At 40.1% G+C, this 72,089-nt stretch overlaps 2 pseudogenes; one reads left to right on the forward strand and one right to left on the reverse strand.

Moving 5' to 3' along the window:
- Positions 1 to 15,300: 15,300 nt before the first annotated feature.
- Positions 15,301 to 41,706, forward strand: LOC134807401 (tigger transposable element-derived protein 1-like; annotated as a pseudogene).
- Positions 41,707 to 65,314: 23,608 nt separating this feature from the next.
- LOC466491 (heterogeneous nuclear ribonucleoprotein K-like) lies at positions 65,315 to 66,890 on the reverse strand (annotated as a pseudogene).
- Between the last annotated feature and the right edge of the window lie 5,199 nt (positions 66,891 to 72,089).

Raw genomic sequence — 72,089 nt, forward strand, 5'->3', positions numbered from 1 at the left:
TTGTTTAAAGAATCTGAAATTCCCTACTTTGTTTCAACCTGGATGATCCAGAGCTTTTTCTCAAATAAATTTTTTTCCTTCATTACTATATGCTTTCTTTAGAGAGCCCGAATATCAGATCTTAGAGCTTCTGTCATTTGAAACAATGTTAGGAAACTCAATACCAAAAAAAAAACCTTAGATTTATAGCTTTGTCATCAAGATCACCAACTTCCTTCTGGAACATTAAGACAGTATCCACTGGTATTCAAAGAAGGAAAAGAAACTAATATTAATTGTGTATCTATGTCAGGTTCTGTGCTAAACATTATATTATCTCACATTATACTCAAAATAACCCTACAATATAGGAATTTCTGTTTCCTCCATTGAAAAATGAACAAATGAAAGTAAGTTTATGTAATTGCCTTCAGGCAATACAGCTAGTAAAATATAAAGCCAGAATTAGAAACCTCTGCAAAGGAAAAGGCCATCCACAGGTACTCTGAAATATCCTGGCCTGCTTTTCTAATTAAATGAGTACACTTATTGGATCTTAGCTTCAGCCTTTGATGTAATTTTCGCCAAAGATGGTGTCTATGCTCTCCCTGCCAGACATATTGCCCAGTGCATTGGTGAAGGGGAAGCATAAAAAGAAATTAGATATGACTATTGTAAAAGATTTAATAATAGTCATGACTGCAGAGAAAGAAGTAGTCTGAGTCATTTTCTACCTTAAAAGAAAGTGTGGGTCAGGAAATTGCTAAGGTTAAACTAAGTCTAGGGCTCATCATAATTCAGCACCATGGGCAGCGAAAAAGGGGCAATAAAACTGAAATATGAGACAGACAAGAGATAAAAGAAGAAAGAAAATGTTTAACTCCCAGGTTCTTCCTAAGGAATTTCAAACTGTCCAGGGTTTTATTCACCCTTTCATTCAGCACTATTTATCTTTCTTATGCCATTGAAACTCCTTCCTGCAGAAAAGCCATTCTCCCTCATATCTGACATTGCAAATTACCTCCTCTAAGAGGCCCAAACCAGTTTGTTTAATTTCTACAGTGGATTTACTTGCACAGGTGTCAATCATTTCTCTAAGAAGTACTTTGAGGAGCATGCAGTAGGGGATAATTGCTGTCTTCTGGTAGAGGTCAAGCAGCATCTAAGACCAGGAAGAATGTGGTACTAGATTCATCTGCATGACAGTATGCAAGCCAAAATTATTTTGATTTTACTAATACCACAGGGAATATTTTAAACCTGCAAAGTGGAGGCCCTGATAAAATACCAATTGTGACTCTACATTCTTCATTAAACTACAGAAACAGCCCCAGATTGGTCATCAGGCCTGAGGAAGGGGCATTGGGAATAAAAATGGGGTAAAATAGGAGTATATTGTGATGACAGGCAGTAACGAGGGTTGCCCAGGAGTCTACACTGAAGACAAAGATGAAAATTTCTGGAATAGAATAGTGTATCATATGAAGTCACTAAGTGATTTGTAAGTACATTCAACCTATTGTCAAGCCAAACTTCACATTTATAATATACCTAGACCATTTGAAGAGTTTCTCTAGTGCTCACATTCCAACAGATCCTCAGTTCCACTCTGACCAGACCCACTCAGTGAACTTCATTGGATCATCCTGCCCTGTGCTTATACTATTCTTTAAAAAGTAAACATTAATGGGCAAAGATGTCACAACTTTAACATTCCTAACAAGCTTGTGAAAAACTTCAAATCAAAGTTCCATATTTCAAAAAAAAATGGGGAGAAAGATATGTTTGTATTATGGTAGGAAAAGAAAACTACTGTTGTACTGTTTTCTAAGGAAAAGTTTTCCTCTGTCTGAGAAAGTTGTTCTCCTCAGTGGAATAGAAATGTGTGCCTAAACCATTGTAGAGAGAATAGAATATCTACTTAAGCTATCTGATCATCCAAACCAGCCACAGAGGTAGTTATCCATAGGGTAACAAATATGAGATGATACACATCCTTAGGCCCAGAGTTAAATTCCAAGCTTATTTATGAATGTTGGGAGAGCCTAAATTCAACAGATTGGACTAAAAGAGTACTTCCCATAGTGGTATACTAACTGATATTACTGAAAGAGGTTCAAAAGTCAAGTAAGTTCAGAAAATCCTGGGAACGAATTTTTTACTGAAGCACTTCTCAGGAGACCTTAACCTGTTCATACGCATTGTGGATTTCCAAGAGTGGTCATATATTACACAGAATTTTCCAAAATCTTTGCTATCATGAGGTTCATATGGGCAAATTTCTTGATTTTCCAGCCTAGTTTCATGGGAAGTTAGCATACACAATCCACAGAGAATATTGCCATGTTGAAGCTTGCACTTAACTACCGATGTAATAACCAGATGATAACAGATATCTTAACTGTCAAAAGAAAAACATAACACAAGGAAGCCGAGTCCTTTAATACTTATAATTTCTGTGACTGATAATGTTTGTTGGTGTGTCAAGTGGAGATAGTATAATATTTGAACAGAAGATGATTTAACTGAGAGAACAGACTCAAAGACTGTGACTGTAATGTGAAATTATATGAGGTTGACTAAAATGTGCAAGCAATGATGGCCCTTCATACAGATGAGGAACTGCAATTCCTTTTTTTGTAAAACTCTCTAGAATAAAGACTTCTTCATGGAGACACTGCTGCATGCAGTCCAAGAATCAAACAGAGGATAATATTTATCATAAAGTTAATTTTATGCAAATTATTCTTTTCTGGAGGCGGACTAAAAAGCAATCATGTCTTAAGGTCCCACTTTTCTTTCTTAAAGTCTTAAAATTATACTTCAAAATTGAAGTTATAAAGTTATAAATCTGGCTGACACAGTACCCTATGTGAATGGCCAACTTTGCAGCAATTTAGTATCATTATTATCAGAAAATAACTGTATTCAGATAGTCATATTCAAATTACTTGTTTTTATAAAATTAATAATGAAATCAAACAATACATATCTATGTATATCATTCCTATAAATATTTATCTGTTACACATATACACTAGTAGCACAAGAGGAGAGAATTAAATTTTTCCCTAAAAGCCAATTTGGAACAAGTCATGCAACAGATACAAATTTTCTACGAATCCAAAATTAACATTAAATTAGTCTTCAATTACAATTTCTTGTAGAAACGGATCGGTTCTAACTTAGCTTCCTTCTAATGCCCCTTCTCTCTAATACACTGAAATTTCTCTGGAAGAGGTGATAATTCTGCCACAATTTGCCAAATAAATTTTGAACACCTTGAGCACTTTGTTAATAAAATGACACAGTAAGGCATCTAATGCCTTCAGGCCTAGAATAGACTTTGGGAGAACAGCCCATGATCTCATTCCCATTAAGTCCAAGATAAAATGGCTAGGGGGCAGAAAATGAGTCAATGGAGCCCGAGGTCTCTGCCCTTATGAACCTCATGGTAGCAAAGACATATGGATCTCATCACTTTTCACTCTGCAAACATAATTAGTGGCTGATATTAATTTGTTCTTGTTGGAAAGAAACATCGTTTCACTTTTGTTTTAATAACAGTTATGCCTCCCTGGAGATTGAGTCTTCTGTCAAGTCTAAAGGCAGCCAAAATGCAGAGTTTTACAGGCATACTCTCCATAATTTCTGCATACCTAGATCTCTAAATCTGAAATTGTAACCTACCCTAGGAGGCCACCCTTAATTCCCAACAGCTTGGTTACTATATACTGTACTTGTCGTTTAGCAGCACCTAGTAGAGTGCCTATCACATAGCAAGTACTCAATATGTTATTTGTTAAATGAAGGACAACACCAGAATTGGGGGTAGTTTTTTTTCTTCTAAAAAAAAGAAAACAGGATACATGTGCAGAATGTGCAGGTTTGTTACATAGGCATACGTGTGCTGTGGGGCTTTGCTGCACCCATCAACCCATCCTCTAAGTTCCCTCCCCTCATCCCTCACCTACCCACCAGACCCTGTATGTGTGGTTCCCTTCTCTGTGTCTATGTGTTCTCAATGTTCAACTCCCACTTATGAGTGAGAAAATGTGGTGTTCAGTTTTTTGTTCCTGTTTTAGTTTGCTGAAGATAATGGCTTCCAGCTTCATCCATGTCCTTGCAAAGGATATGACTTCATTCCTTTTTATGGCTGCATAGTACTCCATGGTGTATATGTACCACATTTTCTTTATCCAGTCTATCATTGATAAGCATTTCAGTTGGTTCCATGACTTTGCTATTATAAATAGTGCTGCAATAAACATACATGTGCATGTGTGTTTATTGTAGAATGATTTACATTTCTTTCAGTATATACCCAGTAATGGGATTGCTGGGCAAATGGTATTTCTGGTTCTAGATCGTTGAGGAATTGCCATACTGTCTTCCACAATGGAGAAGTAATTTACATTCCCACCAACAGTTTAAAAGCATTTCTGTTTCTCCACAGCCTTGCCAACATCTATTGTTTCCTGACTTTTTTTTCTTTTATTATACTTTAAGTTTTAGGGTACATGTGCACAACATGCAGGTTAGTTACATATGCATATATGTGCCATGTTTGTGCGCTGAACCCAGTAACTCGTCATTTTAACATTAGGTATATCTCCAAATGCTCTCCCTCCCCGCTCCACCCACCCCACAACAGGCCCTGGTGTGTGATGTTCCCCTTCCTGTGTCCATGTGTTCTCATTGTTCAATTCCCACCTATGAGTGAGAACATGCAGTGTTTGGTTTTTTGTCCTTGCAATAGTTTGCTGAGAATGATGGTTTCCAGCTTCAACCATGTCCCTACAAAGGATATGGACTCATCATTCTTTATGGCTGCATAGTATTCCATGGTGTATATGTGCCATATTTTCTTAATCCAGTCTATCATTGTTGGGCATTTGCGTTGGTTCCAAGTCTTTGCTATTGTGAATAGTGTCGCAATAAACATACGTGTGCATGTGTCTTTATAGCAGCATGATTTATAATCCTTTGGGTATATACCCAGTAATGGGATGACTGGGTCAAATGGTATTTCTAGTTCTAGATCCCTGAGGAATTGCCACACTGACTTCCACAATGGTTGAACTAGTTTACAGTCCCACCAACAGTGTAAGAGTGTTCCTATTTCTCCACATCCTCTCCAGCACCTGTTGTTTCCTGACTTTTTAACGATCGCCATTCTGACTGGTATGAGATAGTATCTCATTGTCTTTTTGATTTGCATTTCTCTGATGACCACTGATGATGAGCATTTCTTCATGTGTCTTTTGGCTGCATAAATGTCTTCTTTTGAGAAGTGTCTGTTCATGTCCTTTGCCCACTTTTTGATGGGGTTGTTTGTTTCTTTCTTGTAAATTCGTTTGAGTTCATTGTAGATTCTTGATATTAGCCCTTTGTCAGATGAGTAGATTGCAAAAATTTTCTCCCATTCTGTAGCTTGCCTGTTCACTCTGATGGTAGTTTATTTTGCTGTGCAGAAGCTCTTTAGTTTAATTAGATCCCATTTGTCAATTATGGCTTTTGTTGCCATTGCTTTTGATGTTTTAGACATGAAGTCCTTAGCCATGCCTATGTCCTGAATGGTATTGCCTAGGTTTTCCTCTAGGGTTTTGATGGTTTTAGGTCTAACATTTAAGTCTTTAATCCATTTGAATTAATTTTTGTATAAGGTGTAAGGAAGGGATCCAGTTTCAGCTTTCTACATATGCCTAGCCAGTTTTGCCAGCACCATTTATTAAATAGGGAATCATTTCCCTGTTTCTTGTTTTTGTCAGGTTTGTCAAAGATCACATGGTTTTGGATGTGTGGTATTATTTCTGAGGGCTCTGTTCTGTTCCATTGGTCTATATCTCTGTTTTGGTACCAGTACCATGCTGTTTTGGTTACTGTAGCCTTATAGTATAGCTTGAAGTCAGGTAGCGTGATGCCTCCAGCTTTGTTCTTTTGGCTTAGGATTGACTTGGCGATGCGGGCTCTTTTTTGGTTCCATATGAACTTTAAAGTAGTTTTTTCCAATTCTGTGAAGAACGTCATTGGTAGCTTGATGGGGATGGCACTGAATCTATAAATTACCTTGGGCAGTATGGCCATTTTCACGATATTGATTCTTCCTACCCATGAGCATGGAATGTTCTTCCATTTCTTTGTATCCTCTTTCATTTCATTGTGCAGTGGTTTCTAGTTCTCCTTGAGGAGGTCCTTCACGTCCCTTGTAAGTTGGGATCCTAGGTATTTTATTCTCTTTGAAGCAATTGTGAATGGGAGTTCACTCATGATTTGGCTCTCTGTTTCCCTGTTATAGGTGTATAAGAATGCTTGTGATTTTTGCACATTGATTTTGTATCCTGAGACTTTGCTGAAGTTGCCTATCAGCTTAAGGAGATTTTGGGCTGAGATGATGGGGTTTTCTAGATATACAATCATGTCATCTGCAAACAGGGACAATTTGACTTCCTCATTTCCTAGTTGAATACCCTTTATTTCCTTCTCCTGCCTAATTGCCCTGGCCAGAACTTCCAATACTATGTTGAATAGGAGTGGTGAGAGAGGGCATCCCTGTCTTGTGCCAGTTTTCAAAGGGAATGCTTCCAGTTTTTGCCCATTCAGTATGATGTTGGCTGTGGGTTTGTTGTAGATAGCTCTTATTATTTTAAGATATGTCACATCAATACCTAATTTATTGAGAGTTTTTACCATGAAACTTTGTTGAATTTTGTCAAATGCCTTTTCTGCATCTATTGAGATAATCATATGGTTTTTGTCATTGGTTCTGTTTATATGCTGGATTATGTTTATTGATTTGCATATGTTGAACCAGCTTTGCATCCCAGGGATGAAGCCCACTTGATCATGGTGTATAAGCTTTTTGATGTGCTGCTGGATTCGGTTTGCCAGTATTTTATTGAGGATTTTTGCATCAATGTTCATCAGGGATATTGGTCTAAAATTCTCTTTTTTTGCTGTGTCTCTGCCAGGCTTTGGTATCAGGATGATGCTGGCCTCATAAAAAGAGTTAGGGAGGATTTCCTCTTTTTCTATTGATTGGAATAGTTTCAGAAGGAATGGTACCAGTTCCTCCTTGTATCTCTGGTAGAATTTGGCTGTGAATCCGTCTCGTCCTGGACTTTTTTTGGTTGGTAAGCTATTAATTATTGCCTCAATTTCAGAGCCTGTTATTCATCTATTCAGTGATTCAACTTCTTCCTGGTTTAGTCTTAGGAGGGTGTATGTGTCAAGGAATTTATCCATTTCTTCTAGATTTTCTAGTTTATTTGCGTAGAGGTGTTTATAGTATTCTCTGATGGTAGTTTGTATTTCTGTGGGATCGGTGGTGATATCCCCTTTATCATTTTTTTATTGCGTCTATTTGATTCTTCTCTCTTTTCTTCTTTATTAGTCTTGCTAGCAGTCTATCAATTTTGTTGATTTTTTCAGAAAAACAGCTCCTGGATTCATTGATTTTTTGAAGGGTTTTTTGTGTCTCTATTTCCTTCAATTCTGCTCTGATCTTAGTTATTTCTTGCCTTCTGCTAGCTTTTGAATGTGTTTGCTCTTGCTTCTCTAGTTCTTTTAATTGTGATGTTAGGGTGTCAATTTTAGATCTTTCCTGCCTTCTCTTGTGGACATTTAGTGCTATAAATTTCCCTCTACACACTGCTTTGAATGTGTCCCAGAGATTTTGGTATGTTGTGTCTTTGTTCTCGTTGGTTTCAAAGAACATCTTTATTTCCGCCTTCATTTCGTTATGTACCCAGTAGTCATTCAGGAGCAGGTTGTTCAGTTTCCATGTAGTTGAGCGGTTTTGAGTGAGTTTCTTAATCCCGAGTTCTAGTTTGATTGCACTGTGGTCTGAGAGACAGTTTGTTATAATTTCTGTTCTTTTACATTTGCTGAGGAGTGCTTTACTTCCAACTATGTGGTCAATTTTAGAATAAGTGCGGTGTGGTGCTGAGAAGAATGTATATTCTGTTGATTTGGGGTGGAGAGATCTGTAGATGTCTATTAGGTCCACTTGGTGCAGAGCTGAGTTCAATTCCTGGATATCCTTGTTAACTTTGTGCATCGTTGATCTGTCTAATGTTGACAGTGGGGTGTTAAAATCTCCCATTATTATTGTGTGGGAATCTAAGTCTCTTTCTAGGTCTCTAAGGACTTGCTTTATGAATCTGGGTGCTCCTGTATCTGGTGCATATATATTTAGGATAGTTAGCTCTTCTTGTTGAATTGATCCCTTTACCATTATGTAATGGCCTACTTTGTCTCTTTTGATCTTTGTTGGTTTAAAGTCTGTTTTATCAGAGTCTAGGATTGCAGCCCCTGCCTTTTTTTTCTTTCCATTTTCTGTGTAGATCTTCCTCTATCCCTTTATTTTGAGCCTATGTGTGTCTCTGCACATGAGATGGGTTTCCTGAATACAGCACACTGATGGGCCTTGACTCTTTATCCAATTTTCCAGTCTGTGTCTTTTAATTGGAGCATTTAGCCCATTGACATTTAAGATAAATATTGTAATGTTTGAATTTGATCCTGTCATTATGATGTTAGCTGGTTATTTTGCTCATTAGTTTATACAGTTTCTTCCTAGCCTTGATGGTCTTTACAATTTGGCATGTTTTTGCAGTGGCTGGTACTGGTTTTTCCTTTCCATGTTTAGTGCTTCCTTCAGGAGCTCTTTTAGGGCAGGCCTGGTGGTGACAAAATCTCTCAGCACTGGCTTGTCTGTAAAGTATTTTATTTCTCCTTCACTTATGAAGCTTAATTTGGCTGGATGTGAAATTCTGGGTTGAAAATTCTTTTCTTTAAGAATGTTGAATATTGGCCCCCACTCTCTTCTGGCTTGTAGAGTTTCTGCCAAGAGATCAGCTGTTAGTCTGATTGGCTTCCCTTTGTGGGTAACCCGACCTTTTTCTCTGGCTGCCCATAACATTTTTTCCTTCATTTCAACTTTGGTGAATCTGACAATTATGTGTCTTGCAGTTGCTCTTCTTGAGGAGTATCTTTGTGGCATTCTCTGTATTTCCTGAATTTGAATGTTGGCCTGCCTTGCTAGATTGGGGAAGTTCTCCTGGATAATATCCTGCAGAGCATTTTCCAAGTTGGTTCCATTCTCCACTTCACTTTCAGGTACACCAATCAGACATAGATTTGGTCTTTTCACATAGTCCCATATTTCTTGGAGGCTTTGTTTGTTTCTTTTTATTCTTTTTTCTCTAAACTTCTCTTCTCACTTCATTTCTTTCATTTGATCTTCCATCGCTCATACCCTTTCTTCCAGTTGATCGAGTCAGCCACTGAGGCTTGTGCATTCATCACATAGTTCTTGTGCCTTGGTTTTCAACTCCATCAGGTCCTTGAAGGACTTCTCTGCATTGGTTATTCTAGTTAACCATTTGTTTAATATTTTTTCAAGGTTTTTTAACTTCTTTGCCATGGGTTCGAACTTCCTCCTTTAGCTCGGAGTAGTTTGATTGTCTGAAGCCTTCTTCTCTTAACTCGTCAAAGTCATTCTCCATCCAACTTTGTTCCATTGCTGCTGAGGAGCTGCGTTCCTTTGGAGGAGGAGAGGCACTCTGATGTTTAGAGTTTCTGGTTTTTCTGCTCTGTTTTTTCCCCATCTTTGTGGTTTTATCTACATTTGGTTTTGGATGAGGGTGACATACAGATGCGGTTTTGGTGTGGATGTCCCTTCTGTTTGTTAGTTTTCCTTCTAACAGTCAGGACCCTCAGCTGCTGGTCTGTTGGAGTTTGCTGGAGGTCCACTCCAGACCCTATTTGCCTGGGTATCAGCAGCAGAGGCTGCAGAACAGTGGATATTGGTGAACAGCATATGTTGCTGCCTGATCGTTCCTCTGGAGGTTTTGTCTCAGAGGAGTACCCGGCCGTGTGAGGTGTCAGTCTGCCCCTACTGTGGGCTGCCTCCCAGTTAGGCTACTTGGGGGTCAGGGACCCACTTGAGGAGGCAGTCTGCCCGTTCTCAGATCTCCAGCTGCGTGCTGGGAGAACCACTACTCTCTTCAAAGCTGTCAGACAGGGACATTTAAGTCTGCAGAGGATTCTGCTGCCTTTTGTTTGGCAATGCCCTGCCCCTAGAGGTGGAGTCTACAGAGGCAGGCAGGCCTCCTTGAGCTGCGGTGGGCTCCACCTAGTCTGAGGTTCCTGGCCACTTTGTTTACCTACTCAAGCCTTGGCAATGGTGGGGGGCCCCTCCCCCAGCCTTGCTGCCAGCTTGCAGTTTTATCTCAGACTGCTATGCTAGCAATGAGCAAGGCTCCGTGGGCATAGGACCATCCGAGCCAGGCACAGGATATAATCTCCTGGTGTGCCACTTGCTAAGACCATTGGGAAATGCAGTATTGGGGTGGGAGTGACCCGATTTTCCAGGTGCCATCTGTCACCCCTTTCTTTGACTAGGAAAGGGAATTCCCTGATCCCTTGCACTTCCCAGGTGAGGCAATGCCTCACCCTGCTTCGGCTCATGCTCGGTGCACTGCACCCACTGTCCTGCACCCACTTTCTGACACTCCCCAGTGAGATGAACCCAGTACCTCAGTTGGAAATGCAGAAGTCACCCATCTTCTGCGTGGCTCACACTGGGAGCTGTAGACTGGAGCTGTTCCTGTTTGACTATCTTGGCTCCACCCTCCTGACTTTTTAATAATTGCCATTCTGACTGGCATGAGATGGTATCTCATTGTGGTTTTGATTTGCATTTCTCTGATGATCAGAAATGTTGAGCTTTTTTTCCTATGTTTGTTGGCCACGTAAATGTCTTCTTTTGAGAAATGTCTGTTCATATCCTTTGCCCACTTTTTGATGGGGTTGTTTGTTTTTTCTTGTAAATATGTTTAAGTTCCTTGTAAATTCTGGATATTAGACCTTTGTCAGATGGGTAGATTGCAAAAGTTTTCTCCCATTACGTAGGCTGCCTGTTCACTCTGATGATAGTTTCTTTTGCTGTGCAGAAGCTCTTTAGTTTAATTAGATCCCATTTGTCAATTTTGGTTTTTGTTGCAGTTGCTTTTGGCATTTTTGTCATGAAGCTTTGCCTATGCCTATGTCCTGAGTGGTATTGCCTAGGTTTTCTTCTAGAGTTTTTATGATTTTGGGTTTTACATTTAAGTCTTTAATCCATCTTGAGTTAATTTTTGTACATAGTGTAAGGAAGGGGTACAATTTCAGTTTTCTGCATATGGCTAATCAGTTTTCCCAGCACCATTTACTGAACAGGAGATCCTTTCCCCATTGCTTGTTTTTGTCAGGTTTATTGAAGATCAGATGGTTGTAGATGTGTAGTGTTATTTCTGAGGTCTCTGTTCTGCTTCATTGGTCTGTATATTTTGGTACCAGTACCATGCTGTTTTGGTTATTGTGGTCTTGTTGCATGGTTTGATGTCAGGTAGCATTATGCCTCCAGCTTTGTTCTTTTGGCTTGGGATTGTCTTGGCTATATGGGGTCTTCTTCAATTCCATATGAAATTTAAAATAGTTTTTTTCTAATTCTGTGAAGAATGTCAATGGTAGTTTGATAGAAATAGCATCAAATCTATAAATTACTTTGGGCAGTAGGGCCATTTTCATGATATTGATTCTTCCTCTCCATGAGGATGGAATGTTTTCCACGTGTTTGTGTCCTCTCTTATTTCCTTGAGCAGTGGTTTGTAGTTCTCCTTGAACAGGTCCTTCACATCTCCTGTTAGCTGTATTCCTCCGTGTTTTTTTCTCTTTGTATCGATTGTGAATTGAAGTTCTTTCATGATTTGTCTCTCTGCTTGCCTGTTGTTGGTGTAAAGGAATGCTTGTGACTTCTGAACATTGATTTTTTATCCTGAGACTTTGCTGAAGTTGCTTATTATTTCAAGAAGTTTTGGGGCTGAGATGATGGGGTTTTCTAAATATAAAATTATGTTGTCTTCAAACAGAGACAACTTGACTTCCTCTCATCCTATTTGAATATCCTTTATTTCTTTCTCTTGCCTGATTGCCCAGGCCAGAACTTCCAATTCTATGTTGAATAGGAGGTGTGAGAGAGGGCATCCTTGTCTTGTGCTGTTTTTCAAAGGGAATGCGTCCAGCTTTTGCCCATTCAATATGATATTGGCTGTGGGTTTGTCATAAATAGCTCTTATTATTTTCAGATATACCTAGTTCCATCAATACCTAGTTTATTTAGAGTTTTTAACATGAAGGGATGTTGCATTTTATCAAAGGGCTTTTCTGCATCTACTGAGATAAGAATGTGGTTTTTGTCATTGGTTCCATTTATGTGTTGAATTATGTGTATTGATTTGCATATGTTGAACCAGCTGTGCATCCCAGGGATGAAGTGAACTTGATCATGGTGGATTAGTTTTTTGATGTGCTGCTGGATTCAGTTTGCCAGTATTTTACTGAAGATTTTCACATCAATGTTCATCAGAGATATTGGTCTGAAGTTTTCTTTTTTGTTGTTGTGTCTCTGCCGGCCAGTATCAGGATGATGCTGGCTTCATAAAATGAGTTAGGGAGGAGTCCCTTCTTTTTAGTTGTTTGGAATGGTTTCAGAAAGAAGGGAACCAGCTCCTCTTTGTATTTCTGGTAGAATTCAGCCATGAATCTATCTGGTCCTGGGCTTTTATTGGTTGGTATGCTATTAAATACTGCCTCAATTTCAGAGCTTGTTATTGGTCTATTCAAGGATTTGACTTCTTCCTGGTTTAGTCTTGGTAGGGTGTATGCATTCAGGAATTTATCCACTTCTTCTAGATTTTTAGTTTATTTTGCGAAGGGTGTTTATAGTATTCTTTGGTTGTAGTTTATATTTCTGTGGGGTCAGTGGTGATATCCTCTTTATCATTTTTTACTGTGTCTATTTGATTCTTCTCTCTTTTCTTATTAGTGTAGCTAGTGGTCTATCTATTTTGTTAATTTTTTCAAAAAACCAGCTCCTGGACTCATTGATTTTTTGGAGGGTTTTTCATGTCTCTGTCTCCTTCAATTCTTCTCTAATCTTAGTTATTTTTTGTCTTCAGCTAGCTTTTGGATTAGTTTGCTCTTGCATCTCTAGCTCTTTTAATTGTGATGTTAGGGTGTCATTTGAGCTCTTTCTAGCTTTCTGATCTGGGCATTTGGTGCTACAAATTTCCGTCTTACCACTGCTTTAGCTGTGTCCCAGAGATTCAGGTACATTGTCTCCTTGTTCTCATTGGTTTCAAAGAACTTCTTGATTTCTTCCTTAATTTCATTATTTACCCAGGAGTCATTCAGGAGCAGGTTGTTCAATTTCTATGAAGTTATGTGGTTTTGAGTGAGTTTCTTAATCCTGAGTTCTAGTCTTATTGCACTGTGGTCTGAGAGACTGTTATGATTTCAGTTCTTTTGCATTTACTGAGGAGCATTTTACTTCCAATTATGTGGTCGATTTTAGAATAAGTGCCATGTGACACTGAGAAAAATGTATATTCTCTTGATTTGGGGTAGAGACTTCTGTAGATGTCTACTAGGTCCACTTGATGCAGAGCTGAGTTCAAGTCTTGAATATCCTTGTTAATTTTATGTCTCCTTGAAGGGTCTCGTACTGACAGTGGGATGTTAAAGTCTCCCACTATTATTGTGTGGGAGTCTGAATCTCTTTGTAGGTCTCTAAGAACTTGTTTTGTGAATCTGGGTGATCCTGTATGGGGTGTATATATATTTAGAACAGTTATCTCTTCTTGTTTAATTGTTACACTTACCATTATGTAATGCCCTTCTCTTTCTTGATCTTTGTTGGTTTAAAGTCTGTTTTGTCAGAGATGAGGATTGCAACCCCTGCTTTTTTTTTTTTCTTTCCATTTGCTTGGTAAATTTTGCTCCATCCCCTTATTTTGAGCCTCTGTGTGTCTTTGCATGTAAGATGGGTCTCTTGAATACATAACACCTGCAGTCTTGATTCCTTATCCAATTTACCAGTCTGTGTCTTTTAATTAGAGTATTTAGCCCATTTACATTTAAGGTTAGTATTTTTATGTGTGAAATTGATTTGTCATTATGATGTTATTTGGTTATTTTGCACACTAGATGATGCAGTTTCTTCATAGTGTCATCGATCTTAATATTTTGGTGTGCTTTTTCAGTGGCTGCTACCTGTTTTTCCTCCCCATATTTCATGCTTCTTTTAGGAGCTCTTGCAGGGCAGGCCTGGTAGCAACGAAATCCCTCAGCATTTGCTTGCCTAGAAAGGATTTTATTTCTCCTTTGCTTATGAAACTTAGTTTGGCTGGGTATGAAATTCTGGGTTGAAAATTCTTTTCTTTAAGAATGTTGGATATTGGCCCCCAGTCTCTTCTGGCTTGTAGAGTTTCTAGTGAGAGATCTGCTGTTAGTCTGATGGGCTTTCCTTCGTAGGTGACCTGGCCTTTCTCTCTGGCTGCCCTTAACAGTTTTTCTTTCATTTCAACCTTGAAGAATTTGATGATTATGTGTCTTGGGGTTGATCTTCTCATGGAGTATCTTAATGGCGTTGTCTGTATTTCCTGAATTTGCATGTTGACCTGTCTTGCTAGGTTGGGGAAGTTCTCCTGGACAATATCCTGAAGTGTGTTTTCCAGGTCATTTCCATTCTCCCTGTCTCCTTCTGGTACTCCAATCAATCATAGGTCTGGTCTTTTTATGAAGTCCCATATTTCTTGCAAGCTCTGTTCATTCCTTTTCATTCTTTTTTCTCTATTTTTGTATACTTGTCTTATTTCAGTAAGGTAGACGTCAAACTCTGACATTCTTCCTTCCACTTGTCGATTCGACTGTTGATGCTTCTTTCATTGAGTTAAAACATGCTGTTTTAGCTCAGCATAGTTTTTTATTATCCATCTTCTGAAAGCTATTTCTGTAAATTTGTCCATCTGATCCTCCATCCAGTTCTGCACCCTTGATGGAGAGACGTTGCAATTATTTGGAGGAGAAGTACTTTGACCTTTGGGTTTTCAGCATTTTTTCATTGATTCTTTTTCATCTTCGAGAATTTGTCTTGTTTCAGTCTTTGAGGCTGCTGATCCTTGGATGTGGTTTTTATGGGGGCCTTTTGTGTTGTTGATGCTGTTGTCACTTTCTGCTTGTTTGTTTTTCTTTCAATAGTCAGGTCCCTTTTCTTTAGGGCTGCTGCAGTTTGCTGAGGGTTCACTTCAGGCCCTATTTATCTGATTTGCTACCGAGCGAGGAGATGTCACTCAAAGAGGCTAGAGAACAGCAAAGATTGGTGCCTGCTCCTTCTGGGACCTCTGACCTCAAGGGGCAACAACCTGATGCCAGTAGGATCACTCCTGTAAAGGGTGTCTGACAACCCCTGTTGGGGGTCTCACCCAGTTGGGTGACATGGGGAGCAGGACCCGTTTAATGAAGCACTTTGTCCCTTGGTGGAGAAGGTGTGCTTCGCTGGGGGGAATCCCTCTCATCTGTGCTGCCCGGATTCTTCAGAACTGCCAGGAGAAGAAGCCAAGTCCGCTGGTCCAGAGAGACTGCTGCGACCCCTCCCCCAATTCCAATTCTGTCCCTGAGCCTCTGGCTGGAGTTATTGGAGATCCTGCAGGGAAGCCCCGCCCAATGAGGAAGGCTGGGTCAGGTTTAGGCCTGAAGAGGCACTCTGGCCACAGAGACTGCCACAGCCAGTGTGTTAGGCTGTGGGGACAAGTCTTGGGACCAAGCTGCCCTGCCTCTCTGGCTCCAGAAGGGGAAAAACACAGCCTGGAGCTATAGAAATGTGTGTCGCCCTTCCCCCGCCCAGGGATCTTAGCATGCTAGGCAGTTGCGCGTCCCAGTGCTGGCTGCTGTCCCTCCCCCAGGGAGCTCCAATGGCTTAGCAGGCACCCCCAGTCGGTGCTGGTCGCCCCTCCCCTCCGGAGTTCGGTAGGCTTGAGCAGATTCCAGCTAAGAGGCTGTAAGAATCTGCACATGCCAGAGTTGGGACTCTAGGCCTCGGTGGCATGGGTTCGTGAGTGGGATCTTCCGATCCATGGGTTGTACAGTTCTGTGGAAAAAGCACAGTTTCCCTGGCTGGGTAGCACACTCACTCGCCACCTCCCTTGGCTAGGGGGAGGAGGTTCCCCTTCCCCGTGTGGCTCTCAAGTGGGCCGCGCACCACACTGTTCTTTCTCTCCGTGAGTCACTCCAGCTTTCTAGTCAACTTTGATGAGAGAACCTGGATACTTTGGTTGCCGGTGAAGGATTCACACGCTAATTTTTTTTTTCGACAGGAGTCTCCGAAAGCTGCTGCTTGTAGTCAGCCATCTTCAGGGGTAGTTTTATCAAGACAGACTAGAACGGTGACAACACTGCACTCATTCCTTCTTTCATTTATGCATTTAAAAAGTACTTATTTCATGCCCGTAATCTCAGCACTTTGGGAGGCTGAGGTGGGTGGATCACCTGAGGTCAGGAGTTCGAGACCAGCCTGACCAACATGGTGAAACCCTGTCTGTACTAAAAATACAAAAATTAGCTGCGCATTGTGCTGGGTGCCTGTAATCCCAGCTACTCAGGAGGCTGAGGCAGAATTGCTTGAACCTGGGAGGCAGAGGTTGCAGTGAGCCGAGATCGTGCCATTGCTCTCCAGCCCGCGTGACAGAGCGAGACTATGTCTCAAAAAAAAAAAAAAACTGCTTATTAATCATGGCACCTCACTAGGCACTAGAAAATAGAGCACTCAAAAAAACCTACTTCCTGCCATCCTGCAGTTCTCAAAGAACTAAAACAAGACCAATGTGTCTGGATTGCCAAGAGTGAAGAGAAGTACCAGAGGCCATATTATTACACTGCCTCATAGGCCATGTTACAACCCTGGCTACTTTTTTTCTGAGGATAAAGGAAATCCATTAAATCATTTTAAATAGGAGAAAGAATGTGATATAATTTGTATTTTTCAAAGGTCCCTCTGACTCACTGTGAAAAAAATGGATTGTAGGAGGCTAAAAAATGCAAGATTTCAGTCATTACTAGACTTTTTCCACAGAATATGAGCTAAAAATATTCTATGTCATAACTGGCATGCTCTTAGCAAGTTCACTGGGTGATTTCATGGGCACAAAGATAATCCTCTTGCCTGGAAAACCTCCTATTCTGTGGTGTCTGTAATCATATTACACATAAAGGCCTTTCATTCTATAATTCAAGGAAAAGTTTCCAATTCAAACATTCCTGGAAGCGCTGGTTTGATAAAAGAGAGAAAAGAGAATTGAGGAGGCACTAATACTCCACAGGTGAAAAAGAAGGTGAATAAATTTATTAAAACACACTTCTACTACCTCCTGGTTTTACCTAAAACCTACCCTTGTGCCTTTACCCATATTTATTTATCTATCTTAGAAGAAAGTTGCACCAAGAGTGGTCTAAGAACCAAAATCAAGCACCTTAACATGCTGAAACCCCCATCACTTCAAAGGGTCAGACTATGTTTTCTCTGATTCCATTTCTATTTGATTCCTTTGTGAGTTAAGACACTTTCACTGTCTCTGAAATTACATTGTTGTAAACACAGTAAAATGTATTTCTATATGAAGGGAAAATTAATAACCAACTTTCATATAAGTTAATTTCCTATTTTTCCTGTGGCTTTTCAGTGTTTCTATTGCATTCATAAAATTAATGTAGAGAGCTCTCGAAAGGATAATTAAATAAATTACTTTAGTTTTTACCCAGTGAGTATGTAGCCTATAAAATAATTTCTCTTTAGTAGCTTGTGAATTACACTGGTCTATTCACTATGTGTTTGGAGTACTACTGATAATCTCTCTTACAAATCTTAAACTACAAAAACATCTTCTCAATATAGGATGATCTATTTGATACAGGCTCAATTAAACCCAGAATTTGTTTTAAATGAGCTACAGGTACTTCAGGCAATTCATCATTTGATTTTTGTTATAATTCAGCAAGTGGCCTATGCTCTTGGCAAAAGAACCAGACTGCTTCAGTACCATGGATAGTGTCTGGTTTCCACCCCACCCCCCACCCGCCGACACCCCCAGTCCCTACCTTTGGGTTGTCTAGTATATGTATCTGCAACTTTCTTGGTCTTCACAATTTCTGGCAATAAATACACAAACTCAATGCTAAGTGTAAGAATAATGTTTATGTGTGAGTCAGCAGTTAAGAAAGTACCTGATTTGTCTTTTTAAATAAAAAATATAACTTTATCAGAAAAGAGACCAAAAGTTGAGTCAGGCATGTTAAAAATGAGAATCTATTCAAATTTTCTTCCTCCATCTACTGTCTTACTATTCTAAAATTCATGCATATTTCTTAGGATTTCAACTCATCTCAACAGATACTTATTAAGTAACTATGACTAATGTAAAAGGGTCTCTTTTAACTCAAACTAAATCAGAATTTGAGATATTTTTATCTCATCATAAAAGCTACTAGGTTCTAGGTCTTAAGGTCTTTGTGAAGAATTCTAAGATAGTTCTCAGATTGTGATCATAAATCTTAGTTCAGGCAGTGTAAAAATATCGCTTCAAAAATTATTTTTAAAAATCCTAAAGATTATTTTCTCAAAATGACTGATATTATAATATTAACCAGAATAAGCCAATATAAAAATGATATTCCTTCATTCTAAAAGGAAAGAAATGCAGGTCTAAAATCCCTTATCAGAAATTCTTGGAGTCACATATGGTTCAGAATTCAGGATTTTTTTACATTTTAGAAATATATTAAATTGTAAATTATGTACCACCCCTTGTAGAGTCTGAGACAACACAAATAATCAAACACTAGTATTAATTCACCAAAACCTATGAATATTCACACAGGGTGGAAAAAGACTATAAATAGCTTCACATGTGATGTCGTTTGGCTCAGTGTCTCCACCCAAATCTCACCTTGAATTGGAGTTGCCATAATCCCCTTGTGTTGTGGAAGGGACCTGGTGGGAGGTAATTTAATCATAGGGGCAGTTACCCTCATGCTGTTCTCGTGATAGTGAGTGAGTTCTCACGAGATTTGATGGTCTTATAAGGGGCTTTTCCCCCTTTTGCTCAACACTCCTCCTTCCTGCTGCCATGTGAAGAAGGACATGTTTGCTTCCCCTTCCACCATGGTTGTTAAGTTTCCTGAGGCCTCCCCAGCCATGCTGAACTGTGAGTCAATTAAACCTCTTTCCTTTATAAATTACCCAGTCTCAAGTATGTCTTTATTAGCAGTGTGAAAATGAACTAATACAACATGATTAGGAAAAAATTTTCTGCCAAATGAAATCAAATCAGACAGTTCAGGTTTTGCCATCCAAAGGGTTTCAAGGATACAACCTTCACCACTTTTAGATTTCACAATTTTGAAAATTAAATTGTGGACCTAGATTTATTGAGCAGTAGGCATTAACATGCATTAAAATTTAATACTTATAACAAACATCTGAGGGATGTTTTACTAGTTCCATTTTATAGATAAGAATATGTGGACTCAGAGAAATTAAATGACATGGCTAAGGTCACACATCAGTAAAAGGAGTAACTGAAAATCAAAGGAAATCTTTCAGCCTTCACCACCAGTGTTCTTCCTACTGCACCAGCACCCTCAAAGAAGCTCCACCATGACAAGTAGTTGGACAGTCATTACTTTTGTCTACATTCCATTTAGACTCATAGATTAGAGAAGATAAATGCAGTATTATTCTTATGAGCCACAATCAAACTGTAACTGGAGATTTCTTAAATTTCTCTAAATATGTTTGTGACAAGAAACTGTATTTTGTTTTATTCCACCTCAGGCATGAGAAATAGGTTCCAGTCCCTAATATCATGACGTGTTGATGCCTTTGCTAAAAATCAGCTTTCCTTCTGATTTCAGGTTCTCATGAGTATTATCCTCCAATCATCAACTGATGAATATCACAAAACTTCACTCTCTGCAACTGACAGGAAATGAATTTGCAATATTTCCTGAGATATATCCAATTTTACCACCCCCTTCCTCCAAAAATTGTTTAAAACATGATCCCAGGCACTAAAATTTCTCCTACTGTTGTGATTGATGGAGGATTTTAAGTAATCTGAGAAATGGAAAAGTCACTAGTTATTGGCTAGTGTAACTTATAATGTACAAAGCAAGGGTCTAAGGCCCTGATTCACATTTTCTATCACTTTATAGGGCTTTCACTGCATTTAATTATGACTGAAAACAAATAGAAGTAAACAAATATTTACAAAGTAACCTAATTGTGATGATGTATTTATCCACCACTGCCTAAAGTATTATTCTCAAAAACAATCCCAATTAGCAGAAGTAGACTTTGGAGAACTACAGGTAAAGAAGGAGGTGACCTGAGACACCCCCAGCCAAACAATGCAAACAATTTATCAATATGCATAGACATGACTTCACAGATCACTAGACAATCTTTAAAAGCAGTCAATTTATCATGTATGGACATCAATTCCATTAGCATCACTGGCTTTTTCAGTTACATTTTTAATCTGGAGAATGTTACTATCCCCAAATTGGCAGTCTATTTGGCCAAGAGAAATTCCATACTGTTAATCTATGTTAAAGACAGATGAAACTGTGTGCAAAACCAAACAAGTGCCCTGAACTGAGATGTGCCAGTATGTTAAATAACAATGTATTTGACCCTGTGGGTGAGTCAGCCAAAGGAGACCAATATAGGGAAATGGTTTTGTACAATAGTGGCTGAGAACATAGTTTCTGGGAAAGGCTGAGCCTTAACTCTGCCACCTATCATCAGCATGACCTTGGACAACTTATCTACTATGTCAAAATTTTCCATATTAGACATGTATTACTTTCATGGTAAGAAAATAATTAAATTTGTTAACTGAAAAAAGCTGCCCTTACCATCTAAAACTGAGTTATGCTTCATACACATGTATAGGGCATCCAGAGGTCAGGAAAAATGATCAAACCAATATATGGGAGAAAATTGTGTCAGAGAAAGATCATGAGCTAGCATTGTCCCTTATAAATCTGTCATTACTATGAGTTTCAGTTTCCTCATACTTCCTCATCAGAATATCTACCTAGCAGAATTGCTAAGAGATTTGTACTCTTTAAAAATCCAGCCTTGTGCCAAGTGCATTGTACATGTTCAAAAAATAATAGCTATCATTTTTATGATAGCCTCTACATATGATGCCTCTACATTTTCTTCAAACCCTAAACTAAATAAGTTCACAAAGATTGTTAAGGGAAATGTTTTCTTTTTATGCTAGCTATGAGTTTATTTTCTGAACATATTAAACCCCCAACCCTCTCCTCCTGTAGGGAGAACAGTCTGTTGACTTTGGATCCAATTGAATTGAAACAGCCTGTATCCAGGTGATATCCAGGATGTCTACTCAGGAGGAATCCAGACACCGAGGAAAGCCCAATCTGGTGCTGGGGAATAACTTGGCAGGCACAGAAATATACAGGGAGAGAAAAAGCTGCAGACAAAAGTGTCCAACTAATGGGAAAAGCCACTGAAAGAATAGGAACCAGAATCAGATGATGATGATGATGATGATGACGACGACAACAACGATGACAAAGAAGATGGTGATGAGGAAACTGAATCACAGAGTAGTTAAGGGAATTGGTTATGTTCATACAGCAGGTAAGGGATAGAATTTAAATTTGAATCTTAGAAATCTGGCTCCAAAGCTTTTGCTCTTAACCCGAAAACAATGAGCTGTACACAATTCCCAGTCCACACAAAAGTGGAAGGGCAGCCTACTTCACCTCTGTGAGAGCAGATCCAGAAACCTGCCTTATGTCTACCACTCAGAGCTTGGCCTTCACACTCAACCACTATTTCTCACTCCAAACCAGGTTTCCTGACTGCTCAAAGCAACCAGCCCTGTTTGTGATGATATAGGTAAATAAATCCCTGTGGACTCTCTCTCTCTCTTTTCTCTCACTCTCTTGCTCTCTCTCTCTCTCTCTCTCTCTGCTTAATAATGTTCAAATGTCTCCTGTCATCCTATCATGCTCCTGGGAGCCTCTCACTTTTTACAATAGATCCATTCATTGGCTGTCATCTGCCAGAGAGCAGAGTCTTCATCTTTGTAAGTAATGACTCAAAACTTCTATCCTGGATTGACCTTTCCCACTGGTAGTGTTGGCAGTGACTTCCATGGCATGATACATAGGACTCCAAGAAGGTCTTTGCAACAAAATTTTCTTCCTAGTTATCATCTGAAATGCCATTATTAACATTTTACTTCTTTAAGTTTAACATTTTCTTCTCCCTGCTACTCCAACAAATAGATATGTTCCCCAAGATATCTGCACAGCTCTCTTCTTTACTTTCTTCTGATCTTTGCTCAAATGTCAGCAATTCCTTCCATGATGGCCCTACTGAAATTTCAACCCCACCACCATCCCTCCTCTTTCCAACTTTATTTTTTTCCATAGCATTACCACCATCTGACACATATGTCCCTTATTTCTATATTTATTTATTTTACCTCCATTCCAACTTGAATGTAAATTCCATGAAAGCAGACATTTTATATATAGAATTTTGTCCACAGCTGTAATCTTGGAACTAGAACAGTGCCTAAGACGTAGTAAGTGCTCAATAGTGTTTGCTGAATAAGTAAATTAATCAGCAATCAATGAATAAATGAATGAATTGTATGGTAGTCCCCCCTTATCTGTGGGACTTATGTTTGAAAACCCCCAGTAGATGCCTGAAACCATAGGTAGTACCAAATCCTATAAAAACTGGGTTTTTTTTTCTATCCGTACATACCCATGATGAAGCTTAATTTATAAATGAGGCACAGAAAGAGATTAACAACAACAATAATAAAATGTAACAATTATAGCAATATGTCAGCATCAGTACCCTTGCACTTTGGGGCCATTATGAAATCAAATAAGGGCGACAAACACGAGCACTGCAATACCATCACAGTCGATCTGATAACCGAGCTGGCTACTCATTGAGTAAAGGGTGGGGAGTGTAGGCAGTGTGAATATGCTGGACAAGGGGATGATTCCCATCCTAGGTGGAGCAGCAGGACTGGGTGAGACCCTGGGTGCCCAGAATGTTACACAATTTAAAATTCATTGATTGTTTACTTCTGGAATTTTTCATTTAATATTGTCAGACCATGGTTGATCATGGGTAACTGAAACCTCAAAAAGCAAAACTGGACAAGGAGGGACTACTGTATATTCTGTGTAAATTGCTTCTCAGGATTTTCTTTAACAGAGATGATCAAGCAGGATAAGAGCCTGGAAATCTGGGAGAAGTGATGTGAAAAATAATGTGGAAAGTAGAAAAGAGAACTAAAGAGTCCTGCTCACATTGTGTTCATCCATTTTCATGCTGCTAATAAAGACATGACCAACACTGGGTAATTTACAAAGGAAAGAGGTTTAATTGACTCAGAGTTCCACATGGCTGGGGAGGCCTCACAATCATGGTGGAAGGTGAATGAGGAGCAAAGTCACATCTTACATGGCAGCAGACAAGAGAATGTGTGCAGGGGAACTCCCCTTTATAAAACCATCAGATCTCATGAGACTTATTCACTATCACAAGGACAGCACAAGAAAGACCTGCCCCCATGATTCAATTATCTCCCACTGTGTGTCTCCCATGACATGTGGGAATTGTGGGAGTTACAATTCAAGATTAGATTTGGGTGGGGACACAGCCAAACCATATCACACACCTTTGGGGAACATTTTTCCAATATTCCATAGTATCACCTTAAAAATTACTTTTTAAAAGTCAGGGAAAATATATGATTTCATGATGCTCATTATAATTTAATTGTCCCCCATTGAATGTAGGTTCTGGTGAATATATTTTTACATTTCTTCCTTCAATGATGCATGTATTAATTATTACATTTCCCCACTACTTTCTGTACATTTGTATGTGTGACCATGAATGTGTCCCCTTGCTCATTTCAGCTTGCATTTTTATTTCTTTTATTTCTTTCTTCTACTTTTCTGTATCTTCCCCACAACCTCTGAAGCCAAAGCAATTCATCCAGACCCAAAATTCAGGAGGCTCCACAAGGACCATAAACAGCAGGACCTGTAAATAAAAGTTTGTCTATTCTCTCTTATGGACTATTGAGAAGAGAGTTTGTCAGAAGAAGAAAAATTCTTTAAGACATTATTTTCAGCAAAGCTGTCACTGTTTTGAAATTATTAGGCCCAAAGTTAAATGTAAAAGCACTGAATACTTTCCATGGTTTTATATAAATGAATATTATCTAGGTCAGCTTTTAAGTTTTAATAGTATAATTAATACATCTCCTTTGTGTGTGTTTTTTTTTAAGTTTTCCATCCTATTTAATGTGACTTTATTACACCTTGAAGCCATGTGTTCCCTAGAGTGTTCCAGGCTCCAGACTGGGCCCTCTTCTCCTTTCTGTTTATAATAGGGGGATTCCCAGTGCACTAGAAAACATCTATATGCTGATAATTTTCTAACATTTCTCTCTAGTCTTTATCTCTCCCCTGAGGGCCAGACTCGTAGATCCACTTGCTCCCTGGATACCTCCACTCAAATACATAATCCACAACTCAAACATGACAGGTCTAAAATGGAACTTTTGATTTCTACCCAGAATTAAACAGTTTAGAAGGTGCATTAAACACAACATTTCTATGAGCCTTTCATAGGCCGGTGCATGTTGTTAATTTCCAACAGTTTCCCAGACTTGAGAAGTGCTGTTCTGGAACACCCTTTGGAAATACTGTTCTGGAACCAAAGAGCTTTGAAATAAAACCTATGGTTTTCTGCTAGAACCAAGCTAATGGAGTGAAGCATGCTGCTCTGGAGCAATGGCACTCCTAGAAGCATCAGGGTGCAGAGAAAGGCTGGACTGCCTACATACAGCTGATCGTCTGATTTGTTGGAGCAGCTATGATGTAACTGACTTCAACTCACAATAACAACAATAATAATAATAAAGAGATATGTTAGGAAGAGTCTGACCTGATGCCTTCATTTGAGAAAATCTCCAAGGACTTGCAAGATCATCCAAACCCAATTCTGGGTCAAGAGAGAAGAGGAGCCAGGCGCAGTGGCTCACGCCGGTAATCCCAGCACCTTGGGAGACTGAGGTGGGAAGATCATGAGGTCAGGAGATCCAGACGATCCTGGCCAACATGGTGAAACCACATGTCTACCAAAAAAAAAAAAAATACAAAAAATAACTGGGTGTGGTGGCATGTAACTGCAATCCCAGCTACTCAGGAGGCTGAGGCAGGAGAATCACCTGAACCAGGGAGTTGGAGGTTGCAGTGAGCCAAGATCATGCCACTGCACTCCAGCCTGGCAACAGAGCGAGACTCCATCTCAAAAAAAAAAAAAAGAGAGAGAGAGAAGAGGTTGTCCGTCTGGCCATAGCCTATGTCTGAGAGTTTTTAAAAGACACTGACATTGGCCACACTTTTAATGACGTACATTCTTCCAATTTAGCATTCGGTTTTAATATATGTAATTTTCAAACTGCATCCTTTCAAGATTGGCAGAAAAGCTTTTTTTCTGAATCTCTCCACCCACCTCATGCCCCCCACTATGTCTGTGCCTTTCCCCTAGGTCTGTGCAATGTCTACCATTCCAATCCCATGTGAGTTTTTAAAAGATGACTTCCATTTTGTAGCTATGTCATGAAATCATAAAGATGAGGAGATAAGGGGATAAATTGCCCTGCTTCTTCCAGGAAAAAGTAAGTGCATTCCTACAAAATGATGGTGGCAGTGACTCAGCAGTCAGAGGCCATTATCATACTAAGAATTCTATTGTAGTAGAAAAAGAACTGGTTCTGGAGTCAGGCTGACTTTAGTTCCCATTCTGGTTTAGCGACACAGTTATTCTGTGCTCTTCTAAGTTAATTAACTGCTAAGAGCTTTAGTTACTTCATTAATGAAACAAGCACCACCAAATCCAACTTGAAGGGTCACGGTGAGAATTATTTATTTTTGTATTTATGCATTTAATGTACCTAGGCAGTGCCTGTCTCATAGGAGGCCCTTATTATTAGAGGATTAACTCTTCAGCCCCACAGTACAATTTTAAAGCATTACCATTTTAATATTTACTACATTTTAAGTCCTGTAGGAAGCTGCTTCCAAAAAAGAGAAGAGAAGATTTATAATCTGAATAGATTAGAGTTTCATAAAGCACAATGAAGCATGCAACAGACTCTATAAAAAACCATAAATAAGGCACCATGCATGCATTATGCCATCAACTGTTGATTATTCTGTAAGGAAGGAAAGCAGATGGGGTCAGTCCAAAAGAGTAAGTAATCAAAAAAAAAAAAGGCAACTCTTAGATTTGTCTCGACATTTGCATTGAACTCAGATGTATGTGATGTGATGTTCAGGGAAAGTTTTTAATGTGTTTTCCATAAGAAATCCTGACTTTGGACAATTGGCCTGGTCACAGCACTTTCCTACATCTGCTCCCACACAGGCACCAGGCAGCTCCTCAAGCAGGCTGATCCAAAAAAAAAGCAGTGTGAGCCAAGGTTTCACTCACTCAAACCTCCCCAGCCATGGAGACAGCTCCATTCCTTGGATAATACCTGCATGTGCAATAAGTACACATGGAATGAATATGGAAATACCAACAGAGCAAGTGATTCGGAATCACCACAGATAAAGCAAAACATATGTAATTAGATTATAGAGATTTGGGTGTGCTGTCCTTTGGCAATAGTTTATAATATTAGTTTGGGCATAACAGAAAACCAGCAGCAGAGATGATGTTAGTGTGGTGTAGGTACTAAAGAGAACATCCGTAGGAACACAGCCCCATTGAGCACTTGTGTTGAGCATGGCATTGGTAATTAGAGACAAAGAAGGCACTTCAGTCCCATGGAGACTGTCAAACTGCAGGCCTATATTTTGAAACTCCTTAAAAATGCAATCTCAGCTCTATAGAAAATAAGCCTCCATTGGCTTAAAAAGCTATCCCAAGTGAGCAAAAGTCTCCTCCAGGCCAAAAGAAAAAAAAAAAAACCTACATATATAGACATCACTGTTTGAAAAAAAAAAAATGGTCTCATTCATGCCCCTCCTGGTATCCAAATCACTAGTAATGTGACTATGCAGATTCTCCCACAAAGAGGTGGAGTTTATTTCTTCACCCCTCCAATCAGGATTGGCCTTGGGGCTTACTTGCTTAACAGAATGTGGCAATAGGGAATGTGTGTGAGTTTCTGAGCATGGGCCTTAAGAAACCTTGCAGCTTCCACATCCACACTCCCTCAGAATCTTGCCCAGTGGCCACAGGGACAAGTCTGGGCTAACCAGCTGTTGGATGACCTCCCATATGGAACAAAGATAACCTATCTCCACTGAAGCCAACCAAACCAACCAGCTGCAAGACTGCCTGGCAGTTGACAGAAGATGAATAAATGAATCCAGTGCAAACTAGAAAAGCCAATTAGCTGAACCCAGCTCACATTTCTAACCAAGAGAATTTTAAGGTAAATAAATGGTTACTTCTTAAACCACTATGTTTTGGGGTGATGTGTTATACAGCAAATCTAACTAATACACCATTCCAAGAAGAGATGCTTGAAAAACAAGCTTCAACATCCAACATGGATGATCCTGGGTGTGGGAAGAGGATTTCTGGGTGAAGGATGATTACTGAGATTAGAGCAAAGAAATTCTGAAGGTGGGGTGAGGCTCATCACCTCATGAGCCTCTACATAGCATTCTGCTTCAGTTGTAGTAATCGGCAGAAGGGGCTAAATTTCTATGGTTTCCTTACATTTGTTAAACAGCTACAATGAACAACTTATTGTGATTTTACCAAGAGATAAAGGCCAAATTCTGTGATCTCCAGCAAAATGGTTTCTTCCAGTTCAACAATGTTTCACATGTGTTAGAACTTGCCCAAAGACAAACCTGACTGAAGGCCTCTGAGTCTCTCATATTGAGACTACTTTCCCTGTTTTTTAGATTTAATGGCAACAATTTCTGGGAAATATCTGAGGGCCTAGAATTGCCTTTGGGAACTGGTCTAAAAAGACTCAACTGCATTCATCTTTACTTAATTCTTCTTCTGTTGATTCCCCCAAGAGAATGAAATTTAGTTTGACAAGAGTGTGCTTCACAAGGCCATTTGTTAAAGCAATTTATTTCAGTCATTTAAGTTACAATTTAAAAAGAACCATCATAAGCCTTCACAACCTTTTATAGGTGACAGACCACACAAATTATAGCACATTGTCCCTGTTTCTTTAAAAAGCAAATTACTCTGGACCCATAGAGAATGCTAGGTTTAATGTTCAGTAACAGGACTTGGGCATAAACTAGACCAGCTGACATCTGCAAAGCAGGCACCAGTTAGGCTGGGAGGAAAGAGAAGAAATTCACTTACATTTAGAAGTCTTCTTTGTGGTGGGGAGAAAGGAAAGTTTGGGGTAAAGTTTTAAATGTAGCAAACGCTCAAGAGAAGATGCTTAGGGTGGACAAAAAGAACATAAGAACATGTAGGATGAGGTATAATTATTGGAACAAAAGTCAGTTCAGACAGAAGCTCTGGGTTGACCTTTACTCCTCTATAAGATTAATGAGAGGAAAAAATGGGTAGCTAGACGAAGAGGTAAAACTCTTACTCTTTTAGTCCTCAATAAAGGATGCTAAATCCCCTTACCCATGGCAGTGTTTAGGGCTTTGCCCCCCTCTCTCTGATGCTTACTTTTCAAAGGCAATAAACTGACAAAAGCTGCCATTTCCAAGTACCTGTAACTGCCCAGCCCTCTCTAATCCTGGCCCTTTCAGGACAGGAAGAGCTGGGGCTAATGGCTCTTGTATAAAAGCAGTTTGATGGAAGGAAAGAAAAAACAAGGGAGCTCTGTAGTCAATATCAGGCTCTCTGAGACAGGAGGACAATGAGCATTTGACCTTTCGGGTGTGTGGCTGCCTCACCATTCATGTCTCATCTGAGCACCGAGTCTCACCTGCTCTCTCAGAGTCAATGTATCACAAGAGCTCTCTGTTCAGGCAGACAGAATAAAAATAGTCATCTCCTCTTGACAGGATTCTTCACTACCTTGTGCTGTTCTCTCAGTATTCTCCCTGCCTGTGCTCCTCTTGTGCTCAAGATTTTAATTCTTAGGGCCTGAATGGAGAAATTGCAATTTTATGGAAATACACACACACACGGCAATAAAACACATGCCATGGCCAGTCAGTTCTGTTGGTTAACTCTACAGTTACATTCAGGAAAAAATGAGGCCAAGAGATAAAGAGTGATTCTCCAGACAGGCAGCCAAACACCATCATCCCAACATCTACCTCGGGAGTGTTAAGGTAGAAAGCTCAGTACTGATCCAACCCAATAGTGATAAAATGAATCAACCAGCATAGCCAAGGATTGCAGGTCAAGAGTGCCATTATCTTAAACAAAGAACAACTCATTACAAAGCATCATATCTCTTTTCCCCATTCAGAAATCATACCCTTTTCCACCCATGGGGAAATTGTAAGACTTTACCCAATTGGAATGCTGGTTTCCTTCTTCTCATTACTTTCTAAAAATCACCTCTAGAAGACTTGAGAGCATGTCACTACAAAGAGCAAACCTTCAAAATAGTCAAGAGGTACTGACCTCATTTACAAGTTTTCTTGAAGCCAACATAAAAGACCTATGAAAACAGATGTCCTTGGAGATATTCCCTCAGCAGTAATATTAAAGAAACTGCCTCAGCTCCCTTCCTTCCAAAGTAAGCCACATGGGCACGGCAACTGAACTCAATGCCTAGGTGCACGGATGTGGATGTGTTTTTGAGATGAAATGCTGCCAATATGATAGATCTTTTTTCAAAAGTCCACAGTTGTATGTCCATTGACTACTTGTCAAACTTTCCTCATGGTGATTTCACATTGCACAAGTCAGCAGCAATTTTCTTTGGTACTACTCCATGGTTGTTGCATACTGCCAGACCTGCCAGCTACCATCTCATTATCTAACAGCTCCCATTATGTAGCACTTACTGTATACCTGGTACTGCACAAAAGACTTCACATACAGTAGCTCATTTAATTCACAAGTATATATATTTGTATATAGCATATAAAATTATCCACTTTTGACAGGTCATAAAATAGCTTAGAGAAGATGAGTGGCTTGCCTAAGGTTATAAAAAAAAAACAGAGATCAGGACTCAAAACTTTGTCTAACTGGCTCCAGAGCCCAAGTTCTTAATGACTATCCTTAATTGTCCTTTAGTTAATTCTTTCACCTGATAATGGAATCTACCATGTCCTGGAAGGCTTCCTGAATTAATTGCCTGCCTCTATCTAGACTGACTATTGTCATCCCAGGCAATCAAGCTAGAATCACTTACCAAAATGTGTAACCTCTTCCTGCTCAAGGTCCCATGAGCTATTCTGACCTCTAAGTCTGGAAACAGCATTCAAATGTATTCTGTCGTCCTAATACCCAGCACTCTCCTATGAGACTGCTACCAACAGGTACTTTAATTAAAGTGTGGGTAATTCAGTGGTCAGGGGTGCCTGTCTGGAGTTAGTCACCTCTGGATTAGAATAGTAGCTCCATTATTTACTACCAATGTGGCTTTGGGCAAGTTCCTTCACCTCACATATTTCAGTTTCCTCATACGTAAAAGAAGAAAAATCCCATTGTCTCACCTCCTATATGACAGTTTGGATAATTACACAGTATAGATGAAGTGTTAGTTGGCATAACACCTGACACTCTATTAAAGGCTTAACAGATGGAACTCAGGTATGTTGATATTGGGGATATGGGTCACCATTTTTACAAAGACCAAATCATATGTGCAGGAAAAAAAAACATTGGTTTGTTTTATTGAATATTAAGTAGTCTCACCTCAGGTGATCCCATGCCATTGGTGATTGGAGGATAGTGGAGTGGAGGAGACTTTTTCCTCTCTGCTCTCTCCCCTCTAATCTCTACCAGAAAAGCTTCTCCTTCCTCTTCCTGCTGATAAGAATTACCTACACGTCATACCTTCTTTCATCCCTATTTGTGAACATTGCTGTTCCATGCAGCACATGCTCTCTTCTCTCCTGTAACTCTAGCTCTCGTGGCTTAGCCTAAATGACAGGCAGGGTGTAGGAAGAGAAGTTGGTCTATTAATAAGGTCATCAAGTTAAAAGAATACTTCATAAATAACCTCCTTCATTTAAGAAATTTTATGTTTAAAAAGCAATGACATCCATTTCATATCTACCAGATTTGCAAAATTAGAAAGTCTGGGTAACACCAGCCTTATGGAGGATGTGGGGAAATAGAACATCCTTTACATAGCTGAAAAAAAACTACAAATTGGTTATAATCACCTTGAAGAACAATCCTCATCATGTGACTCTTTTTTAAAATAAATTTTATTGAGGCTGGGCACGGTGGCTCACGCCTGTAATCCCAGCACTTTGGAAGGCCCAGGCAGGCAGATTGCTGGAGCCCAGGAGTTCAAGGCCAGCCTGGGTAACATGGCAAAACCCTGTTCTTACCAAAAAACAAGCAAACAAACAAACATTAGCCAGGTGTGGTGGCACGCACCTATAGTCCCAGCTACTTGGAAGGCTAAGGTGGAAGGATCACCTGAGCTTAGGAGGTCCAGGATGCAGTGAGCCAAGATTGCACCACTGCACTCTAGCCTGGATGACAGAGTAAGACCCTGTCTCCCATAAATAAATGTTATTGTGTATATTTAAGGCATACAACATGATATTATAGGATACATATGTGTAGTAAATGGTTATGATGATGAAACAAATTGACATTTCTATGATTTCACAGTTACCCATTTTTTCCCTGTAGCAAGAGGAGCTACAATCTACTCATTTAGCTAAAGTCCTGATATAATATGCTATTAATAACTATATTCCTCATATTGTACATTTGATCTTCAAACTTATTTATCATACATATCTGCTACTTTGTATACTTTGACCTACTCCATCCTATTCCCTCCCCCACTCTCTGACCCTGGTAACCACTGTTTCATGCTATATATTTGACCCTTTTTAAAAATTTCATGTATAAGTGAGATCATGCAATATTTTTTTCTGATTTAAGTTATTTCACTTAACATAGCGTCACCCAGGTCCATCCATGTTGTGGCAAATGTCAGGATTCATTCAAACAGGTAAGGAAGCAGAGGTGTATATATACAGCATGTGATTCTTCTTTTTTTTAACTGGTGGCAGTTTTCTTTTTCTTTCCAACTTTTATTTTAGGTTCAGAGGGTATATATGCAGTTTTGTTATATGTGTAAATTGCGTGTCATGGGGGTTTAGTGTACAGATTATTTCATCGCCCACATAATGAGCATTATAACTGATAGGAAGTTTTTCAATCCTCATCCTCCTCTCAACCTCCACCCTCAAGCAGGCAAGTTTCCATTGCCCCCTTCTTTGTGTCCATGTGTACTCACTGTTTAGCTCCAATTTATAAGTGAGAACATGTGGTATTTGGTTTTCTGTTTCTGCGTTAATTCACTTAGGATAATGGCCTCCAGTTCCATCCATGTTGCTGCAAAGAACATGATTTTATTCTTTTTACGGCTGTGTAGTATTCCATGGTATATATGTACCACATTTTCTTTATCCAGTCTGCCATTGATTGACATCTAGGTTGATTCCACCTCTTTGAATGGTACTGCAATGTGCATACGCCTGCATGTGTCTTCATGGTAGAACAGTTTCTTTTCCTTTGGGTATATACCCAGTAATGAGATTTCCAGGTCGAATGGCAGTTCTATTTTAGGTTATTTGAGAATCTCCAAATTGCATTCCACAGTGGCTGAACTAATTTGCATTCCCACCAGCAGTGTATAAGTGTTCCCTTTTCTCCACAGCCTTGCCAGCGTACGTTATTTTTTTACTTTCGGACCTGGACAGAGCAGGGCCATCTTGCTGTGGGATGGGGTCAGTTTAATCTGAGCACCCTCCAGTCTGCTGGCCTCTCCCAGGGTCCCCGCCTGGCCATGCCCACTTATACCATGTGATTCTGATTCACCTCTTCCCCTCCTCTGTTTGAGAATCAAAGCTCTTCAATATTTAGAATGTACCTGAAGATGTTCTATTTTAGAATTCTTATTCATTAATATTACACTTAATCTTTTCCATTTAATTCATTAGAAGTTTGATGTTTAATTTTTTAATATAAGAATGATTCAACTTTTTAGAAATAACTTCTAATACATATGAGGATTCAAAATAGATGAACTAATTTCTTAACATGATGCCTATATTTTCTCATATAGTTCATCATACTTTCACCTATAAGAAACTCCATACATTTGAAAAAGTTCACAAATAACCCTCCTCTTTAGTTCTTTGCTAAATGTTAGTGTTATAGGCAGAGTGATAACTTCAGTATAGTCAGGCCTTGCTAAATTTTGTAAAACAGAGTTGATGAAGTGATATTCCATTAAAAGAAACTACTTTACCATCCTTTTCCAGACTCAAGGAAACCAGGCAATAGAGTTATCATTTAATATGAAACGACAAAATGAGCAATACCAAATACCTTTTTTCACCCAGGAAGTATATCATAATGTTTAAGAGCGTGAGCTCTGGAGTCAGACTGCCTGTGTTCAAATGCTGACTACACTGCTTACTAGCTGTGTGAGCCTGGGTAAGTTGCTTAATTTCTCTGTGCTTCAGTTTCTCAAAATGGAGATATTAATGGTACCTGCCTCACAGGATCCTTTTGAGGATTAATCAAGATAACCTGGAAAGCACTGACTGACTCTCATTTGTTGAGTCAGTCAGTGGCTGACTCTCAATAAATGGCAGCTATTTTTATTATCATAACTTATTCCTGCCTTTTTTCCAGGGAAGGGGCTGCTTATAAAACAGTCTAGCTTCACATAAAAACCTATAGAAGTGAAAGAGCTCAACGCTTGCTTAAGAAGTTTCGGGCGCGGTGGCTCACGCCTGTAATCCCAGCACTTTGGGAGGCCGAGGCGGGCAGATCACGAGGTCAGGAGATCGAGACCATCCTGGCTAACACAGTGAAACCCCGTCTCTGCTAAAAATACAAAAAATTAGCCGGGTGTCGTGGTGGCTGAGGCAGGAGAATGGCTTGAACCCGGGAGGCGGAGCTTGCAGTGAGCTGAGATCGCGCCACTGCGCTCCAGCCTGGGCCACAGAGGGAGACTCCGTCTCAAAAAAAAAAAAAGAAAAGAAAAGAAAAGTTTCAGGAAACATAGGGCTGCAAATAAAGTGGGCACCTACAGTCATTTGAATCATTAATCTATACATGTCATATAGTTTAATACACTGACAATTAAAGTCGAGTAAAGGCAAAATTCTGTAATATTGTTCCAGTTTGCACAACCCTAGGGAAGTGTTCCAGGACTCTAAATGTAGTCAGAGTAGAATGAACACTGAACTAAGCACCCAAGAAACAATATTCTTTTCTCCAGATCTACCTTTAACTTTTGTATGACCTTGATTAAACTGCCTTACCTTTTGGAATCTTAGCTTAGGATGGAAGAATAATAATAATTCATGTACCACATACTGTACAAGGTTGTTGTGCAAATAAGAGTATTGTGTGCAAAAGCTAAGTATATTGTAAAATACTAAGCCAATTTGAGTTATTCATTATTATTATGCTTAGAATCTTTCTTTGCCTGAGTCACCCCCTGAAAAAGAACCTGATGCAAATGTTTAAAAGTGTGCATAATTTATCTGGAGACATTATCCCTGAAAGTAGGAATTAGTAAAGGACAGGGGAAGGGAAATAGGAAAGAAAGGAAGGTCAACACAAGGATTTGCTACTGAGATGGTCACTACTAGGGGCTCCTGGTTCCTTGATTCCCCAGAACCTTCCTGGACACCCACTATAGTGCATCTCTGAGCCACCCACTAGGGAAATAAAGAAGGAGCATTTTATTTATCAGTTTGTCTCTCCCATTGGCCATGGGTGATACCATGGGGCATTGGCTCTTTTGCATTTGAGGGTTGTGGCTATTCCCATAGGTGGCCAACATCATGAGGTCAGATAGGTCCATGGCAAGAAGTAAGAGAAGAGCACTTGGATTGCCCCTACTTGAAGCTAGTATAAGCCTCAAGTTGCCAAAGTGGCTGGAATAAAAGGCCTGAGATCATTTGGAGTGGTTATTACATAAGAGATGTCCAGCAGAGCCCTACTGAGAAATCATAACCTCTATTATCCCTTTCTTGGGATAACAAAGGCAAGCATGGAATTATTACAATTTGAAGGACAGATTTCCAAATTATTTTTATTTCTTGTCTTGCAATCAAACAGATGGTAACCTGAATCTTATTTTTCCAGCACATCTGGAATGCAGAAAAACCTAGACCTTTTTTTTTTTACCTCTGTTTGGTAAACCTCACTCCTTCCTGTTCCCACTGCCTTACCCTAAAGCTACAAGATGTAGCTTTAATGTAAAATCCACAATTCAGAGATTTTTCAAGAGAGCTCCAGTGGCTCTGCGTGTGTGTGTAACGACGTTTAAAAGAATACATAACTGGAAGGCTTGATGGCTGCCTGGGCACAATCTCTTGTCTTCCCAACAGTGTTGGGAAGGTATTTCCACCATTTTGAACTGCCACACTGATGCAGTCAGCCCTGATCTGTAATCAGATAAGCAATGTACAAATTAGCCATGGGATGGCTTTCTTAGCCACATTTGAGAAAAAAGTTCAACGGACACTGTTTCACAAAGGAAAAGGAAATACCAAATGCCTTTGGTGTCAGATACACATGGATTTCATTCCTCGCTGTGGCACATGTGGTTGAGTGATCTTAATCCCTCTAAACCTACACTTTCTCATCTGTAAAAAGAGAGTGTTGAAACCTATGTCACAGAGTCATCGTGAAGATTCAGAATTAGAGATTATATGCATTCCCACCTAAAAGGATGCCTAGAAAGTATGAGGCATTCACTAAATAGCTGCTATTATCATTATCACCATCATCATCATCATTAAGACTATTAGTGTTATTAACCCATAAATTTGTGATGCTTCTTACAGAAAATGCAAGCTAATGTTTCCAGCTCAAAATATGAGAGAAGTGGCAAGCCAGAGAGAAAAATCAGATCCACTAGAGACCCTCCACCTCGGTACCACAGCCTTATGTCTGTTAAAGTAGATTTTTTTCACCAACACCTGAACTCCTTTTCTGTAATTGAGGAATCTACCACTATATGAGAGAGGGCAGATCTGTCCTCCAGCTTTAGATCTTTCTATCTTTCAAATCTTTCTATCTAGGATTTTGAAGCTGGTGTAAGTAGCACCAGAAATACCTTCTTCCAGTGCCCAGTGGGGATCGTGGAAGGGACAGCATGCAGTGTCCAGCAGTGGCCAAGGGACAAGCCAAAGGATAGTGCAAGGGACAGCATTCGTGTCCAAAGGAAGTGGCCAGGTGTCCAGGGTTGCACCAACATGTCCTTGACGGACTTTTCATGTGACGTGACCTTGGCTATGATTCCAGCTATGCAGTTTCCTTTGCTTCCCATCTATGTTTTAAAACTTGTTGACCCAGGCTTCTCATCAGTTTTGAGAGCCATTTGATACCTTCCCAATATTTTTCTCTATAAGTTAGCCAGAGTTTGTTTTCTCTTGCTTGCAACTAAAAACCCCAGCTGGTCACTGGCTAACTGAAGCAGACAGAGGATTTACTGTGAGGGTATGAGGTGGCTCACAGAATCAAGGCAACAGCTGAGAACCAGACTCAGAAGGTCCAGGAGCCAGGGACTCCAGAGGACAGGAGCTGATGAAAAACTCTGGTAGGGCAGAGCTGCAAGGGTAAATGAGCTAACACCTGGATTGTCCATCTTTTCTTAAAGGCTCAAATTCAGCTGGGCATGGTGGTTCACGCCTGTAATCCCAGCTCTTTGAGAGGCCAAGGAGGGCGGATCACGAGGTCAAGAGATGGAGACCATCCTGGCCAACATAGCGAAACCCCAACTCTATTAAAAAAAAATACAAAAAAAATTAGCCAGGCATGGTGGCACGCACCTGTGGTCCCAGCTACTTGGGAGGCTGAGGCAGGAGAATCACTTGAACCCAGTAGGCAGAAGTTACAGTGAGCTGAGATCGCGCCACTACACTCCAGCCTCACAACAGAGTGAGACTCCGTCTCAAAAAAAAAAAAAAGGCTCAAATTCACCAAAGAGGGTTCAATGAGCCAACTTGGATCACAGGCCTACCACTTAGCTAAGAGTCACAGGCACTTTGATGGAAAATCCTGTCAAACCATCATAAATGACAAAAAACTAATGCCCCATAAGAAAGCAAGCATTATCAAGGAAGTAAAAATAGATGCAGAGTGACAAATAAATAAGTATTTTTTTAATCCAGCAAATGTCCACAATACTGATTCAGGTATGTCTGCCATAGGTTCAGGAGAGGATAGTGGGTCCATTCCCCCTCTAAATAGTGCACCCCATGATTCTGCCCTACATTCTCTTTACACCGCATTCTTCATTCCTGTCTCCACCCTCCAAACCCTCTTGTCCTTCAAATCCAGTCACATTCCACATCACCCATGAAGTCATCCCATGGCATCTCCACTTCATCTATCCCTGCCCTTCCTCTGAACTTGGAAAGCATATTATCTATAAAATAGTATAGGTTTTCTTCTGTAAAATTCTTGTCTTGTCTTTTCATATCAAGTGTAAGCTCCTTCAAGGAAAGGTAACTTCATATATCCCCCACAGCACATAGAAATGTTTCCTGAATATCAGTCATTTACAAACTATCTTATGAATTTCTGCCATAGTTCTGTCTCATCTCTACAATTTGTCTTTAAACTTACTGTATTTTAATTGTGTATTTTAGTTGCATTCTAAGAAATTACCATTGAAAATTACGAGTTTAATATAGTTATACATCTTTCCAATACAGTCTATACCCTGTTAATAAATAATGTTCAACCTTGCGATGTGTTGAGAGAGAGAAAGGTTAAAAACCATGTATCTTGAATGATTGACCGAGTACTTTGCAAAGCACACAAACTTGCAAATTGGAAAACAGGTGAATAAATGAGTGAGTCAATCAATCAATCACCCCTGAGACTGACTCACTGACTCTAATAAGAACCCAGCTGAGAGATACTGGGTCTCAGGTTGACTTCTGTAATTCCTTCCTGAGCTAATTAGTGCTCATTAAATCAATCAATCAATCAATACAATGCCTATATCTGGATCAAGCTAAAAGGAAAGAATGGAACAGGCTTCTGAAATTCCTGACTTCATCACACAGACAAAGTGTGTTATGAAAGTAAGGCACATTTGTAACCCCCAGACAACAGTTTAAGAGCACATTCTTTGGCTGTATCTATAGTTGCATAAACATCCTTCCCCTCATGGTCCATTAGCTCCCAGGAAATGAGCAAAGGATCTGGCAACTGTCTTTCACTTGATCTTTGCTTCCCTCATATAAAGGAAAGTGCTTTTAGGCTGAGCTCTAATGGAATTGGAACGCATCTCTGCTTTGCTTATTTTAGTTAACATTCCTTAACCCTCCCAAATCCAACTACTGCCTGAGCTCTGGGCTGAGCATTTATATGAGAGGAGGGGAGTGGCAATAAAGAACAAAGAGGGCATTTGGATTTATTTCTTCCTGCACAACGCATTCCGTGTCTTGTATACCCCAAGTCTCAGGGCTAAATTTAAATGGTCCATTTTTTTTTTCTTTTGCTCACAATGTATCTTTAGTCAGAGCCAGACTCAAAAGCTATATGTTTTGGAAGAGTGGAAATACCATAACTGTTGGAGTCAGAGAAACCCCGAATTTTAACGTACATTATGTCATTTACTTTTTGTGGGCACTTCAGTAAATGAACTTGTATGTGCTTCAATTTTTGTTCCATGGAAGAAGCATAGCAAGATACAGTCACCCAGCCTCTTCCAATATGAAAACCCCATACGAAATACGGGGATTTTCCTTCTTTATTTTAGTGTCATTAATAGTGACAGAGCCCATTCAAGAGAGAAAGACAACCCACTCTTTCCTCCAACTCTTCCCCATCCTCTGTAGGAAGAAATAAATATTTTCCACTAGGGGAGATGAGAAAAGTCCTAGGCTTTTTGTTGTTGTTTTTGTTGTCATTGTTATTGTTGCATAAAGAGGGTTTCCTCCCAGGTGCTAATGATTTAAGATGTTCACATTTGTGCACAAAATTGGAAGAGAGAGACTGTGTGTGTGTTTTTCCAGTTGGAGGATGGTGAGGACTTGGAGGGAGATAAGGGAAGAAACACACTGGATCTGGCATGGTTTTCTGTAGTTTGACCTGATACTGGAGAGTTTTTCAATAAGCATTTCCTCCGTTCCCGCTGCACACCCCAATGCATATGCTGCAAAGGTGCAAGGGGTGTGGTCTGTGAGCCCGGGGAACAACGTTGAACAAAAGTCTTTGCCAGGCAACTGCCTCGCTTCTACTCAACAGAGAACTTCTCAATATAGGCACGTAAGTCCAACCATTAAAACCAGTCTCTAAGTAGGAGAAACTTTGCTCCATCTGTGGCAGCCCCTTGCCTGGTGACCACCCAATAAGAATGATGAATGACTGTTTCCACAACCATTTAATCTGTTGGCGTCCAGACATCCTATGCATGTAGGTGGCTCCCCACCAAGTCCTAATACAGGCATACCTCATTTTATTGTGCTCCATTTTATTGTGCTTTGCAGATAACGCATTTTTTACAAATTGAATGTATGTGGCAACCCTGTGTCAAGCAAGTCTATTGGCAATTTTCCAACAGTATGTGCTCACTTCATATCTCTGGGTCACATTTTGGCAATTTTCACAATATTTCAAACTGTTTCATTATTATTATATGGTTTTCTCTGTTATGATGCTCTGTAATCACTGATCTTCAATGTTACTACTGTAATTGTTTTGGGGCATCACAAACTACACCCAGGTAAGATGGCAAACATAATCAAAAACTGTGAGTGTTCTGACTGTTCCATCCACCGACTGTCCCCCTGTTTCTCTCACTCTCCTCGGCCTCCCAATTCCTGAGACACAATAATATTAAAATTAGGCCAGTTAATAACCCTATGATGCCATCTACGTGATCGAGGGAAAGGAAGAGTTGCATGTCTCTCACTTTAAATCAAAAGCTAGAAATGGTTGAGCTTAGTGACGAAAGCATGTTGAACCCAAGATTGGACAAAAGGTAGGCCTCTTGAGCCAAACAGTTAGCCAAGTCATGAATGGGAAGGAAATTTAAAGTCCTACTCCAGTGACCACACAAAAGATAAGAAAGCAAAATAGTCTTATTGCTGATATGGAGAAAGTTTTAATGGTCTGGATAGAGCAAACCACCTTCAACATTCCCTTAAGACAGAGACTAATCCAGGCCAGGCCCTAACTCTCTTCGATTCTATAAAGGCTGAGAGAGGTGAAGAAGCTGCAGAAGAAAATTTTGAAGCTAGTAGAGGTTGGTTCATGAGGTTTAAGGAAAGAAGCCATCTCTATAAAACAAAAGTGCAAGGTCCGAAGCAGCGAGTGGTGATGTAGAAGCTACAGTAAGTTATGCAGAAGATCTAGCAAATGTCATTGATGAAAGTGGCTCAATTAAATGATATATTTTTAATATAGATAAAACAGCCTTCTATCAGAAGAAGATGCCATTTGGGACTTTGATAGCTAGTGAGAAGTCAATGCCTGGCTTCAAAACTTCAAAGACAGGCTGACTCCCTTGTTAGGGGCTAATGCAGCTAGTGATATTAAGTCAATGTCAATGCTTATTTATCATTCCAGCAATCCTACAGACCTTAAGAATTACACTAAGTCTGCTCTGCCTGTTCTCTATAAATGCAACAACAAAGCCTGGATGACAGCACATCTGTTTACAGCATGGTTTACAAATATTTTAATCCCACTGTTGAGACCTACTGCTCAGAAAAAAAAAAAAGATTCCTTTCAAAATATTACTGCTAATTGACAATGCACTAGTCACAAGAGCTCTGATGAAGATGTACAAGAATATTAATGTTGTTTTCATCCCTGCTAAAACAACATGCATTCTGTAGCCCATGGGTAAAGGAGTCATTTTGACTTCCAAGTCTTATTATATAAGAAATACATTTCATAAGGCTATATCTCCCATAGATAGTGAGTCCTCTGATGGATCTGGGCAAAGTAATTGAAAATCTTCTGGAAAGAGTTCACTACTCTAGATGCCTTAAAAACATTCACAACTTATAGTAGGAGGTCAAAATATCAACATTAACAAGAGTTTGGAAGAAGTTAATTTCAACCTTCATAGATGACTTTGAGAGGTTCAAGATTTCAGTGGAGGAAGTAACTGCAGATATAGAGGAAATACCAAGAGAACTAAAATTAGAAGTGGAGCCTGAAGATATGATTGAATTGCTGCAATCTCAAGATCCAACTTTAAAGGATGAGGAGTTGCTTCTTGTGGAAGAGCAAAGAAAGTAGTTTCTTGAGATGGAATCTACTCCTGGTGAAGATGCTGTGAACATTGTTGAAAGGACAACAAAGGATTTAGAATATTATATAAACTTAGTTAATAAAGCATCAGCAGGGTTTGAGAGGATTGACTCCAATTTTGAAATTCTACCATGGGGAAAATGCTATCAAACAGCATTGCATGCTACAGAGAAATCCTTTGTGAAAGGAGGCATCAATTGATACAGCAAACTTCATTGTTGTCTTATATTAAGAAATTCCCACAACCACCCCAAACTTCTGCAACAACCACCCTGATCAGTCAGCAGCCATCAACCTCAAGGTATAATCCTCCACCAGCAAAAAGATTAGGACTTGCTGAAGGCTTAGATGATCATTAGCATTGTTTAGCAACAAAACACTTTTTAACATTTTCTTGGTACATAATAGTTGTGCATATGTATCAGTCACGTGATATTTTGATATATGTGTACAATGGTGTAATGATCAAATCGGAGTATTTAGGATATTCATCATCTCAAATATTTAATGTTTTTTGTGTGTTGGGAACATTTCAGATCTTCCCTTATAGCTGTTTTAAAATATACAGTAAATTATTGCTAACTATAGTCACCCTACTGTGCTAGAATGTATTCCATCTATCTAACTGTATGTTTGTGCCCATTTTCCAACCTTTCTTCATTCCCCCATCCCCTTCCTAGCCTCTGGTAATATTGTTCTACTCTCTGCCTTCATGAGATCACTACTTTAAGCTTCCACAAATGAGTAAGAACTTGCAATATTTGTCTTTCTCTTCCTGGCCTATTCCATTTAACATAATGACTTCCAGTTTCATCCATGTTGCTGCAAATGATAGGATCGCATTCTTTTTATGGATGAATAGTATCTTATTGTGTATATATACATCTCATTTTCTTTATCCATTCATCCTTTGATGGACACTTAGATTGATTCCATATCTTGGCTATTATGAATAGTGCCGCAATAACGTGGCATTAACCTCATGTAGCATAATGTTTACTAACCATTCCCATAACTCAGGCAAGTTTTCCTTCTAGAATAGTTGGCTGTAAAGTAATACCTCCAAGATATTGTGGATATAGTTCCAGACCACTGCAATAAAGTGAATATTGCAGTGAAGCAAGTAACACACATTTTTTGTTTTCCCAGTGCATGTAAAAGTTACATTTACACTATACTGCATCTAGTATAGACTACATGGGGGTGGAGGGTATGTCTTTGAAAGATTGATTTATTTTCCTTTGCATAAATATCCTGTAATGGGATTGCTGGATTGCATGGTAGATCTCTTTTTTTTTTTAAGATTTTGAGAAATCTCCACACTTTTTTGCATAATGGTTCTACTAATTTACATCTCCACCAACAGTGTATGAAAGTTCCTATTTCTCCACCTCCTCATCGATATTTGTTATTTTTGTCTTTTTAATAATAGCCATTCTGAGGTAAAATAATATCTCATTGTGGCTTTGATTTTCATTCCCCTGATAATTAGTGTTTTGAGTATTTTTTCATATACCTGTTGGCCATTTGTATGTCTTCTTTTGAGAAATATCTATTCAGACCCTTTGCCCACTTTTTAATGAGAGCAAAGTATTTCCTAATTAAGGTGTATGCATTGGGTTTTTTAAGACATAATACTATTAAAAACTTAATAGACTACAGTACAGTACAGTAACTTTTATATGCACTGGGAAAACAAAAAAATTGTGTGACTTGCTTCATTGCAGTATTCACTTTATTGCTGTGGTCTGGAACTGAATCCACAGTATCTCTGAGGTATCACTGTACAGCCAACTACTCTAAAAGGAAAACTTGCCTGAGTTATGGGAATGGTTTGTAAACATTATGCTACATGAGGTTAATGCCAAGTGTCTCACGGGGTCTTTTAAGATTTAAATAAGCCAATGAATAAAGAGTACTGCATCTGTTTGCTCGTTCATCTTCTTCCTTTTACTTGCACATCGATCCTACCCTGAGTTTTGCCATGGCCAAGGAAACTATTTAATTCAACGGACCTATACCCCAATATTAAGTGATGCCATATGTAAGTAAATCAATACATGTTTCTCTTTTAATTGAAGAAAAGCCAACCATAGTTATCCCAGGAGTAAAACTTCAGTGTAATTTGTTTACAAAGTTGAAAGTAAAATATGCCCAAAGCATCTTTTTTTCATTTTTGATCCTTTTATTAGGAAATATTAGCAACACTTGAAACTGTGTTGATGTTAGTACTGAGAGCATATTTAAGAAGGAAAAAGAGAACTAAGTTTAAATGTTCATTGAAATCTTCCTAACCTACCCTTGACTTTCTTCACTTTCATGAGGTTGAGGGAAGGGTAGGAGTTTCAGAGATGGCTCAAACGAGAAAAACTGCACCACAGACTCTGGAAATTTCTGAATTTAATATTTGAGGGCAATATAGAAGGGCCAGACTATGAAGTAACTCTTAAGACCATTCAGCAAGAATCTGAATCATGGGTCACAAAGCTAGTGTCCTGGAGCAAGTCATTTAGTGGGTGAGTTTAATTGATCATCTAGTCTCTCAAGGATACGATTTCTACTCTGTATTCAATGACTTTCATGGAGTTATAAAAGAAAATTGTTGCTTGGTGACAAGAAAGCCAACTTCTAGTTCTGATATTGAAAGCAGAGCGGTATAAGAAAGCAATGACTTATTCAGAAAACACAACCTGTGGATACATTAAAGAATAGGGAGTGCATAGGGATAGCTGGTATCAGCTGCAAACCAGAACCTCAGGTATGCTAGAAATGTGATTGTAAACTTAACTTCTATTTCAGTCCCCCATTCCAACTAGTGATAAAAAATTAATCTCATAATATTTTCAGTATATTGGGTTAAGTAAAAATGTATTATTAAAATTAATTTCACCCATCTCTTTTTATATTTTTTATGTGGCTGCTAGAAAATTTAAAATTACATATGTGGCTAATATTATATCTCTGTTGGACAGTTCTGGTCTATATTATTTAGAATACTTTATTGCTGGAGTACTCAAATGAATTATTCAGTGGACTATAAAAACTGGTGAGCTGTAAGACGTTTTAGTTGATGCCAAATTTTTTTTTTTTTTTGATACAGGGTCTAGTTCAGTCACCCAGGCTGGAATGCAGTGGTTTGATCATAACTCACTAAACCTAGGCTCAAGCAATCCTCCTGCCTCAGCCTCCCCGGTAACTGGGATCACAGGCATACGTCACCACACTCAGCTATTTTGTTTAATATTTCGTATAGATGAGGTCTCACTATGTCGTCCAGGCTGGTCTGGAACTTCTGGGCCCAAGCAATCCTCCTGCCTTAGGCTTCCAAATTGCTGGGATTACAGATGTGAGCCACAATGCCTGGCATATGTCAAAGTTTAAAAAAAAATAGGCTGGGTGCAGTGGCTCACACCTGTAATCCTAGCACTTTGGGAGGCCAAGGCGGGCCGATTACTTGAGGCCAGGAGTTTGAGACCAGCCTGGCCAACATGGCAAATCCCTGTCTCTACTAAAAATACAAAAAAATTAACCAGGCATGGTGGCACACGCCTGTAATCCCAGCTACTCAGGAGGCTGAGACACAAGAATCATTTGAACCCAAGAGGCGGAGGTTGCAGTGAGGTGAGATTGCACTACTGCACTCCAGCCTAGGAGACAGAGCAAGACTTTGTCTCAAAAAAATAAAAAATAATAATAAAAAAAAATTAAAAACTTAATCTCAACGAGTTTGGCTATGTGCCCTCAAACCCCATCCACCTGTGATACACACATCCTCTTTTCTAGAGATCACGTGTAAGTTCCAGAAGATTTTCATGGCACCAAAGCTTTGGAGAAAGAGGACAACTAGCCTTTGCTTGTCATACAGTCATGCAAGTATGCATTGTGACCATCCATCATTCCATGTGATCCTCAGCCCTTAAGCCGTTGGGTTATTGCCAGGTTATAACCATTTGATGGCCCCTTCAAGTATGTCTCTTTCTGTTACACCTATGCCATGGCCAATGTCATAGGAAATATTCCCATGGGATATGAGTACATTGTAAGGCTAGCTAAAGCCCAGCTACCTTCTAGACAAATTATACAAATATTTGCTCCCATAATATGCTGAAGTCTTGCTACCTTTTATGGTTCTACTGAGAAAAGTTGTTACAATAAGTTGCACGTTTGGTCCAATTCTTTGTATCTTCCTCTACCCACACCTTTTGCCATGTGACTTTGCAGTTCCTCCCACTAAAGGGATAGATTCTATTTCTCTGTTTCTTGACTTTGAATTTTGCCTCATGACTGGCCTTGGCTAATCAAATGAGATTAAAGGAACAGTGTGCCAGCTCCATGCATAGGCCTTGAGAGGCTTTGCTTGTTTCCATTCACTCTCTTGCACCTCTGCTATAGCAAAGAGAAGAATATGCTGAGGCTATCTCACTGGTCTAAGGATGAGAAACATGTGGAGCAGAGCCAAGCTTCTCTAGTGAGTCCAAGCTAAATCATCTGATCACCAGCCAACACAGAGACATGTGAACAAGCCCAGCTGAACTAAGCAGAGTTCAAACCAAGCTCAAACCAATCAATCTCAGACATCCCCATCCAATCCACAGATGCAGGAGTTAAATAAATGCTCATTGTTGGGCATGTTTTGTATGTAACAGTAATTAACCAGTATAACACCAGAGTTCCTACTTCCTGACAAAAGCTCAAACTTATCTACTGGATTTTTTTTTCCCAGAGATAAGCAAATGGTAGACAAGATATAGAGCCCAAAGAAAGTCATTTTCTACATTTTCCTCTTTCCTCTTCATTTCTCCTCCTCTCTCCAGTTCCAGAGGTCTTGTCCAGGTTGTAGTTAGAAGCTTTGCCCTCACTCATTATTTAGTCTCTTTGAGACACAGATTATTTGTTTTAACCACATTCTATTGTGTCAGCCCTTCTATAAGACAGTAAGCTTGAAATTCCTTATCTGAGTGAATGGAGGCTAAAAGTATAAGGAATGGGAGGTGAAGGAGGAAATGTCCCTTAATATTACAAAATAGTATCCAATCATATTTGCTAGGGCAGAATTTGCTAATATGGGAGTTTTATAATGGCTTAGAACCCTCAAAGTGTCAATGCATATAGGGCTCCCGAAAGGAAGGTCCCTCTTTCATACCAGGTACATTTGGAGGGTGTGTCATTAAAAAAAGTTTCCCCCCTTCGCCCTGAGGCAGAGTAGGAAATAGCAGAGATTTGTCTCAGGGGTACTGGAGGGATCCTCAGTCCACAAATGTCTTCCCTGCTTGCATGTATTTGAAATTCAAAATTCCTCATTTCGACTTTTGTCCTTTTGCATATCTATTTTGTTCTTCAAGATTCCCAGATGTTGATAATATCCCAAGTTTTTAGCAGGGAATAATCCCCCCTTGAGTAATGGAAACAGCATCATCTGAGATCAAAACACTCCACCCTGGGTCTGCCACTGGCCAGCTGGTCAATTTGTTAAAGTCAGTCCATCTTTAGGTGTCAGATTCCCTATCTATAAAATAAAAGGTCTGGACTGCTGCTCTTTATGACCGCAAAACCCCAGAGTCCTAAAACACTGTGCCCTATAATACAACTGAGAGATTGTTCTAGAGAAAAGAAGATAAGACAGATTGAAAAGAGGATGGGGAAGGAGTGAGTGTGGGGACAAGAGAAGGCAGGATTCAAGAAGGGTTTGGTTAAAAGGGAGGCTAGAGGCCCTCCACATTCAAGCTTTGCCTATTTTCTTATTTTATCCCCAGCTGCTTCACCTCTCCCCACTCCATCCCCTTGTCTCCAGCTGCAAAGACAGGTGTGCAACCCAGAGACCCAGATGGATAAGTTTACACAAGCCACCTATTATGATGGCAGCTCCAACTTCCCTCCCCACACCTTTTTACCCCACGCAGACCACTCTCCATCCTTTGTGGCCTGTATATCATCTTTATAGGCTCAGGTACTAAAAACCAGGAAATTATTAAAGCCCAGGTCTGGCAATTCCACTGAACTTGACAGCTCATTAAGAAGATTCATTCTAAATACATTCCGATCAGCTCTGGCTCCTTCCCCAGGCCTGAAAGATAGGAGCTAGTCACACAAGGAAGAGAAAAACCTGGCTTTGTTACATCAGCCCCCTCAGCCTACCTCTAAGGCTGCCAGGGACTCCTACTGAGTTTCTTTGGTATACAACCCTCAGAGGAGGAGCTGGAATTGTAAATCCCAGTAGCCAGTCCTCTCACCTTGCAACATCTCTTCTTTAAAAGATACTTTTGAAGAGTTGTGTGTAACTTACATATGGCTTGCTTATTTCTTGCATGTAATTGACTAAGTTTCTGTCAGTTCTTAGTCACTTCTCAAATTGATGTTTTAGCACTATTTTTCCTTTGAGGGTTGTGTGTCTTGATTTTATTTCTTAGAGTCTATGTATTATAAATGACCATAAGCTTCTTCACATCAAATGTAAAGAGCAGAAGTCAAGAAGATAAAGAAAGCCAATCGATGTTTAAGGCCACCTATCTAGTGGTGTTCTAACTGGTATATAGTAAGGCACTTGATTTTTTTTTTTTAATGAGTGAATGAATGAACAAACCCTCACTACAAGTAAGATCCTAACTAGAAGTTTGTACTGATCAGTTGCTGCTGCATTACAAACAATCACAAACACCATAGTGTCATACAATATTCAATGTTTATTATTAACGTATGTCTGGCTATGCCTCATGTGTCTCATTCTGGGGATGAGGCTGGAGGAGCAGCAGCTACCTAAACATGTTCTTCTTGGGATCGAGTTCAGAAGCTCCCTGCGGGGTGAGTAGAAAGAGCAATACCTCTTCAAGGCTGAGGCTCAGAAGTGGTACCTTGTCACTTCAACCCACATTCCATTGGCCAAAGCAAACTGTACAGCCAAGTCGAATATCAATGTGTGGGAAATTCTTCTCCTCCCATGGAAGACGTGGGGGGAAGGGAATGAATATGTGCCCCAAAATAACCTAATCTATCAAATACTCCAAATATAAAATGGAAGCGACTGCAGCTGCCCTGGTTGATGGTTGAGACAAGCCAGCCCAGAATCATCCCCCAAATCTCGTTTGTCTCTCCTGCCTCCTATGGTGGTTCCTGGGCTACTTCATCAGAAACTAGTGCTCCAAAGGACACAACTTTACAATAAAAGCAAGTACTTACATTTTCCCTGGATATGATACTGCAAGTACCAGGTTCACAAGTGGGGATTGAATTCTAGGCTGAGATAACATAATAAACAAAAGATGTTTTTAAAACATTTTCTCCCTAGCTCTAAGTACCATTCTTGGCACATTGTAAGTAGGTGACAATTAATGTTTCCAAAAAGGTGAATAAAAGTCATAGTGAAAACATAAACTTAACAGTCACTTGGCTAAAGAGTGTATAAAACTTTCAGCTAGTTTTACAGTTTAAATTTATCACAAACACCATTGGTACTTATAAAGTATACGGATAAAGTTCAAGAGAGCTTGTGTGCGTCTTGGAGCCCTGCCACCGCCATGTGAACAAGCTCAGGCCAGGCTGCTGGAAAATGAAAGACCACGTGGCTGAGTGTCTAACCAAGGCCACTCTAGACCAGCAACTATAGCTGGTTTACTTCCAAACGTGTAAGAAAGCAATGCCAAGATCTACAGAGCTGCCTACCGGGCCCACAGCTAACCATGCATGCATCAGTGTATCCAGTTGAGACCAAAGGAACTATTCAGCTGACTCATAGACCCATGAGCAGTAATAAATGCATACTATTTTAAGACACTGGGTTTGGGGTGATTGGTTGCCTTAGCAATAGACAGTGGATGCAGCTATAGCTGTTTTCTTACTATCTTTATGTAGGTGCTGGGATTGGTTATAAAGAAAGACAAAGGAAGTGATAAGAATATAAAACGAAGTTAAACTGGAAGTTTTAATTGAGGTAGTGAGAAAAGATAGCCCTCAGCTACCAAAAGAGGCTGTGATATATACTAACAAGTAAATAGTTCAAAGTAGAGGTCCTAGAAACTCCTTAGATATCACCAGATTGAGGGCATAAAAGAGTGCTGAATAGAGATGGAGAAATATTTTTGTGAGAATTATTTTCTTAGAGCATGTTCTCCAAGGGCTATAGTGGATTGCCTGCTTCTGTCCTCCAATACAGTGTGAGGAACGTGAATTGAACCGTTTGGAGGCGTGACACATTGAAAACATGGCGGATTGGTGTCCACCTCAGTCTTACCCAGGAAATCCAGAGTGCAAGAGTTGAGTTGGTGAGTGCTATGGTATTGTAGCCTGGAGACTTGCTGTATTTTGTGATTGGCATATACTCTTAATTTTTCTTTTAAGAAAAAACATGTGGGAGTGTTTCCCCCCATGGACTTGATGTGGGTTCTGCATGTAGGATAGCCAGTGTAGGGGTCATCTTAGATCTATTCAAAAAGGGCTCCCTAGAGGGCAACTGCACCCCAATAGACAGCATCTGGAAGCAGATACTAGATTCATGGGATAGCAGAGGGAGTAAGCAACTACTGAAATAGAATATATTTGCCTTGGTCAGTGGTTCTCAGCCATGGGGAATTTCACCCCTCAGGAGACATATAGCTATGATTGGAGACATTTTTGGTTGTTACAACTGGAGAGGTTCTGCTAGCATCTAGTGGGTGTAGGGCAAGGATGCTGCTAAACATTTTCCAGTGCATTGGACAACTCTCCACAACAAAGAATTATCCCGCCCCGAATATCGATAGCACCAAGGTGGAGAACACTGGCTTAGGTAAAGGTGGTGTTTGGGATCACCAAAGAATGCACAAATAGGTCGCATGAGAGAGTCAGCTTTAAACCTGCCAAGCTCAGACAACACAGAGCCATCCTAGGTGCATGCCAATCATAGAGGGATATTCCTAACCTCTTTACCTCTTCTAGCTGCCCTGCTCCTACCCTTTATTTTCCAACCCTTCCACACCACGGTGGTAGAACAAAAAAACGTAACTACAGTATCAAGAAGGGAAGGAGGCATGGTGGTGCATGCCTATAATCCCAGATACTTGGGTAGCTGAGGCAGTATGATCCCTTGAGTCCAGGAGTTTGAGACCAGCCTGGGCAACATAGCAAGACCCCTTTTCAAAAAGAAGGAGAAAACACCAGGATTTAGCTGCCTGGATGGCCTTGAGGCAATCTTTTGTGGTGTTTTGGGGCATTGGGGAAAGGAATAAAAACAAAAAAAGAAGGGAGGGAAGATGGAAGTGTAGTGTGTAGAAGGGGATAAAGAAGACAACACCCTTATCCATGAAAAGTGACTAGTTTGCAACAGGCCCCAGCTGGAGAAGGAGAGATTTATTGTGAAATTGGTTTTGGAATTTGAAATATTCTACAGGACTGATCATTAGAATTATTGAGTTGAGACTGTGTTTATGGCTTAACATAACCCTAGGTCTCCCTAGAGTGAACAGAAATGTTTTTGGAATTTACTTGAAATTTTATCTAGAGCCTTCTAAAGGGATATTGAGATGAAATAAGGTTGCTGATGGTACCCCCTGGGTCCTGCTTGTTTTATATACTCATTACCTTAACAGTTGCTGAATAGCCACTGTGAAAGCTGGGAGCCGTCACATATATCATCTCACTTAATCATCAGAATTGAGGAGCACATGTATTTTTCTCTTAGTATTTGAAGAGGCACCATTATTCTTACTTTACAGGGAGAAAACCAAGGCTTAGAAATGTGAACTAACTTGACCAGATGGCACTTCAGGGAAGGCCTGGGTAGTGGTGCTGCTGGTGGGGAAGTACAGGAGGTTGTTTCAGTGATATTCATTTTGTTAAAGCACATTCATTTTCAGAATCCTGGAATCCTACAGATAGGCATTTCATAATATATTACACTCTTGTGTCAGTGTGATCAGCTAAGAGAGAGAGACAGTAAGAGTTTTTAATGTGCTGCACATCAACTGACTCCAAGAAATTATTTAGAGCCAATATTTTCAAGGTATGGGCAAGTAGAGAGAGGAATCCAGGGCCAAGTCCTGCTCCTTAATGACCCAAATTAATCTTTCTGCAGCCAGTTGAGTTAGTCAGACAGATGTGTGTCCTCTTTCCCTGTGGGCTGACTGAAGACTTTTTCATGGCACTTTATATAAACCTATGTTACAGTCCTTGTCACATTGTTTTATAATAATTATTTTTCAATTTTCTTTTGGCCAAGTAGGCAAGCTCCTCAGATCTGAGGGTTTTTTCACTTTATTCATTTTTTATCTTGTTGCACCTAATACATAGTAGATATTAAATAAGCACAGAATAATTTATTGAGCTAAAATCCTTGTCTTTGGTCAGACCCAGTGGCTCATGCCTGTAATCCCTGCACTTTGGGAGGCAGAGGCAGATCACCTGAGGTCAAGAGTTTGAGACCAGCCTGGCCAATATGGCGAAACCCCTTCTCACTAAAAATACAAAAATTAGCCAGACATGGCGGCTCACACCTGTAATCCCAGCTACTCAGGAAGCTGAGGCAGGAGAATCACCTGAACCTGGGAGGTAGAGTTTGCAGTGAGCCGAGATCACACCACTGCACTCCAGCCTGGGCGACAGAGTGACTCTGTCTCAAAAAAATAAAAATAAAAATAAATAAAATCCCTGTCTTCAAGGAGCTTACACTGTACATGTGGAAGCATGTAAAAAGGAAGTTGTAAAATAGTATAAATGGCATAATTTCTGTTTAGAGATACATATATGTTAGTATAGAGAGCAAAAATAATATCTGAAAGATTCTGCATCAAATGATTAACAGTAGTTACCTTTGTGAGGTCAAATTATAGAATCTTTCTCTTTCTGTAGAACATATTTCTAGAAGGGTTTATAATACGTAGAATTATTTTAGTTATTTGATAGTCAGAAAATATAAGATACACATAAGAGAAATGAAATACTGTATATAAAACAAAGTTGTATGTGACTAGTTTCAAAATATCAGCATGCAGCAAGCATGCTGGAATTCAGGTGGCACTCCAGATGATGAAACTACAGATGATGGAACTCCAGAAGATAAAACTCCAGATGATGGAACTCCAGACAATGAACTGGGGTGATCAGGGAAGCCTCCAGGAGGAGGGCTTTGAAACTTACACCTTATTCAGGGCTTTGAAATAGATTTCCAAAAAGCATCCAAGTCCTGATCCTTCCATTTGATCTCAGGATCTTGTTATTGCTTTTAGAAAAGCCAGCGCCATCTGTTTTTGGAAGCTGGCACCCACACCCAGCTGCTAATTTGGAATCCTAAACCACTTTAAAAATTAATGGCTTTATAAAAGGTCTGCAACTGCCTCTTAAGAGTTTAATATCATATTTATAAACTCAGTCTGTATTGAGTTCCAGCATATTGCAAATAATTTACAGTGTTGTCCTGCACAGAGCATAACTAATGTGGATCCACAGCTGTGCAGATAACTTTTCCTATCAACAGATGATAAACTGTAAGTGGCCCCATTTGGATGTGGGGAAATAGTCCAGATTTTTAAACCTGCATTGGTGCCACTGGGAGGGAATTGCTATAGCAATGGCTTCCCTTACCTGGAAATCATCTTGATAGTAATAAATACAGCCAGCTTTTTTTCTGCTAGTTATTATACCTAGGAAGAGTGAGCTAGTCATGAAATATTAATATATCACCTGCTGGTCAGCTTGCATGAACTCTTTCTTGAGCAGCTGATAAATAGTTTGGGAAGTGGGTCAGCCAGCTAAGGGATCCTGAAGTCAAAAGGCAAGGTCTGGAATGGCAGAAGGGATGAAGTAAAGTTTGGACCTGGGTCAGTTGCTACATAAGGATAAAATACACACATTTGTGCCTTAACATCTCTTTAGTAATTTCTTGGTGCATTTCAGGATCCTAGAAACCAGGTCTGCTCTTTGCAGGTATGAAGTTCTTGCCTCTAAGGTCCTGGTTCCTGTGCAATATTCAGTCTACCTGCATATCAATAGTCTTAGTTATAGTGACTCCATGGATAGCTTTTTGTGTAAAGTACCAACGGTATACACATTGCCACTTCTACCGTATTCTGTTGGCTAAAGCAAAGTAAAAGCCAAGCCAGAATTCAAGGAGCAGTAAAACAGACTCTATTTCTTGGTGGGAAGAGCCCCCACATCACATTGCCTAGAGTACAGACACAGAAAGATGTGAAGAATTGGGCCCATTTTGTAATCAATCTACCACATTGGGTGTGATGGAGAATTCTAGCTGTCCATCAAAATCCACTCTCCCTTCTTCCATAGCAAAAGAAATGCAGCCAGCCATGTAGATTACATTGCACAGCCTCTTTTGCAACTCATTGTGACCTAGGTGACTAAGTTCTCATCACTTTTCACTAATGGAATGTGAGCAGAAGTGACATGTGCCACTTAAGATATCTGAGAATGTCTTCTGGGAGGCTATATTCCATCCTTTTGTCAGCTAGAATCTTGATGTAGCAACAAATCCAGCATCATTTTATTTATGCAGCTGATGACAATGTCCCTGGAGATAGAGGAGTAACAACTTACAAGAAACTTGGGTTCCCAAATGACCAAGAGAAGCAGAGCTTTTTCCTGACCTGAATTGCTCACATCAGAAGTAATATGCAAAAGAGAAATATACTTTTGTTCTTTAAACTGCTCGGTTACAGCCTACCATCACCTGACAAATACACTGGGGCAACTGAAGGTGCAGTCACCATTCATTAGAAAACGAGGTCAACGAATACTTCACTCTGGTATTTTGTGGAAAGAATCCAAAGTCAGTCCTAATCCCTCCCTCCTCAGTCCCTCCATGGCCCTCAGCCTCAGAGGGAAAAATAAAGCAATGATCTGACTCCTTGTTAAGAGGATTTTGGTTAGGAAGGTGGGGAGGAGAAATACCACTCTCTGTAAACACTTTGTAAATATACTTATTCATACTGGTATTTTTCTCATCTGATGAACCCACATCACAAATCTTTAACCTTTGCCTGAAGTACTTCTGATCATAATTGTGAGGGCTTTCTATCACAGGAGCATTGAAATTCTGACTTTACAGCTCCTTGAAGGAGGATGGGCCACCACCTATATTTCCCTCCCAGCTGGTATCTCTGGAAATATTGAGGAATGGTGGAAACTGACTTGAAGAGTGATCAGAGCTTCCAAATTAAGAGGCACATCATTATTGAACCTTAGGGGAGCCTGCAACTAAAGAGAAGGACCACGTGGCTCCTCTATGTTACAATCTTCAAAGAATTTCTTATCTCTTTCAAAATTAAATCTAAAACCTTTGACAGGAGCTATTAATACAAGGCCCCGAACGATCTGGCCATTTGTGGCTGCACAGCCTCATCTCATCCACATGTCACCTGGTTGCTTCGTGCCTCTGCTCCCACTGGCATGGGCATCCCTGTTTCTCTGTTGCATTTAGTGTCCTTCTGCACTCCTCTCTGCCTGGACAGTTTTCTCCAAATTCTCTGCCTAAGTCCTATCTATGCTTCTGATCAAAGCTACAATGTCAGTTCCTCTGGGAAGTTTTTCCTGATCCCTCAGACCAGGATAGAGCCCTCTTTCTGCCTTCTGATAGGACCTTTCCTAGCACTGCAACAATTATACTTAAATAAGTATTTCTTTCAAGTTGAATTGTAGACTCACAATCCCCTGAGGACAGGAACCATGTCTCCTTTCCTTACCGCTACATGCCGGCACCTGACATAGTATAGCAGGCAGCCCTCGAAAAATACTGAATGAGCTTATGCCTGTAATCCCAGCACTTTGGGAGCCAAGGCGGGCAGATCACAAGGTCAGGAGATCGAGACCATCCTGGCCAACCTGGTGAAACCTCGTCTCTACTACAAAAAAATTACAGAAAATTAGCCGGGCGTAGTGGCAGGCGCCTGTAATCCCAGCTACTCAGGAGGCTGAGGCAGGGGAATTGCTTAAACCCAGGAGGCGGAGATTGCAGTGAGCCCAGATTATGCATTGCACTCCAGCCCGGGTGACAGAATGAGACTCCGTTTCAAAAAAAAAAAAAAAAAACCAAACGAATAAACATATAGATAAACTAATGAAGGGGAAGTGTCAGAGACAGAAAGAAAAAGAGAGACAAACAGACACACGAAAAGGAGAAACAGAGAACATCAGTTTGCTACCTGATAGAATGGTTCACGTGCCAGTGAGATGCTGGAGGCACACCCTCCACCCCAGATCCCAGGATAGCGGCACAGCATCTCTCCTCCATGTCCCACTAGTTGTTTCAGATGTTAGCCAACTTGTTTTATTCTCCTTGGAGAGATGCATCCATGAGGAATTGGAATGCACCTTACTGCACATTCCCTTGTAATAGCAAACATAGTGAATTGAATCAGTGGCCTGGGCTTAGGGACAAATTGCATTTGGAAATTGTATTTATGTATCAAAAAACTAATTACCCCCAAGTTCCACTTCAGTAGTACTTGATGATTTCATTATTGGATCTAATTGTACTTCTATTCAGGATGAGAGTTTACTGTCTTTTAATTGATCATGGAAATTGAAGATACAAAAATGTGAATGGATACAAGACCTCTTTCTTTCACTGATTTCTGGCCCATGGAAAACAAAATAGCCTCTCACCACTTTCAGGTGAAACATATAAATATTTATTCACCTTGAGCAATCTTTTGGGATCTGCTAGTCTCAAAAGATTTGGCATAATACTTTGTACCTTCTTTCAGAAATTTACCTCAATGACACAGGCTTTCAAATCGAAGGTGCACACTTTCACAAAACTACAAATGGCTTGTTCCTACAAACATCCACCATTCTTCCTCTGATATAAGAAGTGAGGCAATGGAAGACACACTTCTTCATGATCATTTGATGAGGGGATTGCTGCCACTGTCCGCAGTCTCAGTGCAGCTGTGTCTGCAGCTAGGATAGGAAAAGCTCATGGACTCACCTGGCAGGAGAGTTGTGGTGGGACATCTCACCCACTCACCGAAACTGAGAGTAGCAGGGTCTCCCATCACATTAAGCCCTGACACATTTTAATGAAGTAAAGCACTGGATTATCCCTGGTAACGTTTCTGACTTGTCACTTTATAGAGGCAGCAAAAGAGGGCAAATAGTATAGCAAGCGAAGCGAAAGAAACCTGAACTTCCAAAATCTAACAAGAAGATCCCCAACCCCACCTACACCCAGAAAGAAGGAACCCTTTTGTCTACCTTAATAATAGGTTTTGATTTATTTATCTTTGCTTTCTTTTTTTTTTTTTTCCAGAAAACAGTCACACAGGGCTCCGGGGGTATTTTTAAAGTGGTGACCTTCCTGCCCCCTCCACCAAAGGGAAAAAGGTTTGCTGGCTGGCTGGCTTGTGCACTTCCCTCTTATGACCAAACCCCTAGTTCCCTTGTCTCTCACATCTTTATGTCTTTTGAGTGCCTCTGTGACTCATGTCTCCTTAGCTTGAGGTCTATGCAGTCGGTCAGTTGGAGAATGAGAGTTTGTAACCTGCAGTGTGCAGAATCCAAGGGCCAACAGGCAACTAGGGCACGCTTCTCTTTAGCCAATGATGTTTTGTCAGGGCTCTTGTTCCAGTCTGGTTGTGAATAGGCTTCATTTCCTGGTTCCATCACATTTTCCTCTCTTCAGAGCAACTCGAATACTCTCTAACTCTGTCTGTGTCTCTTTGCCTCAGTCTTCATTGTGTTTCTGTTCTCTATCTCTCTCTCTCTCTCTCTCTTCCTCCCTCCACTTCCCCTCATTTTGTCTCTTTCTCTTTTTCTTTCTCAGTCTGTGTATCTCTCACTGTCTTTGCCTCTCTCTATGTCTCTATTTCTCTATCTATATATCTATATATCTATCTGTCTCCCTCTCTCTCCACGTCATTTTGTCATTGGAAAAGCAAAGCCCAGACCCCACCACCTGTTCAGGCTGAATCGCCTCGCCACGGCCTCCCTGACATATCCACAACTTAATGCTTTCTGGCCCCTTCCCTCCCTTTTCCTCAGAGATCTCTCACACTGGCCCATCTTGTTCCAGGGCAGATACCAACTCTACTCCATGCTTTTTTCCTTCTCATGCTCCACAGCTTTCCAGTTTTTCACAGTAGTGCTCCTGACAGCCTTGACAAGTTCCTCCTGAAGGCTTTTCTCCTTTCCTCGTGCCCTCTTCCCTCCTCTTTCTCTACAATCGCTCCAATATTTCTTTCTTTAACCTGCCTCACTAAGTAACCCATCTGGGCACCCAATGCTCATTGTTTCCCAAGAATCCTGATCAAACCGTAAAGCAGTATTAACTTATTCCAGTGCAAATCATATGTATGCATTTCTAAACTTCATTTTTGACAGGATTGCTCAATTGCTTCTAACTCACTCACACAAGGAAATTCCCAAAGCCACACCCATTTTGAACATGAGAGATTTTGCTTCTTAGGCTGATAAGCAACTTTAGCAAAGTCTCAGATACAAAATCAACGTGCAAAAATCACAAGCATTCCTATACACCAGTAACAGACAAACAGAGAGCCAAATCATGAGTGAACTCCCATTCACAATTGTTACAAAGAGAATAAAATACCTAGGAATCCAACTTACAAGAGATGTGAAGGACCTCTTCAAGGAGAACTACAAACCACTGCTCAATGAAATAAAAGAGGACACAAACAAATGGAAGAACATTCCATGCTCATGGATAGGCAGAATCAATATTGTGAAAATGGCCGTACTGCCCAAGGTAATTTATAGATTCAATGCCATTCCCATGAAGCTACCAATGACTTTCTTCACAGAATTGGAAAAAACTACTTTAAAGTTCATATAGAACCAAAAAAGAGCCCGCATCGCCAAGTCAATCCTAAGCAAAAAGAACAAAGCTGGAGGCATCACGCTACCTGACTTCAAACTATACTACAAGGCTACAGTAACCAAAACAGCATGGTACTGTTACCAAAACAGAGATATAGACCAATGGAACAGAACAGAGGCCTCAGAAATAACACCACACATCTACAACCATCTGATCTTTGACAAACCTGACAAAAACAAGAAATGGGGAAAGGATTCCCTATTTAATAAATGGTGCTGGGAAAACTGGCTAGCCATATGTAGAAAGCTGAAACTGGATCTCTTCCTTACACCTTATACAAAAATTAATTCAAGATGGATTAAACACTTACATGTTAGACCTAAAACCATAAAAACCCTAGAAGAAAACCTAGGCAATACCATTCAGGGCATAAGCATGGGCAAGGACTTCATAACTAAAACACCAAAAACAATGGCAACAAAAGCCAAAATAGACAAATGGGATCTAATTAAACTAAAGAGCTTCTGCACAGCAAAAGAAACTACCATCAGAGTGAACAGGCAACCTACAGAATGGGAGAAAATTTTTGCAATCTACTCATCTGACAAAGGGCTAATATCCAGAATCTACAAAGAACTTAAACAAATGTACAGGAAAAAAAACCAAACAACCCCATCAAAAAGTGGGCAAAGGATATGAACAGACACTTCTCAAAAGAAGACATCTATGCAGCCAACAGACAGATGAAAAAATACTCATCATCACTGGTCATCAGAGAAATGCAAATTAAAACTTCAATGAGATACCATCTCACGCCAGTTACAATGGCAATCATTAAAAAGTCAGCAAACACCAGATGTTGGAGACGATGTGGAGAAACGGGAATGCTATTACTCTGTTGGTGGGAATGTGAACTAGTTCAACCATTTTGGAAGACAGTGTGGTGATTCCTCAAGGATCTAGAGCTAGAAATACCATTTGACCCAGCCATCCCATTACTGGATATATACCCAAAGGATTATAAATCATGCTACTATAAAGACACATAGACATGTATGTTTATTGTGGCACTACTCACAATAGCAAAGACTTGGAACAAACCCAAATGTCCATCAATGATAGACTGGATTAAGAAAATGTGGCACATATACACCATGGAATACTATGCAGCCATAAAAAGGATGAGTTCATTTCCTTTGTAGGGACATGGATGAAGATGGAAACCATCATTCTGAGCAAACTATCGCAAGGACAGAAAACCAAACACTGCATGTTCTCACTCATAGGTGGGAATTGAACAATGAGAACACTTGGACACAGGGTGGGGAACATCATACACCGGGGCCTGTCATGGGGAGAGGTATAGCATGGGGAGAAATACCTAAAGTAAATGATGGGTTAATGGGTGCAGTGGGCCTGCATGGCACACGTATACCTATGTATCAAGCCTGCACATTGTGCACGTGTACCATAGAACTTAAAGTATAATAATAAAAAAAAGTTAAAAGAAAATGAGAAGTTTTGTTACATGATGCCTGCAGTGTCTACTTGAAAACACACACCCCCACTTGCAGTTATATAAAGAGGATTTCCTTTTTCATTCTACAAAGTTTTACTAAAGGCCTGCTACATGTACACAGTGCTATCAATAGAACAATGAAAATCTATGGGCCCTGACCTCAAAAGCCATCATTCAGTATGCCAATCCCTCACTTAGTGGCTCTAATTCACTCCTGAAAATCCTGCTACTGCATGAAAAGTCACTAAGAAACAATATTTTCATTGATTTTAATGGAAAAAAATAGGACGTATTTCACCGTGACCAATAATACTCGAACACAGTGATACTTGAACAATTTGCAATGACAGAATAATATCTCAATTGAATTGTGAAACCAAGTTTTACGAGTATTAAAACTAAATCCAGTCAGTTCATGAACTATGGTACAATCAAGGCTTATTTTACACCATACAGGATGAAGAGCAGGCAGAGGCGGGTGGAGGGGGGTGAGAGGGAGCCCATTCTGGGAAATGTGCATCCTCCTTTCTACACCATTTGCTTCACTGAGCTGTACTTAAAATTATTACACAGAAGCATATATGTAGGGTAAAAAAAAGTCCAAATGCAAGGGGATTTCCAAACATGGGGAAATAATGCTCCTACCTAACACACTGAAGAATTTTAGTTGATACTGCTCCCCCTTCCTCTCACTGGGCCTATGAATGCAAAGCAAAACATTTTAGGACACTCATTGGTATTTACCCAAAGAAGTTGAAGACTTTCATCCACACACAAATCTACACACAAATGTTTACAGCAGCTTTATTTATAATTGCCCAAACTTGGAAGCAACCAAGATGTCCTTCAAAAGGTGAGTGGATAAACAAACTCTGGTACATTCTGACAGTGAAATATTACTCAGTGCTAAAAAGAAATGAACTATCAAGCCATAAAAAGACATGGAAGAAACATAAATGTATACTACTAAGTGAAAAAAGGCAATATGAAAAGGTTATTTTTTTTTTTTTTTGCCCTGGAAAGGGCAAAATTATGGAGACTGTCAGTGGTTGGCAACCAAAGCAAAAATAGACAATTGGGATTGCATTGAGATAAAATTCTTCTGCACAGCAAAAGAAACAATCAACAAAGTGAAGAGACAACCCACAGAATTGGATAAGATACTAGCAAACTATCCATCTGACAAGGGATCAATAACCAGAATATATAAGGAGTACAACCAACTCAATAGCAAAAAAAAAAAAAAAATCCATTTAAAAATGGGCAAAAGATCTGAACAGACACTTCTCAAAGAAGACATAAATGACCAATAGGTATATGAAAAATGTTCAACATCAATTATCATCAGAGAAATGTAAATCAAAACCACAATGAGATACCATCTCACTCCAGTCAAAATGGCTTATATAAAAAGACAAAAACAGAGCTGGGCACAGTGGCTCATGCGTCTAATCCCAGCCCTTTGGGAGGCTGAGGTGGGTGGATCTCTTGAGGTCAGGAGTTTGAGACCAGCCTAGCCAACATGGTGAAGCCCCATTTCTACCAAAAATACAAAAATTAGCCCAGCATGGTGGTGGGCACCTGTAATCCCAGCTACTGGGGAGGCTGAGGCACAAGAATAGAATCACTTGAACCTGGGAGGTGCAGATTGCAGTGAGCCAAGATTGTGCCACTGCACTTCAGCCTGAGTGACAGAGTAAGACTCTGTCTCAAAAAAAAAATGACAAAAGTAACAAATGCTGATGAGGATGTGCAGAAAGGGAAACCCTCAAACACTGTTGATGGGAATGTAAATTAGTATAGCTACTATGAACAGCAGAATAAAAGTTCCTCAAAAAACTAAAAATAGAATTACCATATGACCCAAGAATGCCACTACTGGGCATATATTCAAAAGAAAGGCAATCAATATATCAAAGAGATATCTGTACTCCTATGTTTACTGCAACACTATTCACAATAGCCACAATATGGAATCATCCTAAGTGCCCATCAACGGATAAACGGATAAAGAAAATGTGGTGTGTATATACTACGGAGTATTACTCAGCCATAAAAAAGAATGAAATCCTGTCATTTGCAGCAACATGGATGGAAATGAAGTCTATTATTTCAAACAAAATAAGCCAGGAACAGAAAGACAAATATTGCATGTTCTCAATAATATGTGGGAGCTAAAAAAGTGGATCTCATAAAGATAGAGAGTAGACTGGTGGTTACCAGAGGCCAAGAAGGGGATGGGGGAGAAGAAAGTGAAGACGGGGAGAAGAATATAAAGGTATTTATCGCCACTGATCTGTGCACTTAAAGATGGTAACAATAGTAAATTATACATGTATATTTTACATCAATTAAAAAAAATTAAGATTAGTGGTTGCCTTGAGAGTACATGGACATAGAGAGTGGAACAACACACACCAGGGCCGGTTGCGGGTTGGGGGTGAGGGGAGGGAACTTAGAGGACAGGTCAATAGGTGCAGCAAACCACCATGGCACAGGTATACCTATGTAACACACCTGCAAGTTCTGCACATGTATCCCGGTTTTTTTTTTTAAGAAAAAATAAAGTTTAAAAAAAATAAAAGAATCAGTGGTTGCTAGGGTTTAGAGGAGAGAGAGATGAATAGGTGATGCACAAAGACATTTTAGAGTGGTGAAACTATTCTGTATGAAACTATTATGGTAAATAAATGCATGTCTTCATAAACTGGCCCAATCCTGTAGAATGTACAACACCAAGAGTGAACCATAATATAAATTATGGACTTTGGGTGAATATGATGTGTCAATGTAGGTCCATCAATTGTAACAAACGTAACACTCTAGTTGGGGATGTTGATAATGGGAGAGGCTATGCATGTTGGGGACAGGAAGTATATGGGAAATCTCTGTACCATCCTCTCAATTTTACTTTGTACCTAAAACTGCTCTTTTTTAAAAAGTCATTAAATATGAAAAAATGGAAGGTCATTCAGAATGATGTGCAAGTCAAAAAGTCCCATATAGTCTCTGACTAGAAACTGTTGGGTCCAGTAAATGCCTACAGATGGAATACCAGAATCTCACTCTTCTTTGTAACATTTATATTTAGTGTGTTTTGAGTTCATTTTATTTGAGTGTGTTTTTTGTTTTAAAAAGTCATCATATCGGCCTGGAAAAGTGACTCGCACCTGTAATCTCAGTACTTTGGGAGCCCGAGATAGGAGGATCACTTGAGTCCAGGAGTTTGAGACCAGCCTGGGCAACATAGTGAGACCCCATCTCTACAAAACTAATGAATAAGCAAACAAAAGTAGCCTGCCATGGTGCCATGCACCTGTAGTCCCAGGTACTCAGGAGGCAGAGGTGCAAAGATGGCTTGAGCCCAGGAGTTTGAGGCTGCAACGAGCCAAAATCACACCACTGCACTCTAGCCTGGGTAACAGAGTGAGACCCTGACTCAAAAAAAAAAAAAAAGTCATTGTAACAAAAACAGGAATCTGTTTAAAAAGTGAAATAACTTTTCTGGAGCTGTTGTGGCAAATTGTCTTTAGCTGAACAGTTGTCATGCAAGATGAGTCTGTTGACCAGCAGCTGAAGAGGGAATCTACAATAGTTAGGGGCAGAGTGGGGAATACAAGGGAAAATAGGTAATGAGAAATGCAGAGCTCCAAGCTACCAATTATCTGAAAAGGGGGCCCCTCCCAGCTGAAAAAGCAGGGCCCCTTGTGTCCCTGCTTCACAAGGCAGTGAGAATATCATTGGCTCCAGAAAGCTGAGTATCAAACCACAAAAGAGTAAATAACATCTTCTGCCCATGAGAGGCCTCTCTGTCAGCCACACTTGTCTGTTAGATTTAACCGACCTGTGACCATATCCTGTAGCCCTAATCCCACCCCGTTGTCTATCAAATGCAAACTGTCAGTCATCAGGAAGACTAGATAAGAAAGTGTGAACAACAGTGGAATTCTATGTCCACTGGAATTAATAGCATTGCATAAGACACAACAAGCTGCGTTACTGTTTTAAAGCCAAATCCCAGAAATGAGGACCTCTGCTAGCCTGCATGGTGCCTTTAGGTAATTTTGAGAAAGGTGCCCAGTCTGGGAAAGTCCCTCAGATGTAGCACCAAGACCAGATACAGAGCTTAATAAATGAAGCAAACTTTCCATTTCAGCCCTCGTTCACCTCTTATTAGTCTGAGTGTTTTTATGCAGTGCACAAAATACACATCTATATGCAGCAGTCCCAACAGAAAACTACATAATGGAAGAATGGAAAACCCAGCCTGCAGACTACTTATTTCAAGGAATATTCAATAGTCACTTATATTTAAATTCCAACACACAGAGGATTCTGGAGTCAAGAGATCAGGATCATACACATGGTGAAACCATAACAGAATATATAATCCTGAGCAAATCACTTCTCTTCTTTGTCTGACCTCAATTTTCTCACCTGCAAATAGAGGAAACTGAACTTGCTGACCTCTGAAGATACTTCCAGCTCTGGTCTTCAGGTATCTAGGATGAACTGGCACAAAAAGTGTGGAGGGTAGCATTGTTTGCAATGACGACAGTATTTTAAAAGAATAAAGAAAAAAATCCTGACCACCACCCAGATGTTCATCAATAATGGACGGAAGTAAATAATAGTACATTTATGCACTGTAATAATTTGTAATAATTTTAAAATAAACCATTTAAATCTATAGTTAATGATATAGAGCAATGCCTGATATGTAGTGTTAATTTTTTTTCTTTTTTTTTTTGAGGCAGAGTCTCACTCTTTCGCCCAGGCCGGACTGCAGTGGCACGATCTTGGCTCACTGCAAGCTCCGCCTCCTGGGTTCACGCCATTCTCCTGCCTCAGCCTCCCAAGTAGCTGGGACTACAGGCATCCGCCACCACGCTCGGCTAATTTTTTGTATTTTTAGTAGAGATGGGGTTTCACTGTGTTAGCCAGGGTAGTCTCGATCTCCTGACCTCGTGATCCACCCGCCTAGGCCTCCCAAAGTGCTGGGATTACAGGCGTGAGCCACCGCGCCCGGCCTGTAGTGTTAATGTTTTTAAAAAACAAGCTGTAGAAATATATAAAGAATATGATTTAGACACACACACATACACACACGCACACACATAGGCTTATTTTTTATTCAAAATGATCGTATAGGGTTAACACAATAAACGATTCACAGTTGTTAGTTTTAAAAGGTATGATGGAGGGGTGAGGGGTAAGAAGGGAGTCTTTCACTTTTATTTTACATCCTCTGTGACTATTTTAGGTTTATCTAAATTTATTTTAAAAGTCATAAAACATTTCTTACAAAAGAGCCTTACATTCTGCACACTGCTCTGAACAGATGCCAGGGACATGTGGCCTACTGTTACTCTTCCTCCCTGTCTCACCCCTCAAATGTTACAGTGACCACAAAGTAAGGTGTTCACAAAAATTACATAGGGGAACATTTTTTTAAACCAGTAATAATGAACACAAAAAAAAAATCCGCTCATTCTACTGCTGTTTCAAAATTTCAACATTAGTTTTTGCAAGCCCTTCCCTACACTCCCAACCCTGTTTGTAAGGAACTAAAACCTTACATCTGGTGAACAGCAAAGGTTTCACTACACCTCAAATGCAAAACACCTGTGAAGCAGAGGCATGATGGCTTTTTAAACAGAAGCAAATTAAAAAAAAAAAAAGATGCAGGACTCCTTCAGTCCTTCACTAGCATTAGTAAAAACTTTCCGGAAAACTGCTTCATACTGTTCTGCAGCAAATGCTGTGCATTCTATATCTGGTCCTATGTTTCTATAATGATAATGATCTGATCTTCACCTCCTTCTAAAGGCTCATCAACTTTAGTTGAAGCTCCAACTCATGATGGATTTGTTTGATTCACTGACCACCTTTGCCAATAATAGATCCAACCAAATATTTGGGAATAGTTCCTTGTGTAGTAATAATAGGTCCACCATATGAGCCACTGTCCGCTGCATAGGAATAATTATATCTGGAGCCACTCTGTGGTTCATAAGCCATCAGCCATTCTGATGCACTCCACGTATCTATTGCAGAGTCCCAAGTTGCATCAGCACTGAAGCCAGCCATGCCATGTAACCATCTCCAGGTCTTCCTCTTCTGTCATAGGCCCTTATGTCTCCTACCCTCTGTAGTGGTAGTGGAGAAAGAGGAAGATTCTCAGCTTTGCTACCACCCCAGGCACCTTGTCCAAAAGAAGGAGGAGGTGGTCCTCAACAAGGACTCATGTCATCATAATCTCTTCCAGATGGCCACATGGAACACCCACCCTGACTGGTAGACATTCTGTCAAAACCACCTCTTCCCTGCCTGGGAAACCCCACCAGGCATCCATGGTGGTCATCAGACATCATTGTAAAACCACCATAATATAATGGTGTTACATCATGTAATGTAATAGGTTACATCATGAAAATTGGGGTTATAAGTCTGTGCACATCCTCTGTAGGAGACTCAGATATAAGATTAAGGATAATTTTATGCACTCTACAACTCCATAGTCTTTCTCCAATAAGAACAACTCCGTCAGTGGAATGAGGACAGCATTCCTGGAAAAGCTTGATTGTTGTTTGAGTGTTCTCTTGAAGCTCTTTGATTTTAGCATCTTTGACCTCAATAATTCCTCCTGCCAGACTCTGATGAGTCAACAGCCTCAACTCGCAATCAAAGTTGCTTCCTTTATAATGGTGGTACTCTTCCAAGGTAGGGATGATTTTCTTCAGAATTTCTCCAATTGTTTCAATATCAGCACTGATACTCAGCATGCACTTGGGGCCATTGCCCTCTGGGGCTAGAACCCTGGCTCTGTAGTCTATACAGAAAGCCTTAATATTCTTACCTCCTTTTCCAATCACTGTCCAAGCATTCTTGCTCTGAAACACAACGCATAATTCAACCATCAGTGTTTCTAGATCTTTTAAATGCTTGTTCTTCTTCCATATATTCTGCAAGGCATTTACCAAATTCACCACTGGTTTCAGTGCTAGGGAAGGTTTTCTCTAGCTGTTCAGTTTCCATTTCTTGAATCGGCGTGAAATGGACACACCAATCCATAGGCATGTGGGAGAAACGTGGGACACAGGCAAGATGTCGAGGTCGGTGCAACAGAGAAACAGGATAATGACTCCTCTGTGACTTTTTGAATTTTATCATAAGCATTAATCACATTGGGGATAAAAGTAGACAATAAAATGTTTTAAGTTAGGTAGTCAACAATTAAGATCAAAATATAGAGGAGGGATTGCTAACTCTGAAAACTTCATGCCATTATTTAGATATTTGCTTATTCCAGGGTCTGCAGCATTGCCAGAAGCACATCCACTGGGGTCAAGTTTATGACTCAGTTTCCTAAAATGCTCTCACCTCCAGGTTCCAGCTCAGTGCCATCCTCCTCAGCTTCTCCCTGTGGAAGATGAGGCACCTCACAGTATCCTGATTTTACCTCTCTTTGAAATAGCTTGAGGATTTCTCCAAAATAATGGCTCTTTCTTCTAGATATTAATTAAGAAGGCCAGTTGCTGTTTCACTTAGAATCATAAGGTCCAAACTGAAAAGCCTAACTTCTCTAACTCCACAGAGAGCAATAAAATCCTCTCTGCAGAGACTTAATATAAGCAAAGAAAATTCGTCTGGAAAGGTGAGGCCCATCAGTCAGCAGGAAGCTACAAATCCCGCAGCTGGTGCAACTCGATTATTGACCTCCACTGTAATCGTATCTGTTTTCTGTTGAGAATGAACTAAATTCCGTCAGGCTGGGCTCTCAGGGTCTCTGTTCACTCCCAGTTCATGATGCAGTGACCTGTGCTGAAGTCTCCCAGGGTAAATCTATTTTTTAATCATCTCCTCCATCCTGTTTTTCCTGTCTCTTAAATGGGAGATGCCTATCCTTACCACTGCTGCTTTTAGAATTGAGAAGAAATCAATCAGGAATGACCAAAACACAATGTGTCTATAAAATACAACAAAATAATCACAGCTATTACAATGTTTAAAATCCACCAGGGCCTTCAAATCACTTGGGAAAGCATTTTATATGTGAATATAAATCACACCATCTGCTGCTCTCCCCTAATGTTTAAATCAGATCACTGCCAAATCCAAGCATCAAAGAAAGAAGAAAAATGAGACCTTTTTTTTTTTTGCTTTCTCATACCTTTGAGCCTCTTCACCTCATTGCACCTCCCTTTGTCCTTCTAAGATGTAGGTTTTCCCCAAGGATGTTCATTGAGATCAACTTCACAAGTGATTGGCTTTCAAAAAACTAAATGTATAATCTCCAACATAGACACCCACAAAAACTAATCCTTGAAGGCACCCTCCCAATGTTGAAAAGAATGGGATTTAGATTGAAAAGAATGGGATTTGCAGGGGGAAAAAAAGAATTTTTGAAAAGTAATCAAACTAGGCTGGGCTCAGTGGCTCACGCCTGTAATCCCAAAACTTTGGGAGGTTGAGGCAGGTGGATCACATGAGATTGGGAGTTGAGACCAGCCTGGCCAACATGGTGAAACCCCGTCTTTACTAAACAAATAGAAAAATTAGCCAAGCATAGTGGTGCATGCCTGTAGTCCAAGCTACTTGGGAGGCTGAGGCTGGAGGATCACTTGAACCTGGGAGGCAGAGGTTAAAATGAGCTGAGATTGTGCCACTGCACTCCAGCCTGGGTGACAGAGTAAGACCCTGTCTCAAGAAAGAAAAAGCAAGCAAGCAAACAAGCAAGCAAGCAAGAAAGAAAGAAAGAGGGAGGGAAAGAAGGAAGGAAGGAAAGAAGGAGAGAGAGAGACAAAAGAAAGAAAGAAAAAGAAAGAGAAAGAAAGAAAGAAAGAAAAGAAAAAGAAAGAAAGAAAGAAAGAAAGAAAGAAAGAAAGAAAGAAAGAAAGAAAGAAAGAAAGAAAGAAAGAAAGGGAGAAGGAAGGAAAGAAAGAAAGAGAGAAAGACAGACAGACAGTCTTGGTCCTCAGAGGGCTCACCAACTATAAGAGATGCTTTCCTCTCAATTCCTTTCTTGCTCAGGGAAATACTAAGACACACCTAGATTGGGGATGTTAACCTCTCATCAGCTTCCAGGTCACAAACACAGCTGAATCACATGCACAAGGGAGGTTCAGAAAGCAAGAAAAGATTTTCTGAGGAATACGGAGGCCAACCCTGAAATGCAAAACCACATTACACCAATTATTCCTGATCCAGGCTGAGGTGTCTGGATACAGTGGATAATTAGAGGCTGCCCCAGTCTTTGCACCGACATGACTGGTGCTATTTAATGTAATTACATTACAGTAAAATGATGAGTTTTCCCATAATTGGTAGTTACAACATAATTGTGACTACACAGAATATTAACACCCTAATTGCTGGAGCCTTCTATTCATGTCAATGAATGTTTCCATTCTCTCTGGGCAGTAAAGTGAGAGAATTGGAATTTTCTGGAATAGCCCCTCACATTCATCCTCTTTTTTTCATACATCAATCCCCTTAGATCTTTTAAAGAATCTCACTTTTACGGTAAACCTCAAGGACACAATTTCTTTTTCTCCTCTTACTTTCCACCTTCCTTCCCTAATACAATCAGCTCTGCAAACCAGAAAGCATGGGACAGATTCATTTCATTGACAAGCACAGTATTCTAGAGAGTGCTAAGCTCAGAAAAAGGCAGGCCTGTGCAAATCCTGGCTTGCCTGCTTTATTTCTGTGTGACCTTGGCAAGTCACTTAACCTTGCCAAGTCTTAGTTTCCTCATTTGTAAAGTGAAGATTAATACCACCCGCTTCATGGTACTAATGTAGCATGTAAAATAAGCACTTAAGTCCAGATGCGGTGGCCCATGCCTGCAACCTCACCACTTAGAGAGGCCATGGCAGGTGGATCACTTGAGCCCAGGAGTTCAAGACCACCCTGGGCAGCATGGTGAAACCCCATCTCTACAAAATATATATTTTTAAATTATCCAGGCATGGTAGCACACACCTGCAGCCTCAGCTACTCAAGAGGCTGAGGCAGAAAGAACCCTTAGGCCTAGGAATTCAAGGTTGCAGTGAGCTATGATCATGCCACTGTGCTCCAGCCTGGGTGACAGCAAGACCCTCTCTCTATAAATAAATAAAATAAGGATATAAGTAATGTTAGTTGAATTTGAGAGTATCTTACTAACAAAAATTATAGGATATTGTTCCCAGGGTTATTTCTGTTTTTAAGGGGAATACGAATACTTTGAATTAAATCAACCAACATCATTATTCAACAGGTAGGTAAAGTATTTAAGGAAGTAGAAGAGGTTCTTCCAAAACTCATTGTCATACATAATAATGTCTGGCCACTTAAGACACAGATTAGCATGATGATTTAATGCAATACCCAAAATCCAGATGGCCCAGGTCTAGATCCCAGTCTGCCACTTTCTACCTGTGTGGCATTGGGCAAGCAAATTTACCTATCTGTGTTATTATCTCCATCTATGAAACCAAAATGTTGTTAATTGTACTAAACTCGTAGGGTTGTTATAAGGATCAATAAGTTGAAATACGTAAAGCCAGCTCCTCCTACCACCCCCAGCCAACCAAACACTTTCTAAGGATTGAGACTATATATGTGTGATTAAGTCCTCTTCAATGGTAGGAGCTGTAAGACGTAAAACTTAGCACTGTTGATAGCAATTATTCCCCTCCATATGAAAAATAGAACAAAAGAAAAAAGAAAAAACAGCAGTCTTCAGTGAGAAATAATGCAGGAGACACAGTGGAAAACAAAGAAAGAGCTGGTGATATTCCAGAGCTTGTTCTAGTTTGTCCTGCATCCCAGATTTCTATGATTTAGTTACCCAACCTCCCTTAGAGACTATGAGCTGATAAATTCTCCTTTCTGACAAGTTGTATTTTCATCTCTTGCAACCAAAAGAGTTCTGACTGATGCGTCCCTAAATTTTGGGGAGAAGCATACTGACATCCTTGAAAATTGAAGTAGGCTGGGCCTGGTGGCTCATGCCTGTAATCCCAGCACTTTGGGAGGCCAAGGCAGGTGGATCACCTGAGGTCAGGAGTTGGAGACCAGCCTGGCGAACATGGTGAAACCCCATCTCTACTAAAAATACAAAAATTAGCAGGGCATGGTGGCAGGTGCCTGTAATCCCAGCTACTCGGGAGGCTGAGGTGAGAGAATCGCTTCAACCTGGGAGTCAGAGGTTGCAGTGAGCCGAGATTGCACCATTGCACTCCAGCCTGGGAAACAAGACTGAAACTCCGCACCCCCCCCCCAAAAAAAAAAGAGAGAAAAAGAAAAATGTAAGTAGATGAGCATTGACACCATCACCAAAAACCTTCTCAACTGCTTTTACAACAGGAAAAAAGAGAAGGGCTATGTGTATAGTGAATATCGCAGGGAAGAGGAACAGTCCCAGTCTTTGGGCTAGACAGCTTCCTCTACCACTCCCTTGTTAGACACTTGAGCAGGTCCTTTAGCTGCTTTAAATCAGAATCTCTCCCCCTCCTTTTTTTTTTAAATAAAAGGATTGGATTACAAGACTTCTAGGACCCTTCAAGCCTGAAAATCCTAGCTTTCAGTTTCATTTCTCAAAGTCAATTAATTGCATCTGAGCTGTCAAGATTCATTGGTATTTGTCTAGCAGGAGTTTGTTTTCAAAACTCCTTCCTATTCTCCTTTTTTTTCAGTCTGGAAGCTTCTGTTAGCATTTGAGCCAATCTCATCGTTTCTTCAATTAAATCCAACACTTCTTGGAAACTGGCTGGAAGGCTACAGCCTGGATGGCAGAGAAGGGATTAACAAGAGTTGCTCATTAGCACGATACGGCTAGTGAAGAAACAGTGTGTGGTGATCGCTTCTCTGGAGAGGAGTTTAACCTTGGGAAGGATTTCACTGGTGGCGGCTGAGGACACTGATGCCTTTGAGAAGGGGTTACAGAAATTAGCCTAGGGTTGCACTCACTAAGAGAGAGAGAGCCTTAAGTAAAGGCACTTGGAATTTGTTCAGGCCAATCTGTAGGGAGCAGATGTCGCCAGGAGCTTGGGGCTGGGATGTGAGCCAAGGTCGAAGAAGGAGTCAGGAAAACCCTAGTGACAGATCAGCGGAGCCAGCGGCCATGCCTGTTATAGAATGAAATGCTGGCTTCCAATGTTTGCAGCCAGCTTTGCTGTATCTGAGAAGAGTTGGAAGGAAGATGAAAAGATGAAAAACGCCTGCCAAGCAGATAGCAGTCTTGCCTGCCACGTCTGAAATGGCATGTTTAATCACAGTGGCACACTTTCTCTTGCCTACTAATGACAGAAGGAAGTTCCTAATGAAGTTATTGCTCTGCTGACTGAATTAATGATTTCCAGTTACAGGGCTTGTAAACACACCATGTTACACGTGCACGTGTTAATTGAGGCTGCACTTTAGAGACACTGACTCCACAGATAACTCATCACAGGTAGCAAAGTACCAAGAGAAAGCAGGGC

The sequence above is a fragment of the Pan troglodytes genome, chromosome 9, assembly GCF_028858775.2.
Source record: "Pan troglodytes isolate AG18354 chromosome 9, NHGRI_mPanTro3-v2.0_pri, whole genome shotgun sequence".
Taxonomy (NCBI): domain Eukaryota; kingdom Metazoa; phylum Chordata; class Mammalia; order Primates; family Hominidae; genus Pan; species Pan troglodytes.